This window comes from Oncorhynchus mykiss, chromosome 24, assembly GCF_057628025.1.
Source record: "Oncorhynchus mykiss isolate SJ-2025 chromosome 24, ASM5762802v1, whole genome shotgun sequence".
NCBI classification, from domain to species: Eukaryota; Metazoa; Chordata; class Actinopteri; order Salmoniformes; family Salmonidae; genus Oncorhynchus; species Oncorhynchus mykiss.
This window is the reverse complement of record NC_143045.1, coordinates 10,245,859-10,312,249: the sequence shown is the minus strand read 5'-3', so window position 1 is coordinate 10,312,249 and position 66,391 is coordinate 10,245,859. Positions and strand designations below refer to the sequence as shown.

Genomic DNA, 66,391 nt, shown 5'->3' with positions numbered 1-66,391 from the left:
ACTTAATAACGGTATCACTAGTCAATTTAAATAACGCCACTTTAATAATGTTCACATATCCTACGTTACTCATCTCATATGTACAGTGCCTTGCGAAAGTATTCGGCCCCCTTGAACTTTGCAACCTTTTGCCACATTTCAGGCTTCAAACATAAAGATATAAAACTGTATTTTTTTGTGAAGAATCAACAACAAGTGGGACACAATCATGAAGTGGAACAACATTTATTGGATATTTCAAACTTTTTTAACAAATCAAAAACTGAAAAATTGGGCGTGCAAAATTATTCAGCCCCCTTAAGTTAATACTTTGTAGCGCCACCTTTTGCTGCGATTACAGCTGTAAGTCGCTTGGGGTATGTCTCTATCAGTTTTGCACATCGAGAGACTGAAATGTTTTCCCATTCCTCCTTGCAAAACAGCTCGAGCTCAGTGATGTTGGATGGAGAGCATTTGTGAACAGCAGTTTTCAGTTCTTTCCACAGATTCTCGATTGAATTCAGGTCTGGACTTTGACTTGGCCATTCTAACACCTGGATATGTTTATTTTTGAACCATTCCATTGTAGATTTTGCTTTATGTTTTGGATCATTGTCTTGTTGGAAGACAAATCTCCGTCCCAGTCTCAGGTCTTTTGCAGACTCCATCAGGTTTTCTTCCAGAATGGTCCTGTATTTGGCTCCATCCATCTTCCCATCAATTTTAACCATCTTCCCTGTCCCTGCTGAAGAAAAGCAGGCCCAAACCATGATGCTGCCACCACCATGTTTGACAGTGGGGATGGTGTGTTCAGCTGTGTTGCTTTTACGCCAAACATAACGTTTTGCATTGTTGCCAAAAAGTTCAATTTTGGTTTCATCTGACCAGAGCACCTTCTTACACATGTTTGTTGTGTCTCCGAGGTGGCTTGTGGCAAACTTTAAACAACACTTTTTATGGATATCTTTAAGAAATGGCTTTCTTCTTGCCACTCTTCCATAAAGGCCAGATTTGTGCAATATACGACTGATTGTTGTCCTATGGACAGAGTCTCCCACCTCAGCTGTAGATCTCTGCAGTTCATCCAGAGTGATCATGGGCCTCTTGGCTGCATCTCTGATCAGTCTTCTCCTTGTATGAGCTGAAAGTTTAGAGGGACGGCCAGGTATTGGTAGATTTGCAGTGGTCTGATACTTGATTTGATACTTGATTCCTTCCATTTCAATATTATCGCTTGCACAGTGCTCCTTGGGATGTTTAAAGCTTGGGAAATCTTTTTGTATCTAAATCCGGCTTTAAACTTCTTCACAACAGTATCTCGGACCTGCCTGGTGTGTTCCTTGTTCTTCATGATGCTCTCTGCGCTTTTAATAACGGACCTCTGAGACTATCACAGTGCAGGTGCATTTATACGGAGACTTGATTACACACAGGTGGATTGTATTTATCATCATAAGTCATTTAGGTCAACATTGGATCATTCAGAGATCCTCACTGAACTTCTGGAGAGAGTTTGCTGCACTGAAAGTAAAGGGGCTGAATAATTTTGCACGCCCAATTTTTCAGTTTTTGATTTGTTAAAAAAGTTTGAAATATCCAATAAATGTCGTTCCACTTCATGATTGTGTCCCACTTGTTGTTGATTCTTCACAAAAAAATATAGTTTTATATCTTTATGTTTGAAGCCTGAAATGTGGCAAAAGGTCGCAAAGTTCAAGGGGGCCGAATACTTTCGCAAGGCACTGTATATACTGTTCTATACCATCTACTGCATCTTGCCTATGCCGCACGGCCATCGCTCATCCATATATTTATATGTACATATTCTTATTCATCCCTTTACATTTGTGTGTATAAGGTAGTAGTTGTTAAATTGTTAGATTACTTGTTAGATATTGCTGCATTGTCAGAACTAGAAGCACAAGCATTTTGCTACACTCGCATGACCATCAGCTAACCATGTGTATGTGACCAATACAATTTGATTCAAGACCAGTTTATTACTGGCCACCCATTTTTAAATTGACTGCAACTCTTTGTTTAGGGTTGCAGTGAATTGACTCGATGTGGTTGCTGACACGTATAGGGTTGAATCATCAGCATACGTGGTCACAAAGGCTTTGTTGAATGCCAGCGGAAAGTCAATGGTAAAAATGTTCAACCCTTTACATGTTTCACATTAGAGAAGCTTCCATGAAAGAAAACCCCTCCGTGTTCTTTAGGTAAATAGCTCTGAATCCACGGTATGGCAGAGGTTGTAAAGCCATACCACAAACGTTATGGTCAACATTTCAAAGGCTGCACTGAAATCAGTACAGCTCCGACAAAACTTCTTATTATCAATTTCTTTCAACCAGCGACCAGTCATTTGTGAGTGCCCTTCTCTGTAAGCATGCTGAATGTCTGTTGTTCATTTGTTTACATAGAAATATCATTAGCTTTGGTCAAACATAGTTTTTCCTACAGTTTGCTAAGAGCTGGCAGCCAGCTGATAGAACCAGTAAAGACCACTTTACCATTATTTGGTTGAGGAATGACTTTGGCTTCCCTCCAGGCCTGAGGACAAACACTTTCCTCTAGGCTCAGATTAAATATATGACAGATAGGAGGTTTGTCATTATTGATTGATATAAATTATTTTTCCACCTCTCCCACACTTTTTCTCCCCAATTTGGTAGTTCCTCCGAAACACAACCCAACCAAGCCGCACTGCTTCTTGACACAATGCCCACTTAACCCGGAAGCCAACCAATGTATCAGAGGAAACACTGTACACTTGGAAACCGTGTCAGCATGCACTGCGCCTGGCCTGCCACAGGAGTCACTAGAGCACGATGGGACACGGACATCCCTGCCGGCCAAACCCTCCCCTAATCCGGACGACGCTGGGCCAATTGTACGCCGCACCATGGGTCTCCCGATCGCGGCCAGCTGCGACAGAGTCTGGACTCGAACCCAGAATCTCTAGTGGCACAGCTAGCAATGCGATGCAGTGCCTTAGACCACTGCGCCACTCGAGAGGCCTGAATTTGTCTTTCTGCCCATAATTTCATTTAATGTATTCAGCAACAAAAAAATACCATAATCTTTATATCATTGATCTTGGCTTCATAATACAGTTTCTTCTTCTTTTTGATGAGTTTAGTCACATCATTTCTCAATTTGCAGTAAATCAGCCAGTCAGATGTGAAGCCAGACCTATTAGCCACTCATTTTGCCCCAACTCTTTCAACCATACAGTTTTTCAATTCCTCATCAATTGATGGAGACTTAACAATTCTAACAGTTTCTTAACAGGTGCATGTTTATCAATAATTGAAAGAAGCAATTTCATAAATTCATCAAGCGCAGCATCTGAATGCTCCTTATTAATCACATGAGACCAACAAATATTTGTAATATCATCCACATCAAGAGTCACAGATAAATATTTTGTATGATCTCTTACACACTATTTTAGGCCCAGCTTTTTGAACTTTGGCTTTTCTTGATATAACCACTACATTGTGATCACTGCATGGAGTTCAAGATCATTGAGGTGTGTGACAAACAAACACAATGCACATTACATCCACACACAGGAACGAAGACTCAGAAATACAAAGAATGTATAAAGAACTTAAGCAAGTACTGTTTGTAAAGATTTGTGTGTATGTGTGCGTCTGGACTGGTCGGTGTGTGTGTCTGTGTCTGGTCTGGACTGGTCTGTGTCGGTATGTGTGTGTGTGTGTGTCTGTGTTTGGTCTGGACTGGTCAGTGTGTGTCTGTGTCTGGTCTGGACTGGTCTGTGTCGGTATGTGTGTGTCTGTGTTTGGTCTGGACTGGTCAGTGTGTGTGTCTGTGTCTGGTCTGGACTGGTCAGTGTGTGTGTCTGTGTCTGGTCTGGACTGGTCAGTGTGTGTGTCTGTGTCTGGTCTGGACTGGTCAGTGTGTGTGTCTGTGTCTGGTCTGGACTGGTCTGTGTCCGTGTGTACAGTATGTGTGTGTGTGTGTCTGTTTCTGGTCTGGACTGGTCTGTGTCGGTATGTGTGTGTGTGTCTGTGTTTGGTCTGGACTGGTCAGTGTGTGTGTCTGTGTCTGGTCTGGACTGGTCTGTGTCGGTATGTGTGTGTGTGTGTCTGTGTCTGGTTTGGACTGGTCAGTGTGTGTGTCTGTGTCTGGTCTGGACTGGTCTGTGTCGGTATGTGTGTGTGTGTGTGTGTCTGTGTCTGGTCTGGACTGGTCTGTGTCGGTATGTATGTGTGTGTCTGTGTTTGGTCTGGACTGGTCAGTGTGTGTGTCTGTGTTTGGTCTGGACTGGTCAGTGTGTGCGTCTGTGTCTGGTCTGGACTGGTCTGTGTCGGTATGTGTGTGTGTGTGTGTGTCTGTGTCTGGTCTGGACTGGTCTGTGTCCGTGTGTACCGTATGTGTGTGTGCTTGTCGCTCATGTCATTGTCATCCAGTAGGTCGTTGGACAGTTTGAGTGTGTCGAAGGAGACCATCTGTTTCATCCACTGGAAGCCTCTGGCGGGGAAGTCTGGGTGGAAGTCCATCCTCCCCGGGGGCGCCACGTCGGCCCTGCCTGCCACCAGACACGAGGAGCTGTGGAATACATATCTACATACAGGAGAGCAAAGATACTATATTCATAGGTTGCACCAGGGTGCACCAGGGTATATTACACCAGGGTGAAAGTTCTACTCAATGCATTCTGAATTCTCGCTGTTTAAGATTTTGTGCATTATCTGGTACATATTATGTTGTACAATCAAGAAGAGGCTGCCAGAGTATGACTGTACAGTACATCATAAGCATAATATACTGTATGATGATTCCCCACAAACACCGTTACGTGTAGATCTATCTAGTGCATGTCTCTTATGCTGGCAGAGTGTGGGTAAAACCACAGATCCTATAAATCACATTTTATGTAACTCTATGGAGAAAACTCACCTGGAGCTCTTGTCATCCACAGGGATGAAGTCCATGAGCAGCACATACTCCGCTGCAGGGTCCATCCCTGAGATACTTACCTGGAATGTAGAGAACATCATCCTCCTACAAGGACCATGCAGGACACAGCAGCAACGCAGTGATTAGTTTAACCACAGTGAGTGAATGTGTGTGTGTGTGTGTGTGTGTGTGTGTGTGTGTGTGTGTGTGTGTGTTTATGTGTGTGTGTGTCTGTGTCCATATGCGTCAACATGTTCCTCCTCCCAGCCTTGGTGACGATCATCTCTGTGCCCAGCTGGTCAAACTGTTGACACAGCATGTGCATCTCCAGCTGAACTGTGACCCCCGTGACCCCCGTGACCTGGGGGGCTTTGGCACAGGTGACCCCAAAAAGCCTCTGCACAGCAGGGCAGCGTGAGGGCACACTTGTGAGACAACAGAGGAAATGTGGAGAAGAGGAGGAAAAAACACATGAAAAACAGGATTTCACAAGAAAATAGGTAGGAACCATGAATTCAAACTAATGCAGTGAAGCTCCAGTACCATCCATACTGTTCGTGTTACAGTCAGAATCTCCAGTACCATCCATACTGTTCGTGTTACAGTCAGAATCTCCAGTACCATCCATACTGTTCGTGTTACAGTCAGAATCTCCAGTACCATCCATACTGTTCGTGTTACAGTCAGAATCTCCAGTACCATCCATACTGTTCGTGTTACAGTCAGAATCTCCAGTACCATCCATACTGTTCGTGTTACAGTCAGAATCTCCAGTACCATCCATACTGTTCGTGTTACAGTCAGAATCTCCAGTACCATCCATACTGTTCGTGTTACAGTCAGAATCTCCAGTACCATCCATACTGTTCGTGTTACAGTCAGAATCTCCAGTACCATCCATACTGTTCGTGTTGCAGTCAGAATCTCCAGTGGTGGGCAACGCTTCAGATTTGTCAATTTTCAACTTCCCCCAGTTGGTTGTACTGCTCTGCTGTTCCACTGTTCACTGACCAGTCTGCTGTCCAATTTAGAGTAGCTCTTTGACCACAGCAAAGCTCCCCGATTTAGTCTCAGACCGTTAGCTGTCCTTGGAGAAGCAGAGTGTCTGTGTGGTTGAGGGTACCACTGACTGGGTCTGGGACAGCGGACTGGAACACCAAGCAGGCTTTATACAGGCTTGGACACTCAAGGGACCCTGGATCCCACTTCATCCATCACACTGTAATGAAGCCACTGACATGTAATAATCACACACACACGCACACACACACACACACACAAACACACACACACACACACACACACACACACACACACACACACACACACACACACACACACACACACACACACACACACACACACACACACACACACGCACACACAAACATACACACACACACACACACAAACTCAGCAAAAAAAGAAACGTCCTCTTACTGTCAACTGCGTTTATTTTCAGCAAACTTAACATATGTAAATACTTGTATGAACATAACAAGATTCAACAACTGAGACATAAACTGAACAAGTTCCACAGACGTGTGACTAACATAAATGGAATAATGTGTCCCTGAACAAAGGGGGGGTCAAAATCAAAAGTAACAGTCAGAATCTGGCGGTGGGTTTGTGCCCATAGGCGATGTTGTTGCCGGTGATGTCTGGTGAGGACCTGCCTTACGACAGGCCTACAAGCCCTCTCAGCCTATTGCGGACAGTCTGAACACTGATGGAGGGATTGTGCATTCCTGGTGTAACTCGGGCAGTTGTTGTTGCCATCCTGTACCTGTCCCGCAGGTGTGATGTTCGGATGTACCGATCCTGTGCAGGTGTTGTTACACATGGTCTGCCACTGCGAGGACGATCAGATGTCTGTCCTGTCTCCCTGTAGCTCTGTCTTAGGCGTCTCACAGTACGGACATTGCAATTTATTGCCCTGGCCACATCTGCAGTCCTCATGCCTCCTTGCAGCATGCCTAAGGCACATTCATGCAGATGAGCAGGGACCCTGGGCATCTTTCTTTTGGTGTTTTTCAGAGTCAGTAGAATGGCCTCTTTAGTGTCCTAAGTTTTCATAACTGTGACCTTAATTGCCTACCGTCTGTAAGTTGTTAATTTCTTAACGACCGTTCCACAGGTGCATGTTCATTAATTGTTTATGGTTCATTGAACAAGCATGGGAAACAGCGCTTAAACCCTTTTACAATGAAGATCTGTGAAGTTATTTGGATTTTTACGAATTATCTTTGAAAGACAGCGTCCTGAAAAATATATACCATTTAGAAGACACTTTTATCCAAAGCAACTCACATAATTAAAGACAAACCAAAAAACAATGAACAAACATTACAAACAAACCAAAACCAAATAGCAGCCGATACAAGTTTATGGTACAGTTAGTACAGGTTTATTATCAAAACTATTGCAACTTAGCAGTAGATAGCAGCAGATATGATTTCATAACGCTGCTAGTGCAGATAACAGTACCCACAATCCTGACGTTGCAAACATCATGCTCTACCAACTGAGCCGTTGAAGGCCTCACCCATCACTACCCTCTTGCTTAATATCTAGTGATGTTACATGTGAAGGGACAGAAGTTGGTATTGGTTGGAAGTCTACTCTATAGAGAACCAACTTACGTCTAGACGGCATGATTGTTAAGCAACCTTATAACTCAAGAAGTATAAACTGTGTGCGTGTGTGTGTGTGTGTGTGTGTGTGTGTGTGTGTGTGTGTGTGTGTGTGTGTGTGTGTGTGTGTGTGCGTGTGTGTGTGTGTACGTGTGTGTGTGTGTACGTGTGTGTGTCTATGTGCACATACTCGATGATGGAACGGTGTTAGCTCCCCATCATCACCATCTCTAATGAAATTCTACCGGGTCACTGCCTACCAATACACTGACACCTCTTCCTCATTAATCCGTTCACCAACGCTCTATGGCCACCAACAGTAAGACTGAACTCCCATGAATGGTCACAGGCTTTCAGTTGGCTTTTTAAGTTCCTTTTTTTTTTATTTTTTTATCAGTTATCATTTTTAGATGAACCATTCTTTTAAACCAATGCGAATAAACACTGTTACAGTGACATGGTATCCGTGGAAGAGACATGTGTTTGTTTCATTGTCATAAGTGTATATTGCTTATGAAGTTACATTTTGATCATGTTGAGAGAGGAGACTTTAAAGAAGAACGACATTATTTTGTGGTTCAAAATCCTGTCATCGAGCACATATTGGTAGAACACATAAACCCAACATGGCTATTTTGTCACAAAGCGCCACGTTAGTTGTGAGGGCCATCAATAAAATCTTGTTCTAAACAATACAATCCAAAGAAGGCAAACTCAGAGAATAAAATAGTATGAAACAGTATGGTGTTTATTGAGCTGTTTCGAAGCACACAGCTATCTTGAACAAGCAGCAACACAAGAATATTCACACTTGATGTTCATAGTACAGTCGAGATTGTGCAAGCCTAGGGTTGTGCACACAGGCCCTGAACACAGTTCAAAACTGAATGTATGCAATAGTGTGTTAGTGTCTGCGCTTGTAGGTGCTTGAGCGCATGTGGTGGTGGTTAGAGAGAGTAAGAGTCTGCCATGTCGCTGCAGAGGAAGTGCATCAGTTTGGCATTCACTTGGTACGTATGGTGCGTGAGTCAGTGTGAGTGAGAAGGGAGGGAGAGAGGGAGGGGTCCGGTTGAGGGCGTGTTTATGCCTTCATGGCCTGGCTGATGGTCTCGTACAAAGCCATGAGCTTTTCCTTGGCCTGCTCGGCGGCGGGGCCCAACTGGCCCTTGAAGTCGGTGGTCAGGGGCACCACCTTCTCGCGCACCTCTCCAACAGCCTTGACCATCTGCTCCTTGTACTCCTCAGCGTAGGGGGAGGCCAGGGTCCTCAGCTCCTCCAGACGCTCGGTCAGCTTGGCACGGACGGTCTCCACGATGGGCATGAGCTTGGCCTTGGTCTCCTCCACGTTGGCGGACACCTTGGCACGCATCTCCTCCACAACGGGCTCTATCTTAACCCTGAAGGCCTCCAGCTCGGTGCGGCGCTGCTCGACGATGTCCTTGATCAGGGGCTCCAGCCTCTTGCGGTACTCGTCTATGTGCTTGTCCAGGACTTCCTTGAGCTCGGCTCGCTTGGGCTCCAGCTGGGAGCGCAGCTCCTCCACGTCCTTCATGACCTCAGCGCGCACGGCGGCGGTGGCTTCAGTCAACTGAACGCCGATGGCCTCGCTGTAGGGGGCCAGGGACTCGGAGGCGGTCTGGGCATACTGCTGGAGGTTGTCAAGGCTCTGGGACAGCTGCACCCTGAGAGGAACACCAAGAAGAGGAGGGAGAGAGAGAGAGAGAGATTGTTTTATTTATATGTGGAGGTTGGGCACCATTGAAGATAGAGAAGATGAAATGCAACATGTTCTTACTTGTACTCTTTGTACTCTGTGTCATCCAGATGGTCGATGGACCTCTGTGCAGTCTCCTTCACCTGAGCCATGTACTCCATCATGGCTACCTTCACATGCTCCAGCTGAGAGGGAGCATCAGCCTGCATGGGTACAGCCTGGGTAGCTGGGAGAGGAGAGAGAGGGGAGAGGGTCAGACATTGGTTGGGCAACAGTGGTGAATCGCCCAGCACTTTAATGGAATTGAGTAAGATTCAATTTAGAATTTTTCAATATACCAGAGCATGGGATACTAACCTGCGGCCAGCAGGATGGTGAGTGCAAGAGCCAGGAATTGCATGATGGTGGTCTGAGGGGGGAAAAGAGAACAGATGATGAACAATGAGCAAGACAAGAATTCAAATAGTCACAATTAAACATGTAAACCATGGGAAGTCAACATTGAATGGTTAAGAATAGATTTAGAGTTGAACAATACTTGAACAGTGTAACAAATCACTAATTGCAAAACACTCTAAATCAAACTTTAAATGTCACCAAAAGCAAACTAGACAATAATTAACTTGGAGAAGCACAAGGAGCAAACCCCCAAAGGCACGCAACTCCAGGCTGCCCTAAATCAGTTGACGCTTTGCCATATGTCAGCCTATTGAAAGGACCTCTAATCTGGTCAGATTACACAGAGCTGGATAGAGTTATACTGTTCCTTCAACGAGATTAACCCTCAACTCCTTCCACCTAATTCCCATAGGAAGAAAATTAGCTTATCTATTTTTCTAGGACATTTAATACAATTATTTCTCCATTGTTCCCTTGCATCTCTCTAGTAAATTATCGTAAACTGTCTGGAAGAAGTATTGCTAAAGTGATAACTGCTGCCCAATGTATTTGCAACAGTTCATATCAAAGTGGTAATAAGCGTTCAAAATAAGATCCCAAAAAAGTTAGCAGGAAAGTTCTAGTCTGCCTTTCTCTCTGCTAGTTCCTCAGTCGTCCTCTGCGTATGCAGACCAAGTCCTTGACCTCTAGCCCCAGCCCTTAGCTCTCCCAGTTGTTCTCTTACCTGGTGGGTGATTGGTCGTTATGAGACTGGGGAACAGGAGGGCCAGCTCTCTTTTTTTATAGGGCTGGAGGGGGGAGAGGGGGGAGAGGTGTGAGAGGTTGTGTGCCTCCGTGGAGGTGGACCTCACCCCCACACCGTCTCACAGGGAGGAGCCGGGTACAATGGTCACCTGCAGAGTGCATTCAGGGGGAGTCAGCAAAGTGAAACTCTGTGGACACACACTCCCACACTAGTGTATGCGCACACACACACTCGCATGCACACACACTTGTCTGTGTGTGCATTATCATGGATAATCAAATGTTCTCGACCCTATTTTGTGTCTTTCTAAATGGCTATCTATTCTAATTGTGATATGATTTCATTTTCAGGCGAGTAATTACAATCTCCACTCTGGCTGTGCTCAATGCCACAATCAACTCAATCACCTTGTGCGATGGTAAAACTTTCACACACAATACAACCACCATGTGCTCCATGATTTCCCAGAACATTTGGCCTCCAGGACAATGGCCATTCTTGCCTGGCCTTGCTGGACTATCTGAGCTGCTATCTCCTGTGGCATTATCATGAGACATGAAAGGGCCAGAACCAGGGAGATGGGCCAGACAGCAGGGGAGAGAGAGGTGACAGGAGCACCCTGAGGATGCATTAACATCTTGATGCTACCAAAGACCTTTCACCAAGGAGGAACATCTGCTAGCCTCAAGTTATCTTGTTCATTTATTCACAACATTGTTCACTAAGAAGAGAATGGATTATACATTGTTGGAGGGATTAGGGTTACCAAATGAGGGACACATGAGATTTGTCCCCGATTCAGCAATGAGAATAAGCAAAAAGAAACATGCTCGTATATAACAAGATTCTAAAGAGGTCAAAAGTGACAGTTAAATACTGGGTTATCGCTATTGGTTGGCTCCATTGTTTGATTTGTGGAGACCTACAGCATGTATATGTATCTCTTTCTTCATTTTTTATGTACAAGTTATATAGATCTGGTAGACCTTTGGGAACCCAGTCAAAGAGAAGACAGTAAGTTGAATGCAATCAGCCTAATAACATTCTGCTATCAATTATGACTCCTTCTCTTGTGTGTTGACTGTTGCATTGGAGCCTGTGTGGGGGTTGGACAGCGTTTGCTGGCTTGATTGAGATCACAGATAAGACACAGAGAGAGGACATCAGGTCCAGGGCCATAAACCCCAGTGTCATAGAGCATGTTGTAATTTCCGATGGGACACAGTGTTTCTATATTTTTATTTATTTATTTTGTTGAACCTTTATTTAACTAGGCAAGTCAGTTAAGAACAAATTCTTATTTACAATGATGGCCTAACACGGCCAAACCCTAACCCAGACGACGCTGGGACAATTGTGCGCCGCCCTATGGGGCTCCCAAACACGGCCGGTGGTGATACAGCACTAAGCATTAGACCGGTGCACCACTCGGGAGCCCCGAGTTGTGTGTGTGTGAGTGAGTGAGTGAGTGAGTGAGTGAGTGAGTGAGTGAGTGAGTGAGTGAGTGAGTGAGTGAGTGAGTGAGTGAGTGAGTGAGTGAGTGAGTGAGTGAGTGAGTGAGTGAGTGAGTGAGTGAGTGAGTGAGAGAGAGAGAGAGAGAGAGAGAGAGAGAGAGAGAGATAGGGAGAGAGAGGGAGAGAGAGGGAGAGGGAGTGTGTGTGTTTGTATGTGTGTGCCGCATGCTCCATGGTGATTAATAGGTTAAAGGGTCAGTGTTGAGCTGTAACTTGTTCCGTCATCGACGGACTTTGTCAATGTGGCTCCATGTCAATAGGTGGAATTGGAATTTCCTTGGGATAGAGGATTGAGTGTCTGTCATCATAGTGTTTGTGTGTCATTAGAAATCTATTGATATATTGTAAGCGAACTTCTATATAGTTTTACTATATATGGCCTCATTATTGTTTTTATTCTGTAACTATTTCCTTTCTATTTAGCAAACATTTGTCTTACTTTTTTAAGTCTACATTGTTGGAAATGGGCTCGTAAGTAAGCAATTCACTGTAAAGTCTACATCTGTCCTATTCTGTGCATGTGACCAATACATTTGACTTGATTTGAACTTCTAGTTTTCCTCACTGGATTAGTGAGCTCCGTAGAACTTGTTCATTTATTAAGGGGACATCCCTGCAGACCCATGGACTTGAGTTCTAGCTGAAATTTGAGCATGTTGATGTATGAAAACTGTTAATGTAGAACATGAATTCTAAATAAATTTGACTGGCGTTGTACAGGGCATTCGGAAAGTATTCAGACCCCTTGACTTTATCCACATTTTGTTACCTTACCGCCTTGATCTAAAATTTATGAAATTGTGTTTTTCCCTCATCAATCTACACACACTATCCCATAATGACAAAGCAAAAACAGGTTTGTAGACATTTTTGCAAATGATTGATTTTTTCAAACCCAGACATATCACATTTACATAAGTATTCAGACCCTTTACTCAGTACTTTTTAGAAGCACCTTTGGCAGCGATTACAGCCTCAAGTCTTCTTGGGTATGACGCTACAAGCTTGGCACATCTGTATTTGGGGAGTTTCTATCATTCTTCTCTGCAGATCCTCTCAAGCTCTGTCAGGTTGGATGGGGAGCATCGCTGCACAGCCCTTTTCCGGTCTCTCCCAAGAATATCTCCCGAGATATTTGATCAGGTTCAAGTCCGGGCTCTGGCTGGGCCACTCAAGGACATTCAGAGACTTGTCCCAAAGTCACTTCTGCGTTGTCTTGGCTGTGTGCTTAGTGTCATTGTCCTGTTGGAAGGTGAACCTTCGCCCCAGTCTGAAGTCCTGAGCACTCTGGACTAGGTTTTTATCAAGGATCTCTCTGTGCGTTGCTCCGTTAATCTTTCCCTCGACCCTGACTAGTCTCCCAGTCCCTGCTGCTGAAAAACATCCCCACAGCATAGTAAAATTGTTCAAATCAAATCAAATGTTATTTGTGACATGTGCCGAATACAACAGGTGAAATGAAACAACCTTACAGTGAAATGCTTACTTACAAGCCAATGTAAATAGTCCGGTGGCCATTTGATTAGTTCAGTTGTTCAGAAGTCTTATGGTTTGGGGGTAGAAGCTGTTAATGAGCCTTTTGGTCCTAAACTTGGAGCTCCGGTACCACTTGCCATGCAGTAGCAGAGAGAACAGTCTATGACTTGGGTGACTGGAGTCTTTGACAATTTTTTGTGCCTTCCTCTGACACTGCCTAGTATATAGGTCCTGAATGTCAGGAAGCTTGGCCCCAGGGATGTACTGGGTCGTACGCACTGCTCTCTGTAGCGTCTTACAGTCAGATGCCGAGCAGTAGCCTTAGCAGGCGGCAATGCAACCGGTCAGGATGCTCTCGGTGGTGCACCTGTAGAACATTTTGAGGATCTGGGGACCCATGCCAAATCTATTCAGTCTCCTGAGGGGGAAAAGGTGTTGTCGTGCCCTCTTCACAACTGTCTTGGTGTGTTGGACCCGCTACACTTCAGTACCGTCAATGTTAATGGGGGCCTGTTTGGCCCTCCTTTTCCTGTAGTCCACGCTCAGTTCCTGGCACAACACTGCCAGTTCTCTGACCTCCTCCCTATAGACTATCTCATCGTTGTCGGTGATCAGGCCTATCACTGTTGAGTTGTTAGCAAACTTAATGATGGTGTTGGAATCGTGCTTGCCCACGCAGTTGTGGGTGAACAGAGAGTACCGGAGGGGACTAAGCAAGCATCCCTGAGGGGCCCCAGTGTTGAGGATCAACATGGCAGATGTGTTGTTGCCTACCCTTACCACCTGAGGGCGGCCCTTCAGGAAGTCCAGGATCCAGTTGCAGAGGGAGGTGTTGAGTTCCAGCGTCCTTAGCTTAGTGATGAGCTTTGGGGGCACTATGGTGTTGAAGTAGTCAATGAACAGCATTCTCATATAGTTTTGTCCAGGTGGGAAAGGGCAGTGTGGATTGCGATTGAGATTGTGTCATCTGTGGATCTGTTGGGGCAGTATGGAGTGGGTCTAGGGTTTCTGGCATGATGGTGTTGATGTGAGCCATGACCAGCATTTCAAAGCACTTCATGTCTACCGACGTGAGTGCTACTGGGCGGTAATAATTTAGGCAGGTTACCTTCGCTTCCTTGGGCACAGGGACTATGGTAATCTGTTTGAAACATGCATGTATTACAGACTTGGCCAGGGAGAGGTTGAAAATGTCAGTGAGGTCTTGCTCACATTGGCTACGGGGAGCGTGATCACACAGTTGTCTGGTACAGCTGGTGCTCTCATGCATACTTCAGTGTTGCTTGCCTAAAAGCGCGCATAAAAGGCATTTAGCTTGTCTGGTAGGCTCACGTCACTGGACAGCTCACGGCTGGGCTGGGTTTTCCTTTGTAGTCCGTAATAGTTTTCAAGCCATGCCACATCCGACGAGCATCAGAGCCGGTGTAGTAGGATTCAATCTTAACGCTCCTACTTATGAATCTGATAGAGCACTTTCATCAAAATGAAGTAAAATTAATAATACAATCCCCCCCTGGCGAAAAAACGGTTGAATCAACATTATTTCCATGTCATTTCAACACAAATAATCAATGTGATTTTATTCAATCAATGTGGTAAACTTATTGGATTTACCAAAAGTCATCAACATAAGAGGATTTTGTTCTTTCACCTAACTTTTAACCTAAATCCAATGACATGGTGATTTTTTTGTTTGTTGATTTCACATTGAATTCACGTTAGTTGACAAGTGAATCAAATGTAAATCAAACTAGACATTGAACTGACATCTGTGTCCAGCGGGATGTCATCCCACTATTTCCCTCAAAACAACTCATAAGTAGATAGAGAAATAGCTACTGCAGCACAGCTCCCCATGCAACATGCAATATATTTCAACAGGGGCTGTCAAAAGCAACAACAAAAAATATTGAGTTAATCTCAGGATTTTCTGTGATCAATGAAGATTAATCGCAAATTCAGAAATTGCTCAAATTGAGCTATATGTATATTTTTAATTATACAAAAAGCGTTACAAGAATATTGATGTCTTGATTTTGTCCAAAAGTAACGGTTATCAAAATTCCGTAAATTGATAAAGCACACTTTCTTTAACCTCAATGTCAACTTGTTTTGACATCACATTGTTGTGCTTGTTTTAGCTGTATCGATGTACTTTGAACGTTTTAAGTGTATTTTGAACGCTTTCAGACGATGCGATTAAGTCACGTTAAAAAAAAAATGTGTGCAAAAATTACAAAAAGTTAACTTGAGTTATCTGACTAACTCCGACAGCCCTAATTTCAACACATTGTCATTGTTGAGTTGCATGGATTTACACCGCCTTGGACAATCATTACTCTCAGTACCTACTGTGCCATACAAAATCAATGAGATTACTTTCTTCTGCATGTAATGGTATATTTGAATGTGTTTCCTTCCCAACCTCTGCGTTGCTAATTATTGTTATTTTAATTTATCTAGGCAAGTCAGTTAAGAACAAATTCTTACTTACAATGACAGCCTACCGGGGAACAGTGGGTTAACTGCCTTGTTCAGGGGCAGAATGACAGATTTTTACAATGTCAGCTCGGGGATTTTCTCTAACCACTATGCTACCTGCCACCCCCTGCCTAGACATCTATTCTTTCTCAGCATATTCAAATGCCCTACTTCCTGTTCTCTTTTCTTCTTTCTTATGCATATTTTCACACTCCTTCCCCCGTGTCTTCTTCTACCCCCAACTCTCCCTCGTCCAATCTATTCTTCCTGGATCACTCCCCCCTGTTGGTGCACTGAAACCCCATTGAGCTTTATGAGCGGCTGAAGACAGAGTGGCTGATGGGGCCTGTCTCCTCCACCCAGGAAACTTGCCAATTGTTACCTGATATGAGATAAATAAAAGAGGAAATAACAACATTAGTATCAAAACCTTCCCACGGGGCAAAAACAGGTTGAATTAACGTTGTTTCCACGTAATTTCAACAAAAATAATCCGTGTGATTTCGTTGAATGAATGTGGGAAACTGATTGGATTTGCAAAAAACGTAATCACTGTAAGGGAATTTTTTTTTTTTTTTTTTTTTTCACCCAATGTTTAACCTAAATCCAATGTCATGGTGACTGTTTTTGTTGATTTCACATTGAATTCACATTAGTTCACAACTTAACCAAATGTATATAAAAAATGTACTAAACTAGTCTAAAGAAGGCCAGTTCTATTGCTTCTTTAAACAGTTTTCAGCTGTGCTAACATAATTGCAAAAGGGTTTTCTAATGATCAATTACCCTTTAAAAATGATAAACTTGGATTAGATAACACAACGTTTCATTGGATGATTGCTGATAATGGGCCTCTGTACGTCTATGTAGATATTCCATTAAAAATAAGCAGTTTCCAGCTACAATAGCCATTTACAACATTAACAATGTCTACACTGTATTGGGCTCGTAAGTAAGCATTTCACGGAAAAGTCTACACCTGTTGTATTCGGCGCAAGTGACCCATAAATTTCATTTTAATTTACACATTGATTTTTAAAAGTAATCTGTGACTGTTTCAATTCCTTGAAGTCTGAGTACTCGAGATACAAGAACTCAAATGTATAAGCAAGAGATGTTGTGTGTTTAGCTGTGTAGATGTTGTTATTTAAGTTCCAAGGCCTATGTTTGTGTACTAGTGCCTATCACTGCCGGGAATTAAGGGGGCATTCATCTAGGACCTTTTCAGCTCGGGGGTTTGAACTTGCAACCTTCCGGTTACTAGTCCAATGTTGTAACCACTAGGCTACCCTACCGCCCGACTAGATCAGGGATCTGCTGAAAATACCAGTGGAGGGATAGCGGAGGGTTAACACGAACAGAAACATATATGTATGTATTTTTATTTTACAGTAAACAAATACAAATCTACACACAAACTGAACCAGTCATGCCAACTGGGTGTGAGGCTTTCATTCCATCAGAGTGATCTAGATTTCAAGATCTTTATCTATTTCTCATAGCAGAGGACTGCAAAGCCAAGAATTGAATTACTGTGTAGATTGGACTACTGTGTAGAAATATAATGTTCAAGTTCATGGAGGTCATGTTCAAAGACAGCGACAATAAGCATAATATTTCACAAAATTTGATTTGCTGTCTTGCACAAGCCCTGTGAACAATTAGTTCCGTGATTTGTCTTCTGAAGTTTTAGGAGGATCCCACAGTAGAAATGGCTGGTGGGTGTTTTTTTTGCAGAGGAACTGGGTGATGATGCAGTGATGATGAAACACAGGAGCATCTTTCAGATTTTTATTAGGAGCAAAGCCAATGAACAAAGTCAATGCTCAGTGGCGAAAGCAGAGGATTTCTCTGTCTGATTTGCTGCCACCCTATGGTAGATGCGTGTGTGGATTTACGGGCCAAACAAAATGCTTACACTGTAGCAATACCCTGCTTAAAAAACAGCATAGACCAGCATTCATTTCAATCTGGTCCATGCTGGTCAGTGCTGTTCTGATGCTGCTCAAGTTGGTCGGACCAGCATGGTCTAGCTGGTCAAGCTGGTCTTAGCTGTTCAAGCATATGCTGGTCTATGCTGTTTGTTTTTTACAGCAGGTATTGTGACAATGTTTTTGAAATCAGATACTTTTAAACTATATTATTGTTAGGCTTGAGCCTACTGAAAAGGAAGCCTCAATTAATGGATTCAGAAAAGACAAACCAATCTATAGTGTCGCAATGCAGGATATATTTACAGTAAAAAAGCCATCATTTTGGTGAATAATTAATGGTGGCTAAAACCGAACTGAGTACCTTTTGGTTGTTGTCAAAAACATCACTTTGCCCACAATAAAGCAGGATACATTCGTCAAGGAACCAGTTCATTGAGAAGACGTTTTATGACTACCTTTTGACACCTCCTCATACTGGAAGGCTCCTAATGTTGTTGCACTGTTGTTGATGTCATGTGGAAGTGGCTCTGCAATACTTTATTAATTGCATGCAAATTGGAGTTTTCAATTTGAACTAATTTGACCTGTGTTTAAGGGAGAAACACTACCTCACTCTCCAACCAAGGTGCATGAATTGAGGAGCAAACTGAAGTGAAGCAGAATTAACTATTGGAAGACAGGGGAAGTGGATAAAGGTAGGGCTTTACAGAAAGAGAAAATACATTTTAGAGTTGCCTCCTATGGGCTCAGGGACCAATCACAGAGGGGAAAAAAACAAACAAAAAACTGGTGTGATTGGTTCAATTACAGAAACCCGAACAATTATTTTTGATAGACTGACCGTGGTTACATGTATTTTGCTAAGTTTATTCATGTAAATTGCATTAACGTTTCCAATGAGAATGTGGACATATGAAAGCACTACCATATTGAACTATGTGATTACCTGCTAACGGGATTATACTGTACTAGCTGTAAATTACAGTACTGTAAATAATTTGTTGGACGGTGATTAGGTCCAATGAGAGGTGTCCTCTGCATCACTTCTGTCCAATCTACCGCGATATGTCTGAGTGGTAGGTGGGTGCGACATGGTTGCTAGGGGTGTTGGAACCGGAAACGGACAGAAGCGTCCCTGGACGCTCCATCAGCGGGTTCTGTTTTGATATGTTGTTGTTTTGCTAGCAGACCCAGTGAAACCATTCTACTCATTTGTAAGGGAAAATGTCGATAATAATCGCGCTTGACTGATCTTTCCCTTACTGGGATAGGAGAGTAACTTGTAGTTAGGTAGGTAAATCGTACGTTTTTTGTACAAATTGAAGTTTCTAGCTAATGTGCCAATGTTAGCGAATTAGCTAGCTACTGTAACGTTTTCCTCTGTGATGTGGCGCCACCCCGCATTGGTGTGTCACTGGAAACCTACGGTTAACGTTACTGTAGCTACCTATGAAACCATGTCAACAACATTATGGGAGTTATTATTCTAATTTAATGGCCAACTAATGTAGCTAGCTCGTTAGCTAACTAACGTAGATAAAGCCGCTAAACCTTTTCAAAAACGAACTAGTTAACTAACTAGTTCGTTTTTGAAAAGGTTTCCTCTTTTAACCGTGGTTGAGGATTGATCATTGGCTAGCTAGCTAGCCAACTAGCTACGTGGATAGTTTGCATAACCTAATAGCATAGATGTATATGACTGTACACAGAGTTCCCATATGGGGTTTGTTTTGTAGTGATGCATGCGCTACTGAAAATACAATAGAACATAGTTACAATTTTCAAATGGCATCTACGACATGACTATTTTCCCCTCTAAGTAACCATGACAGCAGCTGCTGCTCTGCAGATTGGAGATCAGCTGATCCTGGAAGAGGACTACGATGAGAACTATATCCCCTCTGAACAAGGTAGAGCAGAAGGATACAGAAGTGGCAGTATGGCTCCCTTTCTAGTTGACAGATCAGTAGACTGACTGTGAGCTACATTGCTGAAACAACTACACGAGCATGGTGCAAAGTGTTGTGGTGGGCATCAAACACATAGGCACATCTCAAAACCAAGCAATACTCTGCTTTACATAGATAAGCCACATATGACACATTCACTAACTTATTTTGGTTGTGTGAGAAGTCATGTAATGTTATCTGGAGATTTTCCTCACTGCTTCGTCCCCTCCCCTGTCAGAGATCCACGAGTACGCACGAGAGATTGGCATTGATCCCAATCGGGAGCCCGAGCTCCTATGGCTGGCCAGAGAGGGCATTGTTGCCCCACTGCCTCCCGAATGGAAACCCTGGTAAGCAGGCAGGCAGGCATCTGCCACTGTACCAGAGATGGAGTCTGAACCTGGTGGCGTCGGTCAGTAACATCCAATCAAGTGAATTTGAAACCCGAACACAAATATTCTCACCTGTGTATGGATGGTCAACATATTTGTAGATGGGGGATGCTTTTTGTGCTACCCCAACATTGACTTCCATAAATGCATGTTTTTTTAATTGCAATAAAACAGTACTTTACATTTTATTTATAACAGTACTTTTTTGATAGTGATTCATTAACCACAAATTACTACTGACTGGTCACAATGTCACCCTTCTCTTGCATGGATCAGTTTTGTCTCGGTCGTGGTCTCGATTCATCTTTTTTACTGTGATCTGAGTTTGAAGACGCCTGACATTGACTCCATCTCTGGCCCCATGTAGTGTGTCAACACTGGTAGACTTCCCAGTATTCCCAGACACCATATGTCCACTGGTCTCTTCTCCCTTCTCTGAGTTCTGAGGTGCTGAAGTGACTCTCCCCCCTCTCGCAGTCAAGACGTGACGGGGGACGTGTACTACTTCAACTTCTCCTCGGGCCAGTCCACCTGGGACCACCCGTGTGACGAGCAATACCGCAGCCTGGTAAATCAGGAGCGAGAACGAGTCGGCACCCAGCCCCATGGGCCCCCCATCACCGCCGCTAAAAAGGAGAAGAAAAAGAAAAAAGACAAGAAGGAGAAAAAGAAGAAGGCGAAAGACCAAGAGCTCCTGAAGCCACCAGGAGTGAGTGGGCGTTTGTTATGTTCTGAAATACACCAAGCGCATGAAGTGACTCACAGATGTCTCAGAACACTGCAGTGCTGTTGTGTGTAGATGTATTGGTCTGGAAATAGCTTCAACTCTAAATAATGTCAAAGAAGCACGGCTATTCCACTTAGTCACTGAGGCGTAGCAGAAAATAGAGAGGAAACAAAGTACAAAGATGAGGCGTTTAGAGTGGCTTGGCTGAACCAATACATTATTATTTTATATTGTCTTGGTCATCAACACAACAGTCACATACTTATGCTTGGTTGCTTCATGCCCCCAGTTGCTAAGTGATACAGTTATACCGATATAGTGATTATGGTAGTGATTATAGAGTTATAAGTCACTGTCCTAAGTCATTCTCCATTTCCTATGTGTATCCTTTCTTAGCAGTCTGTAAACAAAAGGGAAAGGTCTACATTGAAGGAGAGCCAGACAGAAACACCCCTGGGAACAGTGAAAGGTTCCCTGGTAGGGGGTTCAAACTGACATGGGGGGTTAGCACCATACAATGCGGAATGAGACAGGGCAGTGGGGTTTGGCCTAGGGCCCACTGATGAAACACAGAGTCAAGCTGATGCAGTTAGTCATGGTAGTATCGAGGGGGGAGCAGAGGGCTTTGTCACTGAGGAGGTGGTGGAATGGAGGGAGGCAGCAGAAGAGGGCAGGGAGAGCAGTAGTGATTTCAGCGACAAGGTGGTCTGTTTAGAAGTGGAGGTAGAGGAAGGAAAGACTATTGAACCCCAAATGCCTTCATGTGGTCATTCTACACCTGGGGCAGTGATGACGGAAACATATGAGGGAAGAGAAGGCCAAGTAGAAGGGAAAGATCATCCTAGGAGTTCACTTACTTGATGCTAGGGACTGTGAGCAGGGCCTCGTCCCCTGCCTGGCCCCTCTCTGACCTCTTTCCTGGCCCCATGTCCCCCTACCTAACTCTCAGCCGAGAGACGGGATGGGAGAGAGCATGGCTGATCCAGCAGGGCAGTGAAGGGATTCTGCAGGTACGACCACAGATTACAGACAGGAAATTGTAAGACAGCCTCAGAGCGTAAAGGAATTGTTGTAATTATAGGAGAAGGATTGGTAGAAGCAGGTGAACGATAGGAGCAGTATACCAAATTTGACTGAGTTTCGATAAGATCCTTGAATATCATGATGGTTACGATTAACCTGAACCCTCTCTACACAACATATTTGTTCACGTGAATCTCTCTCTGTCTCTCAGCCATTAAGCTTGACCCTCGGGCCACTGCAGGCCCCGTTGGGGAGCCTGGGGAGCCTTGCTCCTCTACGGGGTCTTGATGGCCCGGCCTTGAGGGGGTCCCTGAGCAGCTCTGGAGGGCTGGAGCCCCTGAAGAGTCCCCTTGGGGTAAGAGTTTTCACCTTGATGATAAAGGATGATAGTTCATTACCTTATGTACTGTATTACCCTTATTCTTATGGTGTGCTGTTGAAAGTCTCTAACCTTTTATCTCTCGCTCTCTGTGTCTCCTCCTTCCTTCCCTCCCCTAAGGGTCCTCTCTCAAGCCTCGGGTCCAGTCTGCTGGGAGGGCGACAGGAGGAGCGTGTGGCTTTCTCTCCGCCTGGGTTCGAGTATGACGAGGATAACATCTCAGAGGATGAGCAGCCGGTATGACTTTCAACTGGCAAAGTGCATACCTATCCTTTCTGGGCACCGTGAAACAGAATATTTGGAGAATAGAAGTGTGTAATTTGTGGAGCATAAGTTAGATGTATGACTGTGATGCTGTTTGCAGAGTCGTCGTGGCTCGGCCAGACTGTTACAGAACCTGCACCTGGACTTGGATGCGTTGGGAGGAGGGCTGCAGTATGAGGTACACTACCTTTTTCACAATGCACAACAACACCATGTCTATTTTATGGCATAGCCCCTTTAGGACTTTTCACCTACTTTCAACTCTGTCAGTGTATGATACCAGTGCAGATAAGCACAGTCCCATGTCATTATTACATTAGAAAACCTCTCTGTACAATGGATTTAGGCTCAGTCGTGTGTGTTGTGTGGCTAACAGGACAGCGAGGCCAGTGGAGTGGCCCCACCAGAGGGGAAGACAGAAGCAGAGCTACGAGACTTGGCCCTGTCTGGAGAGCACAGCCCTGAGTCCCCCTCTCAGCAGGTAACTCACACACTACTGATGTATTACTTCTCTCACTGTCTCTTTTCTCTCTTTTCATCCCACTGTCGATCCTGTGGTGTATGTTAGTTTTAGGACTTTCTAGTAGTTTAAACCCTACAGTGCATTTGGAAAGTGTTCAGACCCCTTGACTTTTTCCACATTTTGTTACGTTACAACCTTCTTTAAAAATGTTTGAAACATTTTTTTCCCTCATCAATCTATACACAATGACAAGTTAAAAAATTTATTAAAATTTTATTTTTTAAATTCTTTGCAAATGTATACATTTTTTATAACACAAATACCTTATTTACATAAGTATTCAGACCCTTTGCTATGAGACTCAAAATTGAGCTCAGGTGCATCCTGTTTCCATTGATCATCCTTGAGATGTTTCTACAACTTGATTGGAGTCCACCTGTGGTAAATTCAATTGATTGGGCATGATTTGGAAAGGCACACACCTGTCTGTATAAGATTTCCATTTTTTAAAAATATACATTTGCTAACATTTCTAAAAACCTGATTTTGCTTTGTCGTTATGTGGTATTGTGTGTAGATTGATGAGATAAAAAAACGATTTAATCAATTTTAGAATAAGGCTGTAACGTATCAAAATGTGTAAAAGGTCAAGGGGTCTGAATACTTTCCGAATGCACTGTATACTTAGATATATTGAACAAACCCATGACTATGTTATCAGGTCTATCTGAAGAGAGATCACAAGATGCAGACCTAGATAGAACTGCTCTTGTTTACTAGATTGCCTTTAACCAAAACCAACACTTTGAGGGATGGAAAGTGTAAGCTATCATTGGGAAAATGTGTAGGCCTGTTTATTCATTCAGACATAACATCTTTGTCATTTATCAACTCTCATAAGTGTGTGTGTGTGACTTTAAACATGTGTTTCGGGTTCTTGTGTGTCTATCTCTTCCTGGTTGTGTAGCTGCTGTGTCAGTGGGAGCTGTGCTATGGTCACGGCTGCCACTGTTTCTTTCTGTTGGTCCTCTTGTCCTCATACTGTCACTGTTATTGCTTTGCCATCTGAGTCTTTCATTTGATCACCCTTTATGTTGGTCTTTCTGTGTGTGTGTTTAACTCTGCACTTCCTGTGATTTTGTCACACTTCTCTGTGTTGTTTGTTGTTGACGTGACTGTTCTCTTTCGATGAGCTCTACCTACGGAATGCGTGAGTGGTTTGCATGCTGCTCGGGTCCCTGTGTCTTCTCCTTGTCACATTATCCCCAACCTCTCCCCCTCCTTTCTTTATTTTTGTGTTTGTGTCTATGCACGTCTTCCCTCTCTTTCTCTCTGGTGGCCACCATCATCCCCTTCCACCCAAGGACTCCCTTCGTGGACGCCACCTCCTCTCCACCCTACCACGCGGAGGCAGCAGGGACTGCAGTAGTGCTGCTGGGGTCTGCCCCCCTACCCCAGACCCCCAGCCTGCTAAAACTAGAGACAGTGGAGAGGAGGAAGAAGATTATGAGGATGGGTGGGGAGAGGACAGAGAGAGTGTGGCTGAGGAGGGAGGAGGTGAAGAGGAGAACCAGAGAGAAGTAGGGCAAGCGAGTGAGAAGAAGAGAGGAGAGGAGGGCAATGACGTTGAGGCCGAGGTCAGTGAGGAGGTAGAGTGTGAAGGAAATTTGGAGGAGGGAGAGGAGGAAAGTGAGGAGGTCATAAAGAGGTGTGTAAAAAGTGAGGATGGGGAGGAAGAGGAGACTGGTGACGTAGTTGAGGAAAATGTCAATACAAATGAGGGAGAAGGAGGAAGTGATGAAATGCTGGAGAGATATCTTGGAGAGCAAGGAGAGAGTGATGAGGTAGTAGAGCGGTGTGTTACAAAGGAAGAACTAGAGGTGGGTCATGACAAACAGTTGGAGGACTGCAATGAGCTAGTTGAGAGCCGTGTTAAAAGTGAAGAGGAACCAAAAGCAGAAGAGAGTGATGAGAGAGACACTACAAGGGAGGAAGCAGGAGAGGAAAAAGAGGGGGAACAGGAGGAAGAGAGTGATCAGGTAGTAGAGAGATATATGAAAGAGGTGGAGGGAGGAGATGTAGAGGAAAGTGAGATAGTGGGCGAGAGATATTTCAAAAGGAAGCATGTGGAAAGGAAGGAAGAGACTGTTAGAGACAGTATAGAGGAGGAAGATGAGGCAAAGGGAGATGAGGATAGTGAGGAAGTGGTTGAGAGGTGGTTGAAAGAGGAGGCTGAGGAGGGCGAGAGGGAGGTGGTGGAGAGGTGTGAGGAAGAGGTGGAAGATGAGGGTAAAGAGGAGACTGGGGAGGGTGAGAGTGAGGTGGTGGAGAGGTGTGAGGAAGAGGTGGAAGATGAGGGTAAAGAGGAGGCTGGGGAGGGTGAGAGTGAGGTGGTGGAGAGGTGTGTGAAAAGTGAGGAAGAGGTGGAAGATGAGGGTAAAGAGGAGGCTGGGGAGGGTGAGAGTGAGGTGGTGGAGAGGTGTGAGGAAGAGGTGGAAGATGAGGGTAAAGAGGAGGCTGGGGAGGGTGAGAGTGAGGTGGTGGAGAGGTGTGTGAAAAGTGTTGAAGAGGAAGGTAAAGAGGAGGGAGAGAGTGAAGTGTTGGAGAGGTCTGTGAAAAGTGAGGAAGTGGAAGAGGAGGTCGGCGAAGAGGAGGCTGATGAGGGAGAGAGTGAAGTGGTGGAGAGATGTGTGAAAAGTGAGGAAGGGGAGGAGGGTAAAGATGAACCTGGGGAGCTGGAGAGTGAGGTGGTGAGGGAGAGGTGTGTAAAAAGTGAGGAAGGGGAGGAAAATGACAAAGTCTTCGCGAGATGCTCGCTGAGTGAAAAACAGGCTAGGGAAGGAGAGGAGAGCAGGGAGGTGGAGGGGTGCTTCAAAAGAGAACAAAAAGAAATGGAAGGAGACAGACTTGAAGAAGACAGTGATGAGGTGGTGGAAAACTGCATTCAGACTGTGCAAGCCTCACCGAAACCCAAAACATCCGCAAGCTCAGAGGAAGTAATCGAGAGACTCGAACAACAAACGGTCCAAGCTAAGTCCCTGGGGAAGAAGAAGAAGTTAGCAGACCTTAAACAAAGTGACAACATGGAGGTGTATGTGGGGAAGAAGAAGAATGTGCCCAAACAAAGCCCTCTACCAGCAGAGGTAGGGGTTTGGTGTGCTTTGACCATGTCGTGGCCCCTGCCCTGTGTGCTCCCCCTCTGCATGCACCTCCGCCCCTCTCTCAGCCAAAGGAGACACCATTCCACTCCCTGAGGGGCTATGTTGGCTCAAGTCCCAACCCTGGTGAATCCAGCCCCCCATGATCTCCCTCTCACATCACATTGGTGTCTTTGGTAATATGTGTATATGCAGTCAGCTCTGAGGACTGGATTGGAACATTCTGGTCCCCTTGTTGCCAGTTTTGCCTCCATCCCTCCTCTAGAGCTGAGCACTGCAGCCCCATCCTATCAACCAGCCCCCTAGGCGGCCCCATACTCTCAGACAGCCCCATCCTCTCAGGCAGCTCCCTAGGCGGCCCCATCCTTTCAGACAGCCCCATCCTCTCAGGCAGCTCCCTAGGCGACCCCACCCTCTCAGACAGCCCCATCCTCTCAGGCAGCTCCCTAGGCGGCCCCATCCTCTCAGACAGCCCCATCCTTTCAGGCAGCTCCCTAGGCGGCCCCACCCTCTCAGACAGCCCCCTAGGCGGCCCCACCCTCTCAGACAGCCACCTAGGCGGCCCCACCCTTTCAGACAGCCCCCTAGGCGGCCCCATCCCCTCAGACAGCCCCCTAAGCGGCCCCATCATCTCAGATAGCCCCCTAGCGTTCTCTCAGACAGCCCCCTAGGTGGCCCCACCCTCTCAGACAGCCCACAAGGCAGCCCCATCTGCTTAGACAGCCCCCAAGGCAGCCCCATCCTCTCAGCCAACCCCCTAGGCAGCCCCATCCTCTCAGCCAGCCCGCTAGGCAGCCCCATCTTCTCAGCCAGGCCCCTAGGCAGCCCCATTCTTTTAGACAATCCCAAAGGCAGCCACATCCTCCCAGACAGCCCCCAAGGCAGCCCCATCCTCTTATACAGCCCCCAAGGCAGCCCCATCCTCTCAGCCAGCCCCCTACGCAGCCCCATTCTCTCAGCCAGCCCCCAAGGCAGCCCCATTCTCTCAGCCAGCCCCCAAGGCAGCCCCATCCTCTCAGCCAGCCCCCAAGGCAGCCCCATCCTCTTATACAGCCCCCAAGGCAGCCGGTTCTCTCAGTCCAAACTTGCAGTGCTGTAGCCTGTGTTTCTCTGTCTCGACTGCCTGCTTGACCTGTGCTTGTGTGGTAGAGTCTCACTATTTGCCTCTTGTCTGCCCAAGCTTTGCTGATCAAGCCATGGGATGGCTGCTCTGTGCTGTTGACTAGTCTATTGTCCCTTTTCTGCTGTACTTGCTTTGCCCTACTACGAGAGCCTTCATAATTGCTGTGTGCCGCTGAGAATGGCAGTATTCATCCACGTTTTCTATCTGTGTCGTGAGTGCATGCGTGTGTCTGTGTGTGTGTGTGTGTGTGTACGGTGTTTGAGGTGACACGGTCGCACTATGCTTCACGTCAGTGACTGAGTGTGTTTACATCAGCAGTCGGAGGCCAGCGAGCACATGGAGGTGGCATCCTCCTCCACCGAGGACCTCAAGGTACTTTGTTATGGATTGAGATAATGTCCCAGTAGATAGGCCTGTAGAATAGAGGCTTTATAATGTAACATTTAAGCAGATAATATCAAGGGGTGGGTTGAGTAAAGGCAAACAGTGTTGTGTTCCACTTTCCCTTTAGTCTGGTTTTGGCTCCAGGTTGTCAGAGAAAGTCCTGGACCTGAAGGATCTCTCCCCTGCTGTTAGTCCACTCCTGCAGGTACCACACTCTCTCCATCTCTTCCTCACCTTTCTTTTTCTCCCTTGCTCGCCCCTCTTCACCTCCTTCCTCCTCAGCTACACTCTCTCTCCTCAGTCACAGTGGTTCCTCTGGCTGTAGAGTCTGTAGGCACTGTTTGTACCGTTGTTTTATTTTGAGAGTGAACACTCACATCATGCCATGTAGAGTTATGTTAGCCTTTGCTATTCACCTACAAAAAAAAGTCTGTATTTTCCCCAGGACAAAGTGGGGATAGTGAAAGTCAGTGCGGAGGAGGAGAAGGAACGGAGGAAGAGGGCAGAAGCTGCAGAGAGGTTGGCAGACAAGCCTTTCTGATAAATGCCCATATTTCAGTGAAATGTCCCCTCTGAACTCAAACACACGTTGTGATACAAGCATATTGTCAGTGTCATTGTAGTCTGTTTCTCACAAAGATCTGCAAGTCTAGAGCTGAGCCAAATCATTTATCTGACTTCTCTTACTCTTCCTCTCTCTCCCCTCCTTCCCTCTTCTCCCTCTCTCTCTCTCTTCTTTCTCTCCCCCCTTTTTTCTTTCTCTCTCTTTCCCCTCCTTCCCTCTTCCTCTCTCTCTCCCCTCCTTCCCTCTTTCGCTCTTCCTCTCTCGCTTCCTCCCTCGCTCTCTCTCTCTCACCCTCTCTCTCTCCCCTCGTTCCCTCTTCTCCACTCTCTCTCTTCCCTCCTTCCCTTCTCCCAAACTCTGCAGGCGTCTCCATGGTGCAGGCAGGGAGGATCCAGTGATGGAGGACAGGCCCCCCAGCCAGCCCAGTGAATCCCAGCAGACCACAGGGTCCTCCCACTGTGAGCCGGAACCCCGGCCGCGGGCCGAGGGGGTCAGCACCAGCGCCAGCCTAGGGGTGCCGGGGGTCCAGCGGCCTGACACCTCCAGAGGCCGCCTGGTTAGGAGCCCCCACGCCCACTACAAAGAGGAAGCCCCCAGACAGGGGGAGGACAGCAGATGGGCCCAGGAGGAGGAGAGGGAGAAGGAGAGGAGGGAGACTGAGAGGAAGATAGAGGAGGAGAAGGAGCGTGCGCTGCGGGAGAGACAGGAGAAGGTGCGCCTCCTTCAGGAGGAGCTGAGCCGGGAGGAGGAGGAGGAGGAACAGAGGCTGAAGGAGGAGAGCAAGGAGAGGGTCAGGTAGGCATTCAGGCAGCAGGCCACAGAGTGGTCAACCTCCCTCTCCACTTATGTCCACTGTTATAGTAGTATTTGTGAGCTGTGATGTGTGAGTATGTGACTCAGTGTTGATGCTTACGGCTGTGTGACAGTGCTGGTTATCTCACCCGCTGCTGTGTGTGTGTTCTGGTCCTGACCGGTCTTCCAGGAGCCTGAGGGAGAGGCTCCAGAGTAAGGGGAGGGAAGAGGAGAGCAGGCTGAGTGTGGAGTCTGAAAGCAGGCTACTGGAGCTGAGGGAGATGGCCCGGAGGGAGAGAGAGAACCAGCAACGCAACATCAGGTGACTCATCTTTCTCTACTATTCATCCATCTGCTTAAAAACACACACACACACACACACACACACACACACACACACACACACACACACACACACACACACACACACATTCATATGACAGCAATCTCCCTGGAGTGCTCCACTGACCGTTAGATCACATGCTCAGCGACCCCAGCCGTATTAATGACACTGCTTCACATAACTATTCTGTGCTTAGGCGATACTGTTCTTTCTACACATACAGTAGGTATAGAAATACCGCTCGGTCACGGCAAAAAAAAAAAAAGACAAAAAAAGATTTGCGCTAAAAATGATTGTGTGTGTGTGTGTATGTGTGCTTGCTACGTTTGTGTGTGTTGTTGTTTTCATCAGGGAGGAGGGCGAGGTGATGCTGAGAGAGCTGCGTGCCACCCTGGAGGCGGAGCGAGAGAGGATAGAGTCCCAGAGGAGGCGGGACCTGGAGCGACTGAGGGAGGAGTCAGAGGAGAAGCTACACGCGGAGAAGCGGAGACTGCTTGGGGAGCGGGAGGAGCAACTCAGCTCCCTCAAACAGGAGGTGAGGGGGGGGGGTTAGGGGGGGGGGGTTAGGAGAGGAGCTGGGAGAGTGGGAGGGGGGAGATATAGGAGAGGGACCTTCCAATACACACGTGCACTCGAAATAACTGAAATTGTTTGGGTTTTTGTGAGGGAAATACATGCAGTGAGTCTAGGATAGGGTGTTGTCACACAGGTGATGGTTGAAGACAGTGTGTTGTTGTGTTCCTTAGGGGAGAAGCAGTGCCAGTGAGAGGTGGAGGGAGTTGAAGAGCCCTCGTAGCCCAGAGCAGCATCTAGCAGAGTACCAAAGAGAGGTGATAGAACACACACACACACACACACTACTTACCACCTTTGATACACAAAACCATAGCCCTCATCTCCTTGACTGCAGATACACATATTACCAGTATGTCAGTCTCAACCATGTAGAGCGTTGTGACATTATGAATCTCTCCCACTGACTGTGACTTGGACCAGTTGGGAGACGTGCTCCAGGAAGTGAGGGAGGAAGTGCAGCGTGACCACGCCAGGAAGCTGGGGCAGCTCAAAGACGACCACCACCGAGAACTCAGCTCTATCAGAGAGAGTCATCTGGACCAGGTGAGAGACAGAGTTTGGTTATAGGCTGCGGTAAACCATTGTATTATACTAAACTACAGGTCTAGTCTGGTGAAGACAGACAGACAGTAGTGACAGTGAACGTGTACTGTTACAGCACTGTCTCCGAATGCTGGGCTACGACAGGCAGTGTTCGGTTTCATCCCAGTGGCACGCCGTCCTCTGGGAGTCCCAGCCATTACTCACCAGTCTAAACAACCACTATTAGGCTGTTTCAAAACACAAGACAAGAGGTCAGAAGTCTTCCAGTTTAACGACTGGAGTAGAACAGAATCAAATCAAATGTATTTATAAATCCCTTCGTACATCAGTTAATGTCTCCAAGTGCTGTACAGAAACCCAGCCTAAAACCACCAAAACAGCAAGCAATGCAGGTGAAGAAGCCCAGTGGCTAGGAAAAACTCCCTAGAAAGGCCAGAACCTAGGAAGAAAGCCTGGTTCCTCCCTAGGTATGTGGGGTGGCCAGTCCTCTTCTAGCTGTGCCGGGTGGAGATTATAACAGAACATGGCCAAGATGTCCAAATGTTCATAGATGACCAGCAGGGTCAAATAATAATAATCACAGTAGTTGTCGAGGGTGCAGCAAGTCAGCACCTCAGGATTAAATGTCAGTTGGCTTTTCATAGCCGATCATTAAGAGTATCTTTACCACTCCTGCTGTCTCTAGAGAGTTGAAAACAGCAGGTCTGGGACAAGGTAGCACGTCCGGTGAACAGGTCAGGATTCCATAGCCGCAGGCAGAACAGTTGAAACTGGAGCAGCAGCACAGCCAGGTGGACTGGAATCCTCCTCGTGTTCTGTTTTGTTAACGGTTGTTTACGGAGCGCAGGACAAACCGCTAAAACCACAGCTCAGGTCAAGTCAGAGACACCGTGGGAGTGCTTCTTCAGGATGGCAGAGGGTACTGTATCATCTCTCATCAACAACACGTGGGAGTGCTTCTTCAGGATGGCAGCGGGTACTGTATCATCTCTCATCAACAACACGGGACATAAGAACAAGTGAGGCAGTGTACAAATGTCCCAGTGTTGTCCGGGTTAGGGGAAGGGTTTTGGCCAGCCGGGATTTGTCCCATTGAGATCTAGCAACTCCTTGTGGCGGGCTGGGCGCAATGCACGATGACTTCAGTTGCCAGCTGTATGGTGTTTCCAACAAGACATTGGTGCGGCTGGCTTCCCGGGTTCAACGAGCAGTGTGTTAAGAAGCAGTGTGGCTTGGAAGCGTCATGTTTCGGAGTACGCATGGCTCTCGAACTTCGCCTCTCCCGAGTCCGTACAGGAGCTGCAGTGATGGGACAAGACTGTAACTACCAATTGGATATCATGAAATTGGAGAGAAAAAGGGGGTGAAAAGTACCATAAATAAAACAGGGAATGTAAAAGAGGATAACAAGTAGGGATGTTAACCGCTAATTACAGTTCAAAGGTCACCGCTTCTCGTAACCTACCTGCTGCTACTGTCATTGTTGCTTTGGCTGTTGCCTCTGCACTGTTGTCCCTACATGTAATGCTGCGGTTAAATATTGTGAAAATGATCTATTTGTGTGTCTCTCTGTGTGTGCGCTTCTGTCCTCCAGGAGGCTGTCCAAAAGGAACAGTTGCTGTGTGTCCTGCAGGAGGAGAGGGATCGCCTGCTGGCCGCACACAGTGCCCAGCTGGAAAGACTCCGTACACAGCTAGACTCCCAGCTCTGCAAGACCCGCCAGACACACACACGCAAAGTGAGGACAGAGAGACACACACACACACACACACACACACACACACACACACACACACACACACACACATGTATCATCTCTAAACACCTGTCATCCCTCAGGAGGCAGAGATTCAAGAGCTGGGGGACAGGCTGGAGCTGAGGGCCAGGGAACTGAAGAGCCAGGAGACAACACTGAAGACCCAGGTAATCAGTCACTATTGCGCTGATATGTGTCTGCATGAATATCTGGAACGCTTAGGGATGGCCTCAGCTTCGGAAAGGAATGAACTGTATTTGTGTGGTTGGCCGCTGTTGATTAAAGGACATATCCGCTTGCCAATGTTCAGGCAGCGAATTTGAAGAAGAGGAGGCAGCAGCTTGGGGACGAAGAGGATGAGATAGACAGAGGAATCGAGGTGAGGATTCATCATCTTCACCACCACCACCACCACCTCGGTCTTCATCGTGCTGTAGATGTTAAGCCTGTGATGTTTTCAGGCTCTGCCTGGAGTCATGCAGGAGAGAGATGGACTGAGAGAGGATCTGGAGCGGGTGGAAGGAGAGAGGGACAGGGCGAGGCAGGAGGCGGAGAGAGGGCGGGAGGAGAGGACCAACACGAGAGAGGAGTTGGAGAGAATGAGGGAGGAGAGGGACAAAGCGAGAGAGGAGAGCAAGAGGATAAAGGAGGAGCGGGACCGGCTGGAGAGCAAGGTGGAGCTGCTGCAGGAGCGCTGTGATCGGCTGGGCCGCAGAGTCAGGTACACACACACACCAGTTGAGGCTGCTGGTGGGAGGAGTACGGCTCATAATAATGGCCGGAATCGAGTGAATGCAATGGTATCAAACACATGGTTTTCAGACATTATTATGAGCCGTCCTCTTCTCAGCAGCCTCCACTGAAACACACACACACACCTGGCCCGTTAGTTGGGGTCAACCTCCGTTCACACTGTTTCATTGTCACCTTGCAGCTGACAGTGCATGTCTTCCAGACTTAGTGGGAGACTTCAATTCTAGCTTGCAAGACTATTGCGCTCTTTCTCAAGTGGTACTTTCTCAGGGACAAACACATGATTCTATTGCAGTGATCTGGAGCAGAGTGAGATCAAGAGGCCTTCTACTAGACTGGACAGAACAGAGGAGGAGAGGAAGAAGGAGAAGGATTGTGAGGCAGCGCCCTCTGCTGGACGGGAGAAAGTGCTGCATGTGGAACACCTGAAAGAACCTCTCTCCCCCATCTCCAGAGACAGCGAGAGCAGCTTGGACGAGTATGTGTGTTTGAGAGCATGCATGCATGTTGCACCTTTCTATCCTGACTAACTTCTATGTGTGTGTGTGTGTGTTTCTCTCTTCCTGTCCTTCTCCCAGCTTGCATCAGTACATCTCCTCTGAGGGCCTGTCCCTGCAGAAGGCCCGGCGCTTCCTGGAGAGGGAGAGTGGTCGTCTGAGTGAGAGACAGGCAGCGCTGCAGGCAGCTCAGGCCCAGTCCAGCTCCTCTCAGTACCCCAACATCACCAGCCACGCCCAGGCCACACAGGAGATGTACAGGAACCTGCAGCAGGTACGTGTAAGTGTGACTCCCTTCCTTATCCCTTATAGACTCCTACACCCTGCCCTATGTTGGAACATTCATGAAGTGAGAGAGTATGCTTGACCTCCGTGTGTAACGGTCCCTGGGTCGTCTCTCGCTCTCTTTCCCTCCCTCTCTCTGTCGCTCTCTTTCGTTTCCGCTTCTCTCCCTCAGGAGGCCAGTGACGTGGAGGAGTTGAGGGTGACTGTGCAGAGGGGGAACTCGCTGCTACGCAGGAAGGAGGAGAGACTGCAACAGCTAGAGAGCTCCGTAGCTGAAGAGGTGCCTTAGTAGTACACCATAACACCTTTATATACCACATATCCTGCCCCCTGTACACCACCTGTACTACATACCATGCCCATAACGTTATACATACTTCAATAGATTGCTAATAAACAACACACTATACAATGAGGGGACAAAACATTAGGAACACCTGCTCTTTCCATGACACAGACTGGTCAGGTGAGTCCAGGTGAAAGCTATGATCCCTTGTTGATGTCACCTGTTAAGTCCACTTCAATCAGTGTAGATGAAGGGGAGGAGAAAGGCGGGTTAAAGAAGGATTTCTAAGCCTTGAGACAATTGAGACATGGATCGTGTATGTGTGCCATTCAGAGGGTGAATGGGCAAGACTAAAGATTTAAGTTGAATGGGGTATGGTGGTAGGTGCCAGGCGCACCAGTTTGTGTGTCAAGAATCAGGCTCCCGATTGGCGCAGCGGTCTAAGGCACTGTATCTCAGTACAAGAGGCGTCACTACAGTCTCTGGTTCGAATCCAGGATGTATCACATCTGGCCGTGATTGGGAGTCCCATTGGCCCAGCGACGTCCAGGTTTGGCCGGGGTAGGCTGTCATTGTAAATAAGAATTTGTTCTTAACTGACTTGCCTAGTTAAATAAATGTTCAATAAAAAGAACTGTAACGCTGCTGGGTTTTTGATGCTCAACCGTTTTCTTTGTGTATCAAGAATGGTCCACCACCCAAAGGACATCCAGCCAACTTGACACAACTGTGGGAAGCATTGGAGACAACATGGGTCAGCACCCCTGTGGAACGCTTTCGACACTTTGTGGAGTCCATGCCCCGACAAACTGAGGCTGAATATTCAATATTAGGAAGGTGTTCCTAATGTTTTGTACACATACATATTTTGTATGCATTTTTACATGGCGTTTTGGTCATTTAGCAGACAGTCCTTTCCAGAGCGACTTACAGTCAGTGTGTTCAACTTAAGGTAGCTAGCTAAGACAATCGTTGTAAGTAAAACGTTCCTCAATAAAGCAGTTATCAGCTAAATCATTGATGTTAAGAGTAGACAAGTGTTCGTGTTAGAAAGTACAAAAGTATGGATTTTTTTTTTTTTTTTCTCTCTCTCTCTTGCTTTCCCTTGCCCAGGTCTCCCATCATCACTACTATGATGACCAGGGCAGACTGGCTGCTGATAGGAAGGTGACCTTTGATGTGACTGAATCGGATATGAGCAGCGTCAGCAACGGCCATGATGGCCCAGGTGAGAGAGACACACGTACAGGAATATCCATTCCTTACACCCTCATAACAGGCCTGTACTCGTCCCTGCCGTGTTGTTATTTATGCTCTGCCTCTCCCCCTTCATCGTTTCTCCTTTTTCCCCCCTTCATCGTTTCTCCTTTTTTCCCCTTTCACCCTCTCCTTCCTTCCCCTCTTTCACCCTCTCCTTCCTTCCTCTCTTTCACACCTCGTCCCTTGCTTTTCTCCCTTATGTCTTCTTCTTTTCTGACATTCGCTCCCTTTCTCTCTCTATCTCTCTTCTCCACGTGGGGAGCCCACAGTGCCAGCTAAGGTGCAGCACTTAGCCGAGTCGCTCCAGCACATCTCTGGCCAGCTCAACACAGTCCTGGGGGCCCTGGGCTCCCTGACCCAACGCCAGACCCCTTACCAGCCTCTCCCCCTACCTCTGCCCCTCTCCCAGCCCCGAACCCCCACCTCAATGCCTCTTTCACAGCTCTCCATGCCTCTGTCTGGGCCCTCCTGGGCGTGGGCCCCTCACAGCACCTCCACCCCACTACGGGATTCTGAGGACCTGCTAAATAGCCGCTGGGCCAAGCTCTTCCCTGGTACATCTAAACCAAAGAGATCCAATATCATATATGTTATAATAAATATGCGTTGTATTTAGTTCTGTAGACTGTAGAACCCCCGTTCAGGGTTGTCTGTGTACTTTCAGGTCGGTGGAGTTGTTGGTTTAATTAACGAGAGTACACTTCTCTTTGTCCCTTCTATAGGGGCTCCTATTGAGTCCATAGCCACCAGTTCCTTGAGGACCAATGCACTTTATTCAGGGTACAGTCCTGCAAGGTAAATATGAAAATAACAAACATGAAAATGATGGAAACGCCTCTTTAAAAAAAAAAAAAAATCTAGACTGTCACTCATCAGAAATGTGTGTTTGTTAGTGAGCAGGCTCGTAGTCTGTCCTCCATGCAGCCTAAGGCAGTGGAGATGGATGGCCAGAGGCTTCAGGGCCTGATCGACGGCAACAAGAGATGGCTGGAGACACGCAGGAAAGACCCCAGTGTGTATCCTTCTATAAACATGCTCACACACGCCACATAGCACAACTTATAATGGAGCTTGGTTCAATCTTGTACATTTCCTTAACAGGCTTTCATCAGACCTCTGTTCACGCGTTATCGGACCCCACCAACTATGAGTGGACTGGTCCAGTTGAGCCTGGATGACAACAACCAGATTAAAGTGTACCATTACTAAAGGGGGAGGGAGAAGTTACATAAAGAGCAAGGATCAACACAAGCAGATAAAGCTGTATTGTTACTGAAAAAGGGCTAAGGACAGGGGTGGGTTTTTAAAAATGCACTTTTAATGCAGGGATCCCTCTAGCTCTGCTCCAGGGCGCTACTAGAGGAACCGCCCTCGACTATGTGTGGACCAGAGCTTGGATTCCCCTGCAACCAAATTTCCATAAGAAACATTTTTTAAGACATCTGACCGCCAGTGTACTCCTCGTCCTCAGGTTTAACTGTGATTGTGTGACAGAAGAGAGGACACTAGGGCGGTTTCAGTGGACTCTGTCATTTCATTCCATTGGCATGCAAGGTTGAATAGCTTGGGAGTATGGCGACAGTAGCCCCGTAGTCAACAAATCAGTTGGTTTGCCTCGAGCTATTTAAATGTTTCAAAAACAGAATGCATAGTTGTTACATATTCAATAGGTGCTTCACTTTATTAGGAGAGATACCGTTGATATCTTACATTTATAAGCCTCATAACTGATGTGAGGTGATAAGTGACTAAAGATCATTGTCATGGTATCAGGTTGTAATTGTGCTGTATGAGAAGTTCAAGCCATACCATAATAACCGCTACAAGGGCAGGACAACTTGTAAAGCATTCAGTCTGTATGAAATTCTGGTAAGAGAGACCCTCTTCCAGTGTGTTTACTGTGCAGATGTGTGGAATTTTTACAGTATTTTTATAAATATTTTAATAAATGTAAAGTGGTGTATATTCATAATGTCCCATGTCAAGCTTATTCTTTTTCATGCAACAGCTTTTCAATATTTAATTTGTCTGCATTACAAAGTAATCACCAGGGTTGTATTCATTGGGACACCCAACGGAAAGTGTTAACTTTTCCAACAAAAATTTGAATTTCTTGGACAAGTTCAGTTAGTCTTTCCCTGATTGTCAATTCTCTTCCATTTGGTGCCTAATGAACACAACCCATGTTTGGATTTCCTTTTCATCCTGCTTGTCGGTAACTTAAAATACAAAACCTAGAGACAGATTATACTAATGAATACACCTTTATCATTGTGAACAAACTTTATTCAGTAACTGTTCCATCACATAGTCCCAAGTTTTCTTATCCTACAGTGCAAAATATATTTTCCTCACCAGCTAAGGACGTAGTTAATAATTACAATACAATCAATGATCTCTCAGGGACAGATCCATCCGGCGTACAGTATCTGACCGAGCCATAGAAATAAATACAGACCACATGATTAGAACATTAAAGGCCACCGACAGACTGGACATGAGGTGTGTTCTCAATCCCACACAGGCACACAGACTATACATGTTTAAATGCATTGATGGAGTTGCAAGTCAGTAATGATGCAATATAAAATAAATTACATTCGTACTGTTAACATCTTTATCCGCAATAAGAAAACACGACGACCACAGTAATATCGGATGGCAGGAAGGAGAAATGTCAGCATGTCTTGGTGAACCAGACTCATTGATTGGCACGCCACGTGTTCATACAGATTCCAACCTTCCCCAACTCTTTGATTGGCTGAGAGATGCCCAGCCCGCATGCAGTCAGGGAGACAAAGCCATTGGGTGTGTCAGTTGCCACCGTGTCACTATTGGGCAGCGGGAAACGTTAAGGCGGAGCCAGAGAGTTGCTTTCTCAGAAGACGAAAATCTTGTCTCTCTGGACGTTGTCCAAGTCATCGTCCATGGTGAGGAGAACCTGGCAGAGAAAGCAGAGGAGTCAGTCACTATCTGGGTATGTTTGGGTCAGGAATGGGAGGTATTCATCAATGCTCAGCAATAACCATGTCCATGGTGTGAAATCTGTGTGTTCCCCTCCATTTTATAATACAGTCGTGGCAAAAAGTTTTGAGAATGACATTCATTATCACAAAGTCTGCTGCCTCAGTGTCTTTAGATATTTTTGTCAGATGTTACAATGGAATACTGAAGTATAATTACAAGCATTTCATAAGTGTCAAAGGCTTTTATTGACAATTACATGAAGTTGGTGCAAAGAGTATATTTGCAGTGTTGACCCTTCTTTTTCAAGAATATGCTGTCAATCAACTTCTGGGCCACACACTGTCAATCAACTTCTGGGCCACATCCTGACTGATGGCAGCCCATTCTTGCATAATCAATGTTTGGAGTTTGTCAGAATTTGTGGGTTTTTGTTTGTTCACCCACCTCTTGAGGAATGACTACAAGTTCTCAATGGGATTAAGGTCTGGGGAGTTTCCTAGCCATGGACCCAAAATATCGATGTTTTGTTCCCCGAGCCACTTAGTTATCATTTTGCCTTATGGCAAGGTACTCCATCATGCTGGAAAAGGCATTGTTTGTCACCAAACTGTTCCAGGATGGTTGGGAGAAGTTGCTCTCGGAGGATGTGTTGGGTACCATTCTTTATTCATGGCCGTGTTCTTAGGCAAAATTGTGAGTGAGCCCACTCCCTTGGCTGAGAAGCAACCCCACACATGAATGGTCTCAGGATGCTTTGTTGGCATGACACAGGACTGATGGTAGCGCTCACCTTGTCTTCTCCGATGCCCCAAACAATCGGAAAGGGGATTCATCAGAGAAAATGACTTTAACCCAGTCCTCAGCAGTCCAATCCCTGTACCTTTTGCAGAATATCAGTCTGTCCCGATGTTTTTCCTGGAGAGAAGTTGCTGCCCTTCTTGACACCAGGCCATCCTCCAAAAGTCTTCACCTCACTGTGCGTGCAGATGCACTCACACCTGCCTGCTGCCATTCCTGATCAAGCTCTGTACTAGTGGTGCCCCGATCCCGCAGCTGAATCAACTTTAGGAGACGGTCCTGGCGCTTGCTAGACTTTCTTGAGCGCCCTGAAGCCTTCTTCACAACAATTGAACCGCTTTCCTTTAAGTTCTTGATGAGCCGATAAATGGTTGATTTAGGTGCAATCTTACTGCCAGCAATATCCTTAACTGTGAATCCCTTTTTGTGCAAAGCAATGATGATGGCACGTGTTTCCTTGCAGGTAACCATGGTTGACAGAGGAAGAACAATGATTCTAAGCACCACCCTCCTTTTGAAGCTTCCAGTCTGTTATTTGAACTCAATCAGCATGACAGAGTGATCTCCAGCCTTGTCCTCATCAACACTCACACCTGTGTTAACCAGAGAATCACTGACATGATGTCAGCTGGTCCTTTTGTGGCAGGGCTGAAAGGCAGTGGAAATGTTTTTTGGGGATTCAGTTCATTTGCATGGCAAAGAGGGTCTTTGATCACTCTTCATAACATTCTGGAGTATATGCAAATTGCCATCATACAAACTGATGCAGCAGACTTTGTGAAAATTTATATTTGTGTCATTCTCAAAACCTTTGGCCATGACTGTACTATGAAATGAGTGTCGCATGACCCTCCCCAGAGGCGTGCACGCACACACCAAACACACACTCACCAGGAAGGAACCAAACATGGCAATGGAAGACAGGAAGTGCCAGATGTCGTGGTCGTCAAAGAAGGAGAGCACGATGCAATCCCGGTTGTGTTCCCGGGACTCGGCGGGGGTTTTCTATGGCGGGAGAGAGGGGACAAAGCCGTCAGTGCCACAGTGAAAGGTGAATGTTGGGGTTATGTGACCATGACATGTGATGTGTAAACATGTGATGTTTTCAAGTGTGATACTACAGATACCATGACCCCCATAAGACAGGGGTTCCCAAACCTCTCGTCAGGGACCACCAGAACATTCACAATTGTGTTGTACACCAGAACTAGCATACCTGATTCAACTTACCTACACAGACAAGTGTTTGATTAATCAGGTGTGCTAGCTCTGGAACCGTTTGAATACATGGAATGGCTGGGGGCCCCCGAAGAGGGGTGTGTAAGGCTGACGTGTGGTGGAAGCCACTGATCTGTAAGGCTGTGCTGACCTGCCAGGTACTGAGGCCCTGGAAGAAGAAGAAGAGAGCGAAGCCCCACACCACGGCTGTGAAGAGGATACACACCATGGCCATGCACTGGATCCTCTCACCGCTACGGAGCTACACACACATTCACAGAAACACAACATCATCTGTGATTGTACACCCGGAACATGTTCTACGTTGTTTCATGTGTCCGATGTGCACTTTCCATATACACACAATACTACTAGAATATGGCAACAGGTCAAACAAAGCACAATTAAGTAGAATGTTTGAATTTAGAATGTCTGTTGCTAAGAGCCAGAGTCATTGATTTAAAAATCATTATTTCATTACCATGGTGAGTCTAAAACCATACAATAACATTGACATTTTATCACAATTGAATAGAGCATGTTTTGAACTGAGAATGTTTGGTTGTTAGGTGCCAATGTTGATTTGGAACTCAGTTTGTGGCAACAACCTCAAGACTAGAAGTGTGACTTGCTTTCGAAAGATTGATCCATTTCTCAATAATGAGCGACTACATCCAGCGATTTGTCCAGGCTGTACCATGGATGGCATCATGGACCGCACAGCAGCCTGGGTCTGTGGGAATACGAGCAGTACTGGACAAAACCAGCTCAGCCACAAGGCCATGCTCGTTGAGCACAGCCAGCACCTGCCTGCGCAGGAGCAGAGCCGTCTGGTCGACTTGTACAGGGAGGTGAGGCGCTGTTTTCTCTTTTGGAGAGTGACAGTGAGAGAGACCCTGAACATCATACACCATGAGAGGACTAAGGCGTTGGCATGGTGAGGAGTGACGAGCAGTGGCTCTTTGATGATGAGGAGATGGAGGAAACTGGAAGCTATTCTAAGGGTGTTAGGAGCTGCAGAGATGAACTTATTGTCTGCCTCTGAATCACACTGACAGATCTTTATTTTGTAGTAGCAGAAGTTAGTTAAGATTTATTATCCATTTTTTAAAAACCCTTATCCTACAATGTCTTAAAACAATTCCATATGCTAGCTTAGACCCCATATGCTAGTTTAGACACCCCCCACCCCACACACACACACACCTTCATGATGATGTAGAAGGCAAAGTAGAGTAGCAGGTTGCAGATGGCGATGGCCAGCAGGTAAGAGGCAAAGTCATTGGGTGTCTTTAGTAGCCCATAGGCAGCCCTGGACAGACAGAACACAACAACACAATGTATGTCAGTGATGAGTTGTCGACTCTACTCAAGTCTCCACCCATGGTTGTGGGTGTGTAATGACTGTTCTACTGAGCAAATGGATACCTTGCCTCATCAGGCTGAGTGAGTCGCAATAAATCACATTGACAGAAAGGGACATACATGAATCACTTAAAGTAGGTGTGAAAGACCTTTGATAAAGAACACGGCATGATGAGGTCAAACAATGTACAGATCTGACATCTTAAATTTGACCCCGTTTCTCACAGCAGGAAAATAAAAATCATTCAGCAACAGGAAATGTGAATTGTTACGGCGATTATAATTCATGGACATTTTTGTAGGGGTTGATACATTTTTTGCTCGGGCAAATCAAGTCTGGCATTTTAAATCGGAAATCGGGACAGAAGCCTTTTTAAACCCTAATACACTCGAATTAGCATTTCATGCTGCGCAGGAACATTCTCTGCGACAACAGAGTGATCAAATGAAGATACCAGATCTGTACTTTGCAAACCTGACCGAATTTTTTTTAAAAAAATGTGTCACATGTAAGGGCAGTCCAGTCGGAATAAGATAGTGAGTGAATGAAGGAAATACTCACAGAGACCAGTTCACTATGTTTCCCATCACCAGCAGAACCATTCGGTCCTAACACAGTGTGAGAGAGAGAGAGAAACGTTTACTTGTGGATTTGTGAATCTTTCGTAACATTAGTCTCCATACAGTGTGTGTATGTACAGTATACCAATGACTGTATATATGAATGGGACAAAGCCATCGATCACGCGACACCATTCATTCCTATGTGAAGACTCAATAGTGTATTGAAGCCAAATTAAGTCGGTTAAGATGGCGTCTCATGGAGACATAAGATACGCAGTTTGAGCTACTCCAGGAAGTGATGTTGCAGCCTAGCCCAGTGCTGCTGCCCTCCCCTCTCATTGAGTAACTCAAGTTGAAGGCCAACAGAGCTACTGAAGGCTGCAATTAGAAACTAAATGAAACTTCTTCTGTGTGAGATTGAAAAATAAATTGGTTCAAGGACATACTGCACATCTGGTTTGTTAGAAGCAATTATTGGTAGATTGGAAAAATGGCAATCATCGTGGTCATTCACTATAATGGGGGGGTTCTGGTTTTATGCAAACAATGCCTGCAGTATCGCGGTCGGCCTTGAACTTCCGTGTCTTTAATGAGAGGGGGCAGTAGTCCCCCCCCCTGACGTATACTCACAATATACATGGGGCCACTGCACTGGCGGATACAGTCGGTGTAGATCACATACACAATCCTGCGCAGGATGCCAGAATCTGAAACACAAACAAATAGAATAGACTGACACCTGTCCATAGCCCTGTAACTTTCCTCGCCCCTACTCCTAGGTTCCTGTCTTCAGGGTCATTTTTCCTAGCCACTGTGCTTCTGCCTCTGCATTGTTTGCTCTATGTGGTTTTTGGGCTGGGTAAAGTAAGTAAAGCACTTGGTGACAATTGCTAATGTAAAAAAGATAGATACATGCGATTGATTGACTCCTTACCCAGTCTCCAGCGACCCATGTAGTAGAGCTGGGTGCTGAGCAGCATGGTGGCCAGGATGTGGAGGACAGAGAAGACGATCCAGAACACCATGTTGCCCTTCCCGAACACCTGGACACAACACACACAGGTAGACACACCATCATCAGGATACATCAGGAATTTGACACTTGCTGAATGATGATTCTATAGGTTCTGTATGTGTATTGTCACGTGCGCCGAATACAACAGGTGTAGTAGACCTTACAGTGAAATGCTGAATACAACAGGTGTAGTAGACCTTACAGTGAAATGCTGAATACAACAGGTGTAGTAGACCTTACAGTGAAATGCTTACTTACAGGCTCTGACCAACAGTGCAATTTTTAAGTAAAACAAAAGGTATTAGGTGAACAATAGATAAGTAAAGAAATAAAAACAGTGAAAAACAACAGTAGCGAGGCTATATACAGTAGCGAGGCTATATACAGTAGCGAGGCTATATACAGTAGCGAGGCTATATACAGTAGCGAGGCTATATACAGGCACCAGTTAGTCGGGCTGATTGAGGCAGTACGTACATGTAGGTATGGCTAAAGTGCCTATGCATATGATAAACAGAGAGTAGCAGTAGTGTAAAAGAGGGGTTGGCGGGTGGTGGAAGGCGGGACACACTGCAGATATCCCAGGTAGCCAATGTGCGGGGGCACCGGTTAGTCGGGCTAATTGAGGTAGTATGTACATGAATGTATAGTTGGGTGTTTGTAGTGTTTTGTCTGCCTGTCTGTGTGTCCGCGCCCCTAGTCACTCACCACTCCTAGCACAGAGAAGAAGATGACAGCAGCCAGACAGGCGTAGGCAGTGTAAGCGCTGGCATTGATATCTGGGTGTCTCTTCTGGTACAGCTTTAACACGCACAGCCCAGCGATCATATACATGAAGGAGGTGTCTGACAGACAGGAGACAGAGGAGGAAAGGGAGACATTAATGACGTTTCCTACAGTACAGAATATCTTCCAGTACAGTTACTGTGAAGTACCCCGAGTCCCAGATCTGTTTGTGTTGTCTTGGAGTCACAGCAATGTAGTTGGGCAAGACAGAATGAACCGATCTGGGCTGATTGAGAAAGCCATCTATTAAGGATTTGTGTTACAGTATCTTCCGGATCTCCCAATAATCCAACCGTGACATTAGTCTCACCGAACTGGAAGTTGGTGTAGTTGGGGCAGACGTGGTAGCAGGCACTCAGCAGCCCCTCCATCATCAGAGCTGTGCCCATGGCGTAGAACAGCCCAAAGTGCTTAGGGATGCCACACTCCTGCATACAGGGAGGGGGGGGAGAGAGACAGAGACTCAGAATTACAGTATATCATCGTCACTAGCTGGCTTTCCATCCAATTGGTGACAGAATTTCATGCAAACATTCTAAAATCAGCATAAAAACAAACAAACAATACGCACATTTTGCCACCAGACATCTGTTTCCATCAAATGGACTTGTGGATAAAAAAAAAAGTCTGTTGTGATGTTGTAGAGAAAACGAGAAACATATGACCATCCAATGTTCATTTCTCTAGAGGTTATTAAAGTAGCGGTGTTTTACAGCGGCGTAAGACCTGACGAAGATCCAACTCAGATGGAAACGCTGTCTTTATTGTGCGTCTGATTAAAATCACCCTGGGAGTGCGCGTTTAAATTCCAATGTACAGAATAAAAAATACAAGTTAAAATGGGTTTCCATCACATTTTCAACTCAACTGATGGTTTTGTCACTAAAAATGTTGTGCTACAGAGGGAATGTGCCCATTATGGTCTTGGCACGAGCGTTCCAGCCAACAGCTTGCAGATACAGTGCGGGTATAGCCTACGTGAGATTTCATGGACAAAAGAGCGAGAATTTTTACTTGTCAAATGGCAGCCGAGCATCGATCGTCATGTCACCAGAATAAGACATATACAGTGCCTTGCGAAAGTATTCGGCCTCCTTGAACTTTGCGACCGTTTGCCACATTTCAGGCTTCAAACAAAGATATAAAATTGTATTTTTTTGTGAAGAATCAACAACAAGTGGGACACAATCATGAAGTGGAACGACATTTATTGGATATTTCAAACTTTTTTAACAAATCAAAAACTGAAAAATTGGGCGTGCAAAATTATTCAGCCCCTTTACTTTCAGTGCAGCAAACTCTCTCCAGAAGTTCAGTGAGGATCTCTGAATGATCCAATGTTGACCTAAATGACTAATGATGATAAATACAATCCACCTGTGTGTAATCAAGTCTCCGTATAAATGCACCTGCACTGTGATAGTCTCAGAGGTCCGTTAAAAGCGCAGAGAGCATCATGAAGAACAAGGAACACACCAGGCAGGTCCGAGATACTGTTGTGAAGAAGTTTAAAGCCGGATTTGGATACAAAAAGATTTCCCAAGCTTTAAACATCCCAAGGAGCACTGTGCAAGCGATAATATTGAAATGGAAGGAGTATCAGACCACTGCAAATCTACCAAGACCTGGCCGTCCCTCTAAACTTTCAGCTCATCCAAGGAGAAGACTGATCAGAGATGCAGCCAAGAGGCCCATGATCACTCTGGATGAACTGCAGAGATCTACAGCTGAGGTGGGAGACTCTGTCCATAGGACAACAATCAGTCGTATATTGCACAAATCTGGCCTTTATGGAAGAGTGGCAAGAAGAAAGCCATTTCTTAAAGATATCCATAAAAAGTGTCGGTTAAAGTTTGCCACAAGCCACCTGGGAGACACACCAAACATGTGGAAGAAGGTGCTCTGGTCAGATTAAACCAAAATTGAACTTTTTGGCAACAATGCAAGATGTTATGTTTGTTGTTGTTGATTCTTCATAAAAAAATACAGTTTTATATCTTTATGTTTGAAGCCTGAAATGTGGCAAAAGGTCGCAAAGTTCAAGGGGGCCGAATACTTTCGCAAGGCACTGTATTGGAAAGCAGCCTCAAGCTAAGTCACCGTTCACTTTCACCACCCTGTGAAATTCATAACTTCTTTAACCTGTAGCCTAATAAACCACTATGCTTTCCCTAATCATAGTGGGAGGACCACACAACATATCACTGCATGACTCGATATGATGGTTATTTTAGCAACATTTGCGCATAAAAGGCTTTTCCACCGCAATTTCTCACATAATTAATTTTACCTACACAAAACCCACCTTGTCTAGCGTATTTAGTTTAGTCGCCATTTGGAAAGTTTACTGACAAATTTGCTGTTTCCATTAGGCATGTCGTCAAATGTTCTATAAAAAGTTGGGATGGAAACCTGGTTACTGATATGGAACGTTCCATAGTGTGTAGGAAATCTCATCTGGACAAAACCCTCATGTCAACATCATGGGTGGTGATATGATTTCCATACATGGAAATATCAACGTGTTCATTTCATGTTCTAATTGTTGATCACACTGCTATAATACCCTACCTGTACCAGGGGTTGGTTTAGAGGTTTGGGTTGCCACCCCTGGAACACATACTGTCCCTAGAAGCAGCGGTTCGATCCCCCAGTTCCACCACTCTCACACTCTGTACTGTACCCCCGTCAGATTTCTACCTGTAACGTACTCTAATCTACAGCTGTCAATAAAACAATTACAAATACAAAATACCCCCCGAAATATACAAGAGCATCATCTCAGTTTGATCTCTCACCAGTGCGTTGAGGTCGTTGCGGTCCAGCGCTCTGCTGTGGATGACGTCTCTCTGCAGCACGATGAGCAGGAAGAGGAGGCCCAGCATCACGTAACCAAGGTTACTCAGTATGTTGTTGAAGGCACTGCACACCAGAGGGTAGAGAATGGATGTCATGAATGATACAAGTCACACGTACAGCCATATGCGTTTTCCCTTATGACACACACCACACACCACACACACACACACACACACCTCAGATTCCCCAGGGGGTGTGCACACAGGAAGTTGTAGTAGCAGATGTCCTGATTTCCTGTCACGTTGACAACCTGGAGGAGACAGGGACATGTCAACATCAACACACTACCCACCCACCCACCACGTGTGGATTCTACAGTCATATCTACTCACTCGAAGGCAATTCCTTCACAAATGCACACGTTATAACTCTGTAATAATGTAGCTATAACTCTGTAATAATGTAGTAAATCCGCAGTTGGAGTGTGAGTGAGGGCAGCACACAGTACCGTTTGATAAGTGATGACCAGCTGGATGACAGGCAGGGCGTAGAACACACCGATGGTGGCAATATTCCTGAGGAGAGGAACACTGACATTAACTGCCATGACACTGACAGTTGTACAATTGCTAATCCCACTGGTACAAAACAAAGCTACTCTCCTATCCAAAGAGGCAACTGATCACTAGCTAATTGTTATCATGCATTTGACTAGAGTACTGACAGACTGGAGGATGCCGTAGGGTCATAACCCCAGCATTGATGTACAGATTCTGAGCCAACTCTCCGCCCCACTCACCAGAAGTAGATCTGGTACTTTTTACTCAGAACCCTCTTGTCCTTGCGAGCGAGGTCCGACACACACAGGTACTTCTGCAAAAGGACAAGCGACCACATGAGTTTCATTGGGAGGGAAAATGTAAACAAAAACAACAGAAGATGAGTATCATATTGAGTGATGCACAGGGGAGGAGCGGTAGAAGGGGAATGGAGGAGGGATGTAGGAGAGGTAGAGGGGGAATGGAGGAGGGATGAGTGATGTAGGAGAGGTAGAGGGGGAATGAAGGAGGGATGTAGGAGAGGTAGAGGGGGAATGGAGGAGGGATGTAGGAGAGGTAGAGGGGGAATGGAGGAGGGATGAGGGATGTAGGAGAGGTAGAGGGGGAATGGAGGAGGGATGTAGGAGAGGTAGAGGGGGAATGGAGGAGGGATGAGAGATGTAGGAGAGGTAGAGGGGGAATGGAGGAGGGATGTAGGAGAGGTAGAGGGGGAATGGAGGAGGGATGTAGGAGAGGTAGAGGGGGAATGGAGGAGGGATGAGGGATGTAGGAGAGGTAGAGGGGGAATGGAGGAGGGATGAGTGATGTAGGAGAGGTAGAGGGGGAATGAAGGAGGGATGTAGGAGAGGTAGAGGGGGAATGGAGGAGGGATGAGGGATGTAGGAGAGGTAGAGGGGGAATGGAGGAGGGATGTAGGAGAGGTAGAGGGGGAATGGAGGAGGGATGAGAGATGTAGGAGAGGTAGAGGGGGAATGGAGGAGGGATGTAGGAGAGGTAGAGGGGGAATGGAGGAGGGATGTAGGAGAGGTAGAGGGGGAATGGAGGAGGGATGAGGGATGTAGGAGAGGTAGAGGGGGAATGGAGGAGGGATGTAGGAGAGGTAGAGGGGGAATGGAGGAGGGATGAGTGATGTAGGAGAGGTAGAGGGGGAATGAAGGAGGGATGTAGGAGAGGTAGAGGGGGAATGGAGGAGGGATGAGGGATGTAGGAGAGGTAGAGGGGGAATGGAGGAGGGATGAGTGATGTAGGAGAGGTAGAGGGGGAATGAAGGAGGGATGTAGGAGAGGTAGAGGGGGAATGGAGGAGGGATGAGGGATGTAGGAGAGGTAGAGGGGGAATGGAGGAGGGATGTAGGAGAGGTAGAGGGGGAATGGAGGAGGGATGAGGGATGTAGGAGAGGTAGAGGGGGAATGGAGGAGGGATGAGTGATGTAGGAGAGGTAGAGGGGGAATGAAGGAGGGATGTAGGAGAGGTAGAGGGGGAATGGAGGAGGGATGTAGGAGAGGTAGAGGGGGAATGGAGGAGGGATGAGGGATGAGGGAGAGGTAGAGGGGGAATGGAGGAGGGATGAGGGAGAGGTAGAGGGGGAATGGAGGAGGGATGAGGGAGATGTAGAGGGGGAATGGAGGAGGGATGAGGGAGAGGTAGAGGGGGAATGGAGGAGGGATGTGGGAGAGGTAGAGGGGGAATAGAGGAGGGATGAGGGAGAGGTAGAGGGGGAATGGAGGAGGGATGAGGAATGTAGGAGAGGTAGAGGGGGAATGGAGGAGGGATGAGGAATGTAGGAGAGGTAGAGGGGGAATGGAGGAGGGATGTAGGAGAGGTAGAGGGGGAATGGAGGAGGGATGAGGCAGACCTTTGTGCGGACAATGTTCTTGTCCGAGTCGATGTCGGCCAACGTGTCATAGTCATCCTCCTCTATAGAGCTCAGAGACTCCTGTCGACTACGACCCGCTACGCTCTCCAACGAACGCTCTGAGAGACAGAGAGAGGAAACAGTAAGTTTGTTAGTGACTCAGGGCTATATTTCTCAATTTGATAGTTTATTGGTTTTACGGCTTAAGATTTAAAAAAAAATATGATTTGGGACATATATCAATAGATTGGTGATTCTGGCCAATGACGCATTCGTGATAATTACAAAATGTACAATTGAAATCATCCTCAACATTCCATCGTTATCTCTGCATACAGTCCAACATGATCGTTGACCATATGTGATTGTTTTGGTTGATTTTGGTCTCCATCTGTGGTCATCAGAGCATTACATTACATCAAAAGGTATATAGATCTTGAACACATTCTGAAGTGATTGACATGGGGCTGATTTATACAGTGAAGGGATGCGATTGGCTGGCTGGCTAAGGCAGTGAGGGTCACCAATGCGGATGGCTACGTGGTGGATGGCAGTTAGGAATGGCCTGCGTTTCAAAGTCTCCTGTCCTGATAAACAAACACAGATAAACCAATAAGAAACAAGAGCACTCCGCAGCCCTCCAATCAAGGGCCAGTTTGGTGGTGAAATGCTGTGCAACATAACGTGAAGACGGATTTTGTGCCATGTTGACCCATTGTGTGTATTTGCACATCGGGGTGTGTACAGTATGTGTGTGTGTATACGTCTGTATTTAGTCATCCTGCTCCATACCCATGTATCCATAGTTGGCATCTGATGCTATGCTGTCTGTGATGGCCTCTGAGCTCAAAGTGCTGGCGTTGTCCACTGTAGAAACAATAGCAGAGAGAAACAACATTAAAATCGTGCTTGAAGTGGTGTAAGTATTCACTAAGGCTGTGTCCCAATTATCCTTCCTTCCTCCCAAAGTGTGCGCTTGTACACTTCCCTTCACGGATTTGAAAGGAAATGACTGGTAAAAGAAATATGGTGAAACGTGCAGCTAGTCCGTGACTCCCCCAGTCCAATGCTTTTAGATTGGTGGGAAGTAGTGAAGGAGTGCCCATTCACGAGGAGACTCATGTGAAACAAAGCAATGAGACACACAACAGACCTAGAACAGTGAAAGCCCGGTCATCCTCCGTTAGCTACACTGATTGACAACATTTTCACTCGAAACGTTTCAAATATCGTCACACTTGTAAAGTAAATGAGCGCACACACACACACACACACACACTCACTCACCAAAGGAGCCGTATTCATAGGGGGAGACTGGAGTCACACCTGGCTTTCCTGTGGGAACAGGTAGAGATCATGTCACATAAACGCACACCAAACACATGCAGTTAGTAGTCTACACTCTACCACAGCATCTAGATGAATGGTTAGTCAGAGAGGACACACCATGCCCTGTGGGTTCAGAGGTTGAAAAGGGAGGCAAGGGTTAATGCAAGGGTGCCCTAGGGTGCGAGTCCAATGGGAGATGAAGAGTGACTATTGAAAACAGAAGTCCTTTTCAGTCAGACTCCCATTGGAACCAAACCACCGTAACCATCCTTTCATCCAAAGCATGACCATGGGCAAGTGTTTAGACATGCATGAGGATGATGATTCCTCATCCACCCAGATGATAAGCCGTCATCCCTCCACTGGATGACATCATAATGGTGATAATGACTGTGAGATGGGTGTAACAATTTTTATAGCGTGCAGGACAGGTAATAAGTAGTGTGAAACTGTGGGAGAGGCTCAGTCACAGGGAATATACCACTACTCCAACATTCTTACCCAGTAGAGAGGCTGAGCCAAAGTTTAGCATGGGGAGAAAGAAAAATGGACAAATTCAAATATACAACTTAAAGAGAAATAGACCAGTAAATCCTTCATCTGATGGGGCAACTATTAAATGGTACGCATTCCTTCTACAACTCATTTTTCAATCTTAAATACAGAGTTACAGAGATGGTTCTCTCCCCTCTTCCCTGTACACCCCTCTGACAAGGAAGTACAACGGAGTGTGCCGTTGTAGTGGGTTGCTGGGATACCTGTCTCCGCGGGCGACATGTCCGCTGGGTTCAGAAGCCCCTCCCTCCTCCTGTGCATCCTGACCAGAGAAAAAACCCAGAGAGAGACACTTGAGTTCCAAAGCCTCTATATGACCGTGTATGAAATGATGTACTTACTGTATACGACAGTGGGGCGATCGACAGACCTCTTGTTCTCCACACAGGCCACCAGGAAGGTGAGCAGGTAGAAGGAGAGGAAGATGCCCAGGCAGAATAGCATGCCCATCACGTACACATCCGCTGAGACGGAGAGAGGGGGATAGAGAGAGAGAGGGGGGGGGGGGAGGTGGGTAGAGCGTGGAAGGAGAGAGGGAGAGAGAGAGTGAAAGGAAGAGCAAATGAGAGAGATGTTAGAGAGAAACGGAGACGAATAGAAAGAGAGAGAGAGAGTCAGTAACATTTCTCTCTGCTACATTGATGTACTGTTTGATGGAGCTGAAGTCCTTTGGCCTGCCTGGCTGAGTGACTCACAGCTGATAGCGGGCGAGACGACCACGTCCAGCGTTTTACTGCGGTTGCCGGCATCGATGAGCTCATCTGGACGGAGGGGGTAGAAGCGCAGGGGACCCCCACATGCCTCGTCCTCCGTCTTCACCACCACCACCACATAGAAACTGTTACTAGGGAAGTCCTTCCTCTGGGAGCCACGAGATAAGAAAAGGGGAGAGGGGGAACAAGAGAGAGAGAGAGCGAGAGAGAGAGCGAGAGAGAGAGCGAGAGAGAGAGAGAAGAGAGAAAGAAAGCGAGAGAGAGAGCGAGAGAGAAAGCGAGAGAGAAAGAGAGAGCGAGAGAGAGCGAGAGAGAAAGAAGAGCGAGAGAGGAGAGAAAAAGAGAGGAAAGAGAGAAGAGAGCGAGAGAGAAAGAAGAGCGAGAGAGGAGAGAAAAAGAGAGAGAGAGAGAGAGAGAGAGAAAGAGAAAGAGAAAGAGAAAGAGAAAGAGAGAGAGAGAGAGAGAGAGAGAGAGAGAGAGAGAGAGAGAGAGAGAGAGAGAGAGAGAGAGAGAGAGAGAGAGAGAGAGAAAGAGAAAGAGAGAGAGAGAGAGAGAGAGAGAGAGAGAGAGAGAGAGAGAGAGAGAGAGAGAGAGAAAGAGAGAGAGAGAGGAAGAGAGAGGAGAAAGCGAGAGTTGATGAAATGGTTGTCCATTGTGGCAAGTGAGCTGTAAAAATGTATTTATTTATCAATTACCTGATGTCTCCAGTGTGTGTGTGTATTTTACCTGGACAGTGATGGCAGCTGTCTTGGTCATGGTTTGATACATTCCAATGAAGGCCACGTTGTTATCCAAGTCATACACTGGGCACTGATGATAAGGTAGAACACAGAATTTAGCAATCAGAGAGGAAAAAGTGTGTCTGTATGTGTGTGTGTGTGTCTGCCTGAGCGAAGAACTTGTGCAGCCAGGGTAATGTGGTTGCCACGGCAACAGACCCCATCAAGTGTGTGGAATGCAGATTTCTATATTGGCCTACATTTCAGAGACCCCCCCCCCCCCCCCTGTGAGCTGATAACACACCTGACAGAGCTTTACATTGCGTTTTAGTAACGCCTCTCTTTCACAGCTTTAAACTGCTTTAGGGTAAAACCAGTGCATTTCACAAGTTCATTCACAGCTGTCTAGGGGTTGCTGGGTTGCTCAGAATGAACTCAACACTGCCCTTGTGTGGTATATCGGAGGCTAGCCATTGGAGACAATAGGCTGAGGGACCACAGTCATGTCCGTATTCATTAGGGTACACCATAGCAAAACGTTTTGAAACAGAAAACTAAAACAAGTGTTTATTTTTGCGTTTCTCAACAGTCCCTCCCTGTTTCAGTTCAGTTACTTCCGAGTTGCTTTTTTCCCCTCTTGTTGACATGTTTTGCTGTTGCTTTCACACGTGCATAGGCCCTGTTGCAAACCTATTTTCCATCTAATACTACAATAATTGCTAGCGTTTCATCCTTCCATCCCCGTAGCGTTTATTGTAACACGTAGACATTTCTGTTTCATGTTTGATAGGACTACAATACATTTACATTTAGCCGACCATTTCTTACCCTCTGAGTGGCGTGATGTTTTATGGTGCACACATGAACATTTACAAGACTCATGTGGTAGAAGTTCTGTTTATGTGATTAAATGCATGGTTCCCTTTGTTCATATTTCCCTGGTTATGTCAGAGTTCCGTGTCTTCCTATTGCCGCGTTCAAAACAACTGGGAACTCGGAACTGGAAACTCGGAAATCTCATACTTCCGACTTCAGTGCGTTCAAGACAACTGGGAAGTCGGGGGAAAAACGAGCTCCGACTGGGGAAAAATCGTTTTGAACGGTCATCCAACTCAGAATTCCATCTCGGGAATCTAGAGCTCCGACTTTCAGACCTGAAGATCACTGATGTCATGATTTGACCTCGTATTTTTCCTGAGTTCTCAGTTGTCTTGAAAGCACCATTAGTCTCTGTCATTCTGGTTGTGCGTAATAGCAGTGCGTGTGCCTCAGTGCATATAGAAATAGGCTACGTGGCCTGCGCTCCAGGCTTTGGAGAACGTAGAATAAGGTAAAAGGATTGATCCATGGATACATGGTGTTGAAATATCATTATGTCTGATTAAGAGGAATGTACCAATGGATGTAGAAATTGCCTTTAAATTGTAGAATCAGTTTATTGGACGTAATTGCCAATTGGGTAATTGTATGGTCCTGGTGTCCGAGCTTATATTATATATGCAGGCCTACCTGCTCCTGTTAAACAGACTCTATTTGGTTTCTCAAGGGGAGGCTGCACAGTGCCTTGCCCTCTACCTGTGTCCGTTCAGATTGTATCAGGCTCAACCTGAAGCTATTTCTTTTGGGCTATTGCAGGTGTATATTTGGTATGATATGGCGCTTTCACCATTGAATCACCAAGACCTGTAAATAAATCTACACTCCGAGCACGTCAACCTGCCTTGGCTTCTGCTGATGTCATGCCCTTACGACTGCCACAAGGTCCCTATTTTACAATGACATAAAGGGATGTTCCAGACAACATAATGAAAAGGGCTGTCCTGGATTCTCGATAAATAAAAGATTTCTAGTTGTGAAAGTCATTGCGTGTACAGATTTATTTAAAAAAAAGATTTACTTGAAAACTTCTGACTCGACACGCTCTTAGAATGCACGACTTGGACTTGACCCATTAGACTTTGGACTCGACTTGTGACTTAAGACTTGCTTGTGACTGGAATAATAGTGACTTGGTCCCACCTCCGGTGCCTAATGAACAGGTTTGGTCAAGTTAGTTTACCTGGATGTCCTGGATGGACATGACAGAGCACGGGAAGGTCATCTCGGAGTTGACCTTGACGATAACCGTGTCCACTCCGTCAGGGAACACATATTTGAAGTACTAAGAGAAAAAAATCGGGAGTTATAATTATAAAAAAAGGATCGCATATTTATCAGAACAAGTCATAATTCAGATTATTATTATAATATTTTATTTTAATGTAATGCATACTTCCTAACAATACTATTCTACTATGTTGATAGATCTACAGTTTTGAAAGACAAATCTATAGAATGCAAAATGCAAAACCTGTGTACACGCAAAATGTGTGATGTAACAATATAAATATCCTTCCGCCCCTGTCTCGACAGCTGTTACGCAACACCTCAACAAATCACGCACACACATCCCTTCTTTAATCTCAATCACCTTCTTGGCCCTGGCCTTTAGACTTAGACAAACCCCCCCCCCTTATGACACACACACACACACACACACACACCTCTCATGGCCACAGTGTAAGGGTTTTATGGGAAATATGCTGTGTGCGTATGTATCCACGTGTATTTGAGTGTGAGTGGCTATGTTTCTCACCTGGGGTTGTGATGGTGAAGCAGTAAAGCTGAACTTCTTGTCTGTACTGTAATGAAGACAAGAAACACTCAACAATAACATTAGCCAGTCAGGTCACACATACTGTACAGCACGCCATCTCTACTCTATGAGTGATGCTGTTGTGTCTTGGCTTGCTGTAGAAATAGGCCGTCACGATCGTGTGTAGGCAAGAAGGCAGTGTTTAATGCAAATTAGACCAGCTCTGCACAGTAGCATAATAGTGATGTAAAATATGATGACTCAGAGTATTGACTATGTACTGTTGTGGGAGGCTGTGTAAGGCATGTAGTTCTACAACCAGATATCATGCATTCGCTCGGCTAGCTAGCAGGAAGGTAATGAACCCGGATGAAGATGACTCACTGGAGGGTGAAGCTGTCCACGCGGCTGATCCTCAGCTGGTAGTGGGTGCCCAAGCTGGACAGGGTGGATACGTCAACAAAGAAGTACTGGGTCTCGGTGAGGGAGCGGGTGGGGGGCTGGCACAGCGTTCGGCCCACATGGGCATAGGGGTACTTCCTCTGATACCTGTAGCAGGGAGGGGGGGGGGCAAAGAGATAGCACTTCTCCACTCATTTCTATTCATCCAGGAAGTCCCATTGAGGCCAGAAGACCATTTTCTATATACACTGCTCAAAAAAATAAAGGGAACACTAAAATAACACATCCTAGATCGGAATGAATGAAATATTCTTATTAAATACTTTTTTCTTTACATAGTTGAATGTGCTGACAACAGAATCACACAAAATGTAATCAAATTTATCAACCCATGGAGGTCTGGATTTGGAGTCACACTCAAAATTAAAAGTGGAAAACCACACTACAGGCTGATCCAACTTTGACGTAATGTCCTTAAAACAAGTCAAAATGAGGCTCAGTAGTGTGTGTGGCCTCCACGTGCCTGTATGACCTCCCTACAACGCCTGGGCATGCTCCTGATGAGGTGGCGGATGGTCTCCTGAGGGATCTCCTCCCAGACCTGGACTAAAGCATCCGCCAACTCCTCGACAGTCTGTGGTGCAACGTGGCGTTGGTGGATGGAGGGAGACATGATATCCCAGATGTGCTCAATTGGATTCAGGTCTGGGGAACGGGCGGGCCAGTCCATAGCATCAATGCCTTCCTCTTGCAGGAACTGCTGACACACTCCAGCCACATGAGGCCTAGCATATGCAGGGCCAACCGCACCAGCATTTGGTCTCACAAGGGGTCTGAGAATCTCATCTCGGTACCTAATGGCAGTCAGGCTACCTCTGGCGAGCACATGGAGGGCTGTGCGGGCCCCCAAAGAAATGCCACCCCACCCCACACCATGACTGACCCACCGCCAAACCGGTCATGCTGGAGGATGTTGCAGGCAGCAGAACGTTCTCCACGGCGTCTCCAGACTGTCACGTCTGTCACATGTGCTCAGTGTGAACCTGCTTTCATCTGTGAAGAGCACAGGGCTACAGTGGCGAATTTGCCAATCTTGGTGTTCTCTGGCTGTAAGCACCCATCTTGGGCTGTAAGCACAACCCCCACCTGTGGACGTCGGGCCCTCATACCACCCTCATGGAGTCTGTTTCTGACCGTTTGAGCAGACACATGCACATTTGTGGCCTGCTGGAGGTCATTTTGCAGGGCTCTAGCAGTGCTCCTCCTGCTCCTCCTTGCACAAAGGCGGAGGTAGCGGTCCTGCTGCTGGGTTGTTGCCCTCCTATGGCCTCCTCCACGTCTCCTGGTAGCTGGCCTGTCTCCTGGTAGCGCCTCCATGCTCTGGACACTACGCTGACAGACACAGCTCGCATTGATGTGCCATCCTGGATGAGCTGCACTACCTGAGCCACTTGTGTGGGTTGTAGACTCCGTCTCATGCTACCACTAGAGTGAAAGCACCGCCAGCATTCAAAAGTGACCAAAACATCAGCCAGGAAGCATAGGAACTGAGAAGTGGTCTGTGGTCACCACCTGCAGAACCACTCCTTTATTGGGGGTGTCTTGCTAATTGCCTATAATTTCCACCTGTTGTCTATTCCATTTGCACAACAGCATGTGAAATTTATTGTCAATCAGTGTTGCTTCCTAAGTGGACAGTTTGATTTCACAGAAGTGTGATTGACTTGGAGTTACATTGTGTTGTTTAAGTGTTCCCTTTATTTTTTTGAGCAGTGTGTACTTTCCCCCCCTTTTTTCATGGTACCCAATTGGTAGTTACAGTCTTGTCCCATCGCTGCAACTCCCGTAGGGACTCGGGGGAGGCAAATGTTGAGAGCCGCGCGTCCCCCGAAACATGACCCTGCCAAGCCGCACTGCTTCTTGACACACTGCTCACTTAACCCGGATGTCAGCCGCACCAATGTGTCGGAGGAAACACCGTACAGCTGGCGACCGAAGTCAGCGTGCATGCGGCCAAACCCTCCCCTAACCCGGACGGCGCTGGGTCAATTGTGCGCCGCCTCATGGGTTTCCCGGTTGCGGCGGGCTGCGACACAGCGTGGGATCGAACGTGGGTCTGTAGTGACGCCACTAGCACTGCGATGCAGAGCCTTAGACCGCTGTGGCACCTGGGAGGCCCCAGATGACCTCTTTAAGGGAGACCTGGCCAAGAGGGTAGCTCAATATACAAATCATGATAACAGACTTGAGCTCATAGAACATAAAAAGGCCTGTATTAGACTAGGTCACGTCCAAAATTACACCCTAATCCCTATGCAGTGCCATAATTGCACTACATTTTGAGCAGGGTACATGGGGAAAATAGGATGCCAATTCATATTACACAGCCTACGCTATTTTAAGGTTGAACTTAACCATGACCATTGCAGACAGCTCATCACAGTGCCTATGGTGGGAAAATGATGATACGAACAGGATGATAAGAACAACCCCTGCTGTGAAAGGAACTGAGAATTGTCCTGTCAAATTGTGTCAACAAAAAAACTGTGTGTAAATGACAAAAAAACGCACAAGCTGCAACTTCCCAAAATCCAACAACCTAGCAAGTACTGTAATTATGGCTAGTGACTGGGGAAATGAGGCCTATGCTTTATGTTTATGTGGAAGTGAAAGTTCAATGTTCAACGATGACTCGCTCTCAACTAAATGGCTCTACCACATGACACGGGTGTTCTGCTATTGCGCAAGTCCATGGGATTCTGTTAAGCCATGAAAGACAGGCTACTGTAGCGTTTCCCAAATTCGGTCCTCGGGACGTTTTGGTTTTTACCCTAACACTACACAGCTAATTCAAATGAGCAAAGCTTGCTGATGAGTTGGTTATTGGAATCAGCTGTGTAGTGCTAGGGAAAAAAAACGAAACGTGCACCCCTTCGAGTCCCGAGGACAGAGTTCGGGAGACCCTGGGCTACAGTATAATAAAAAAACAAGTAGGCTCTGCATGCAGGCTATACACTTAGACCTATATCATATAATAATTAGGGAGTGCTTATATAGTCCTGTTTCACTCTATGTACAGGTGTGAAATGGAAATGTGTTTTTTGAATATGCCACTCCCCCTGAGACACCCTCGGAGAGTGGGGTCACAGCCAGGGATCAGCCATTATTGACAGCAACCCTGGAGCAATTCGAGTTAATTGCCTCGCTCAAGGGCAGAATGACAGATTTGACTTTGTCGGCTCAGGGATCCAAACAATAACCTTTCGGTTACTGGCCCAACCCTCCTAACCGCCAGATACAGGGTTTGTGGTTTTTTTTTTCTTTGTATGTCTTCTTGCCCTGCCACCACTCCCATCTCTCTGTAATGTTTATAATACAGTGAGCTCCAAAAGTACTGGGACAGTGACATTTTGTTTTTGTTTTGGCTCTGTACTCCAGCACTTTGAAATTATACAATGACTATGAGCTTAAAGTGCAGACGGTCAGCTTTAATTTGAGGGTAATTCCATCCATATCGGATAAACCGTTCAGAAATGACGCCACTTTTTGTACATAGTTCCTCCATTTTTAGGGAACCAACGTATTGGGACAAATTCACTTATGTGTATTAAAGTAGTGAAAAGTTTAGTATTTGGTCCCATATTCCTAGCACACAATGATGACATCAAACTTGTGACTCACAAGCTCGATGTCATCATTGCGTGCTAGGAATATGGGACCAAATACTAAACTTTTGACCACTTTAAAAGTCTTAAGTGAATTTGTGTGGGGGGGGAGAGACGGACTATGAACAAAAAGTAATGACATTTCTAAAAGGTTCACCTGATATGGATAAAAAATACCCTCAAAATAAAGTCGACAGTCTGCACGTCATTTGTCGTTTCAAATCCAAAGTGCTGGAGAACAGAGCCAAAACAAACAATTAATGTGTCACTGTTCCAATACTTTTGGAGCTCATTGTATCTTCAACCCATGAATAAGTCAATATATCTAGCCTACATAATGGAGAGAGACACAGCAAAAATACACTCAAGGAGAAACAAAACCTCTACAACATCTAGGACTAGGCTACACAACTGTATGGCCTGTTGGTTTAGGTTGTTTTCTTTGACAGAACTGAATAATTGAATACCAAAGTATAACCACGTATCGTGCTTCCCTCCCACTCTAGTTGAAAATGCCCAGGTGCATCTCAAATAGATAATGACATAATAAAATGGTTTGGTGATATATCACAGGGACAGAACCAGGATGTGCCAGGGCTGCAGCCAGTAGGGCACAACGTTGTGGAACGTTGACGATAGAAATGTCTTGATTAGAGCCGACTTGAGTCCTTATTCTACATGTCAGAGATGCATGTTTGTTTAAAATAACATAACGCTTCTGCCTGAACGTTCCACAACATTGTGCCCTGCTGAACGCACCTCAGGTGTGCCAGCAGGTTAGGCTACTCACAGTCCACGCAGTATGAGGGGGACCTGGAAGGACAGCACAGCCTGCTTCTGTCTGACCACAAACAGGATGGGACTGCTCTCTGCCCCCTCTGAAAGTACGTCCACAGTCACACGGACCCCCTCCGTCTGCCAGGGCAGGGAGAGAGAGAGGGGGAGAGGGTTAGAGAAACTCAATGTAAAACAACATACAATACATACAGTACCAGTCAAAAGTTTGGAAACACCTACTCATTCCAGGGTTTTTCTGTATTTGTACAATTTTCTAGATTGTAGAATAATAGTGAAGACATCCAAACTATGAAATAACACTTATGGAATCACGTAGTTACCAAAAATGAGTTAAACAAATCAAAATATATTTTATATTTGAGGCTCTTCACAGTAGCCACCCTTTGCCTTGATGACAGCTTTGCACACTCTTGGCATTCTCTCAACCAGCTTCATGAGTTAGTCACCTGGAATGCATTTCAATTAACAGGTCTGCCTTGTTAAAAGTTCATTTGTGGAATTTCTTTCCTTCTTATGCGTTTGAGCCAATCAGTTGTGTTGTGACGAGGTAGGGGTGGTTTACAGAAGATAGCCCTATTTGGTAAAAGACCAAGTCCATATTATGTCCAGAACAGCTCAAATAAGCAAAGAGAAACGACAGTGCATTATTACTTTAAGACATGAAGGTCAGTCAATGCGGAAAATGTCAAGAACTTTGAAAGTTTCAAGTGCAGTCGCAAAAACCATCAAGCGCTATGATGAAACTGGCTCTCATGAGGACCGCCACAGGAAAGTAAGACCCAGTTACCTCTGCTGCAGAGGACGAATTCATTAGAATTAACTGCACCTCATATTGCAGCCCAAATGCTTCACAGTTCAAGTAACAGACACATCTCAACATCAACTGTTCAGAGTAGACTGCATCAATCAGGCCTTCATGGTCAAATTTCTGCAAAGAAACCACTACAAAATGACACCAATAAGAAGAAGACACTTGCTTGGGCCAAGAAACACGAGCAATGTACATTGGAGTCTGATGAGTCCAAATTTGAGCTTTTTTGTTCCAACCGCTGTTTCTTTGTGAGACACAGAGTAGGTGAACGGATGATGTCCGCATGTGTGGTTCCCACCGTGAAGCATGGAGGAGGTGTGATGGTGCTTTGCTGGTGACATGGTCTGTGATTTATTAAGAATTCAAGGCACACTTAACCAGCATGGCTACCACACCATTCTCCACACCATCGCATCTGGTTTGCACTTAGTGGGACTATCGTTTGTTTTCAACAGGACAATGACCCAACACACCTCCAGGCTGGGTAAGGGCTATTTGACCAAGTAGGAGAGTGATGGAATGCTACATCAGATGACCTGGCCTCCACAATCACCCGACCTCAACCCAATTGAGATGGTTTGGGATGAATTGGACCGCAGAGTGAAGGAAAAGCAGTCAACAAGTGCTAGGAATGTGGGAACTCCTTCAGGACTGTTAGAAAAGCATTCCAGGTGATACTGGTTAAGAGAATGCCAAGAGTGTGTAAAGAACGATGATGGCGCTGACAGATAGGGCAGCCGTGCTTCTAGCTCCTTAGCATATTTAGTTTTTCATTATTAGCCCAGAAAATGTTTTGTGTTATTACATACAGCCGGAAATAACTTTTGGATATCAGATTGGCTGTAACTCACCAGCATTACGAACAGGAATACGACTTTCCCGAATTTAATCCTTTGTTCATACCCCCCAGGGTATTTGAACTGATTCCAGAGGCTGATCCAAAACACCGCCGGCCGAGAAGAGGTATTCGGAGTGGACTTCTAGTCCAACTCAGGAGGCGCGCACACCACCCATCGCTTCCGAATATATTGCTCGCTAATGTTCAGTCTCTGGATAATAAAGTTGACAAGCTCAGGGCGAGGATCTCCTTCCAGAGAGACATCCGCGATTGTAAGATACTCTGTTTCACAGAAACATGGCTCTCTCAGGACATACTGTGAGTCCGTACAGCCAGTTGGGTTCTCAGTTCATCGCGCAGACAGGAATAAAGATCTCTCCCAGAAGAAGAAGGGTGGGGGTGTATGTTTCATGATTAACTACTCACGGTGTGATTGTGATAACATACAGAAACTCAAGTCCCTTTTCTTCACCCGACCTAGAATACCTCACAATCAAATGCCGACCACATTACCTCCCAAGAGAATTCTCTTCAGTTATAGCCACAGCATATTTCCCCTCAAGCCAATTCCCCGACGGCCCTCAAAGGACTACACTGCACTCTATGCAAACTGGAAACCACATATCCGGAGGCCGCATTTATTGTAGCTGGGGATTTTAAGAAAACTAATCTGAGGGAAACACTACCAAAGTTCTACAAACACATTGACTGTTGCACTTGCTCTGAGAAAACATTGGACCGCTACTACTTAGCTTTTCAAGATGTCTCCAAGGCCCTCCCCCACCCTTCCATCGGCAAATCTGATGACGATTCCATTTTGCTCCTCCCTTCCTATAGGCATTAACTCAAACAGGAGGTACCCGAATTACAGACTACTCAATGCTGGTCTGACCAATCGGAATCCATGCTTCATGTTTGTTTTGATCACGCGGACTGGGATATGTTCCGGGTAGCCTCTGAGAATAACATTGATGAATACACGGATACGGTGACAGAGTTTATCAGGAAATGTATAGGAGACTTTTAAAACCTACCCAAACCAGAAACCGTGGATAGATAGCAGCATTCGCGCAAAACTGAAAGTGCAAACCACTGCATGTAACCATGGCAAGGTGATTGGGAATATGGCCGAATACAAACAGTGTAGTTAATCGGAAGTTATGGGTGCTCTCGAGTGGCTAGATGTACTTTACCATTCGGCCATCAGATTTGCCACCAATGCTCTTTATAGGACACTCTATACTCCTCTGTAAACTGGTCAAGTCTGTATACCCATCGCAAGACCCACTGGTTGATGCTTATTTATAAAACCCTCACCCCCCCCCCCCCCCCCCCCTGATACCTACTGCAGCCCTCATCCTCCACATACAACACCCGTTCTGCAAATCACATTCTGTTAAAGGCCCCCAAGGCACACACATCCCTGGGTCGCTCCTCTTTTCAGTTCGCTGCAGCTAGCGACTGGAACGAGCTCCAAAAAAAACACTCAAATTGGACCGTTTTATCTCCATCTCTTCATTCAAAGACTCCATCATGGACACTCTTACTGACAGTTGTGGCTGCTTCGCCTGATGTATTGTTGACTCCACCTTCCTGCCCTTTGTGTTGTTATCTCTGCCCAATAATGTTTGTACCATGTTTTGTGCTGCTACCATGTTGTGCTGCTGTCATGTTGAGTTGCAACCATGTTGTTGTCATGTTGTGTTACTTGCTATCATGCTGTGTTTTCATGTGTTGCCGCCACGCTATGTTGTCATCTTAGGTCTCTAATTATGTAGTGTTGTGGTGTCTCTCTTGTAGTGATGTTTAATCATATATATATATATTTTTTCAATCCCAACCCCCGTCCCCGCAGAAGACATGTTGCCTTCTGGTAGGCCATCATTGTAAATAAGAATTTGTTCTTAATTGACTTGCCTAGTTAAATAAAGGTTAAATACAAAATGTATAAAACTACAATTCCCTCTGTAAGGCAATCAAACAGGCAAAACGTCAGTACAGAGACAAAGTGGAGTCGCAATTCAACAGCTTAGATATGAGAAGTATGTGGCAGGGTCGACAGACAATCACGGACTACAAAGGGAAAACCAGCCACGTCATGGACACAGACGTCTTGCTTCCGGACAAGCTAAACACCTTTTTCGCCCTCTTTGTTGATAACACAGTGCCACCGACGTGGCCGGCTACCGAGGACTGTGGGCTCTCCTTCTCCGTGGCAGAAGTGAGTAAGACATTTAAGCGTGTTAACTATAGGTCGCCCGAATATGATTTTTCAACGCAGATACCGATAATTGGAGGACCAAAAAAAGCTGATACCGATTAATCGGCTGATTTTTGGCTGATGCTCTCAACTGTGCATCATATGCACAGTTGAGAGCATCCTGTCGGGCTGTATCACCCCCTGGTACGGCAACTGCACCGCTCGCAACCACAGGGCTCTACAAAGAGTGCTGTGGTCTGCCCAAAGCATCACCGGGGGCAAACTACCTGCCCTCCAGGACACCTACAGCACCCGATGTCACAGGAAGGCCAAAAAGATCATTAACGACAACAACCACCTGAGCCACTGCCTGTTCACCACGCTATCATCCAGAAGGCGAGGTCAGTACAGGTGCATCAAAGCTGGGACCGAGAGATTGAAAAACAGCTCCTATCTCAAGGCCATCAGACTGGTAAATAGCCATCACTAGCACCTTAGAGGTTGATGCCCTATATTCATAGACTTGAAATCACTGGGCACCTTAAAAATGGAACACTAGTCACTTTAATAATGTTAACACATTTTGCATTACTCATCTCATTAGTATATACTGTATTCTACTCTATTGCACTTTAGTCTATGCCGCTCCGACATTGCTTGTTCAATATTTATATATTTTTAATTCCATTCTTTTAGATGTGTGTGTATTGTTGTGACATTGTTAGATATTATTGCATTACTGTTGGAGCTAGAAACACTACCATTTCACTACACCCGCAATAACATCTGCTAAACATGTGTATGTGACCAATAAAATTTGATTTGAAGCAGTCATCAAGGCAAAGGTGATTACTTTGAAGAATCTAAAATATATTTTGATTTGTTTAATACTTTTTTTGGTGACTACATGATTCTATTTGTGTTTTCATAGTGTTGATGTCTTTACTATTATTCTACCATTTAGAAAACAGTAAAAACAAATTAAGAAAATCCTTGAATGAGTAGGTGTCCAAACTTTCGACTGGTACTGTACATACGCACACACCCATCAAACATACACACTCAAGTTTTGTATTTTTCACTTTTTGCAATCCTATCTTATTATACAACCAAATGAGGCTACTCATAACAAGACAGTAGTTCTGTGTTCTTCAACCCTAATACTTGGGGACCGGATGGGCAGGTTTAATTCCAGCCTAGTACTAACATAATTAGTTGAAACAGGTGTGTTAGCACTAGGCGGCCGGTGCAAAAGCAGGACCTAAGAGACCAAAGTGGTATTTGTGACCTGAACTATGTACTCACCTTGTTTCGGGAGACGGTGTGATTAAAGGCATAGATGGTTTGGTTGTCACTGGTAACCGTATCGTTGTAGGTAACATCAAATTCGGCATCTTTTTGGACCACCGTTTTAGTTTCTGCCCGTGCGCACCGCAAGTGGGTCACACATAACCACAACAGGACCACATAACCAAGTCGGAACCAGACTAAAACTGGGCCAAATTTACAACAGCTCCTCAAAACCATTTCCTTGCGATTTGTCAATAATTGCTGTGCTAGCTGAGCAACAGTTTGTCGATCAAAACGACCAAAATGCACTTGACCCGTCGGATGACAATAATAGCATGAATGGCAAACTTACCTAACCAGGCAGCTCAGTTGTAATTTATCATTCACAACAGAACAGTTGATAGCGAACGACTACCTACAGTAGTGTAATAATCTAGCCAGCTAGCTACATTTGCTAGCTAATGATCAATGTATTACATCCACATCGCTCCTCCTGTTTCACCATCGCCAGCTAGCCACTCCTCGGTACTGCGACTTAAACTAACGTTAGCTAGGCGATAACAACACAACTACTACTGTACGAGCTAGATCCCGAAAGATTTACTCTCCAAGGTTTTTACAGCTAATATCCTCCACATTTTATCATTTAGGTTGACATATCAGGTACCGTAAAGTGAACGTTGTTTTTGCATCTGTTGAATCGACTGGCCACCGCGAATGAATCTGTGTCACTCACACCCTCCCAACGCACGCAGTAAACAAACCAAGCACGGCGTAATGACGTCATTCTTTTCAGCACAAACATAGAAACAGAATGCATATGACCAAATGTATTGCAGTAAATTCTGACATAAGGAATAGATACAATATTAATTTGAAATAAAACACGCATTAGATCTATTATTGTTTTGATGGAAAGAGAAACACATTTTACTACATTTTTCCTACTGGACTAAGTGAGGGTATTTCAAGAAAGTGAGGTACGACTGGTTGTACATTTAAGGGCTTGTAAGTATGGATTTCACTGTAAGGTCTACACCTGTTGTATTCTGCTCATGTGACAAATACAATTTGATTTGATTTGACTTTGCAGCTGGCTCATCTAACGGAAATAGATCAGCTCTGCCTCCAGTTCAAGATTCGTGACAATAAATGTAAACCTGCCCATGTCTCTCACCTCAACT

At 45.8% G+C, this 66,391-nt stretch overlaps 3 protein-coding genes and 1 pseudogene across 8 annotated transcripts; 1 reads left to right on the top strand and 3 right to left on the bottom strand.

The window, feature by feature from the left end:
• Positions 1-3,489: 3,489 nt before the first annotated feature.
• LOC149972360 (T-box transcription factor TBX1-like) lies at positions 3,490-6,122 on the bottom strand (annotated as a pseudogene).
• A 2,167-nt stretch (positions 6,123-8,289) lies between these two features.
• apoa-i-2 (apolipoprotein A-I-2) lies at positions 8,290-10,407 on the bottom strand. Its single transcript, NM_001124248.1, is given in 4 exon segments — positions 8,290-9,226; positions 9,340-9,484; positions 9,616-9,667; positions 10,382-10,407. Coding segments are annotated over 3 exon segments (789 nt in total). The 5' UTR covers positions 9,659-9,667; positions 10,382-10,407; the 3' UTR covers positions 8,290-8,625.
• Positions 10,408-18,788: 8,381 nt separating this feature from the next.
• On the top strand, positions 18,789-37,291 carry LOC110503673 (uncharacterized). Its single transcript, XM_090218228.1, has 29 exons — positions 18,789-19,097; positions 19,628-19,717; positions 19,995-20,106; positions 20,626-20,857; positions 22,110-22,253; positions 22,398-22,514; positions 22,642-22,719; positions 22,918-23,022; positions 24,369-26,147; positions 27,601-27,657; positions 27,797-27,874; positions 28,115-28,188; positions 28,598-29,029; positions 29,217-29,348; positions 29,721-29,904; positions 30,116-30,199; positions 30,366-30,488; positions 32,083-32,226; positions 32,328-32,411; positions 32,555-32,623; positions 32,706-32,965; positions 33,293-33,475; positions 33,576-33,774; positions 33,952-34,059; positions 35,179-35,293; positions 35,595-35,879; positions 36,048-36,120; positions 36,219-36,341; positions 36,438-37,291. Exons 2-29 carry the CDS (start codon positions 19,633-19,635, stop codon positions 36,532-36,534), a joined length of 5,556 nt encoding a protein of 1,851 aa, XP_090074354.1. The 5' UTR covers positions 18,789-19,097; positions 19,628-19,632; the 3' UTR covers positions 36,535-37,291.
• A 298-nt stretch (positions 37,292-37,589) lies between these two features.
• On the bottom strand, positions 37,590-65,989 carry sidt2 (SID1 transmembrane family, member 2). 6 transcript variants are annotated; one of them, XM_036961485.2, is made up of 27 exons: positions 65,223-65,972; positions 60,061-60,185; positions 55,588-55,752; positions 55,204-55,249; positions 54,628-54,729; positions 52,576-52,659; positions 51,832-51,997; positions 51,507-51,600; positions 51,340-51,398; positions 51,083-51,094; positions 50,540-50,587; positions 50,045-50,119; positions 49,777-49,839; positions 49,253-49,371; positions 47,637-47,710; positions 47,346-47,412; positions 47,074-47,147; positions 46,837-46,960; positions 44,349-44,466; positions 43,961-44,097; positions 43,172-43,280; positions 42,868-42,944; positions 42,236-42,282; positions 41,515-41,620; positions 40,460-40,570; positions 39,982-40,095; positions 37,590-38,266 (listed from the first exon to the last, which is right to left on the bottom strand). In XM_036961485.2, the coding sequence occupies exons 1-27, from the start codon at positions 65,442-65,444 to the stop codon at positions 38,204-38,206; spliced, it is 2,601 nt and encodes an 866-aa protein (XP_036817380.1). In that variant the 5' UTR covers positions 65,445-65,972; the 3' UTR covers positions 37,590-38,203. The 6 variants fall into 6 exon arrangements, with proteins under 6 accessions (XP_036817380.1, XP_036817384.1, XP_036817382.1 ...); XM_036961489.2 differs by lacking the exon at positions 49,777-49,839; XM_036961487.2 differs by lacking the exon at positions 51,083-51,094.
• Positions 65,990-66,391: the final 402 nt, after the last annotated feature.

Bases quoted from the DNA above. Each gene is read 5' to 3' on its own strand.
- LOC110503673 (XM_090218228.1), top strand. From the start codon at position 19,633: ATGACAGCAGCTGCTGCTCTGCAGATTGGAGATCAGCTGATCCTGGAA. The intron at 32,227-32,327 runs GTGAGGACAGAG...GTCATCCCTCAG, and splicing joins GCCAGACACACACACGCAAA to GAGGCAGAGATTCAAGAGCT. The intron at 33,476-33,575 runs GTATGTGTGTTT...TCCTTCTCCCAG, and splicing joins AGCGAGAGCAGCTTGGACGA to CTTGCATCAGTACATCTCCT.
- sidt2 (XM_036961485.2), bottom strand. From the start codon at position 65,444: ATGGTTTTGAGGAGCTGTTGTAAATTTGGCCCAGTTTTAGTCTGGTTC. The intron at 47,148-47,345 runs GTACTGTGTGCT...TGTCTCCTCCAG, and splicing joins TGGTCATCACTTATCAAACG to GTTGTCAACGTGACAGGAAA. The intron at 42,283-42,867 runs GTGAGTATACGT...ACACTGTGTTAG, and splicing joins GCAGTGGCCCCATGTATATT to GACCGAATGGTTCTGCTGGT.